At 31.8% G+C, this 66,597-nt stretch overlaps 6 protein-coding genes, 1 long non-coding RNA gene and 1 other non-coding gene across 10 annotated transcripts; 2 read left to right on the forward strand and 6 right to left on the reverse strand.

The window, feature by feature from the left end:
• Positions 1-2,267: 2,267 nt before the first annotated feature.
• Positions 2,268-2,435, reverse strand: LOC137808846 (small nucleolar RNA snoR143). The gene has a single exon (XR_011080745.1). It is a non-coding gene; the product is annotated as a small nucleolar RNA snoR143 (small nucleolar RNA).
• Positions 2,436-6,351: 3,916 nt separating this feature from the next.
• Positions 6,352-10,469, reverse strand: LOC137808626 (protein NPG1-like). The gene is made up of 6 exons (XM_068609839.1): positions 10,341-10,469; positions 9,996-10,166; positions 9,582-9,786; positions 8,156-9,357; positions 7,373-7,520; positions 6,352-6,873 (listed from the first exon to the last, which is right to left on the reverse strand). Exons 2-6 carry the CDS (start codon positions 10,146-10,148, stop codon positions 6,551-6,553), a joined length of 2,031 nt encoding a protein of 676 aa, XP_068465940.1. The 5' UTR covers positions 10,149-10,166; positions 10,341-10,469; the 3' UTR covers positions 6,352-6,550.
• A 1,076-nt stretch (positions 10,470-11,545) lies between these two features.
• On the forward strand, positions 11,546-25,004 carry LOC137808627 (5'-3' exoribonuclease 3-like). Of its 2 annotated transcripts, none has more exons than XM_068609840.1 (23): positions 11,546-12,081; positions 12,200-12,302; positions 12,396-12,472; positions 13,443-13,634; positions 13,733-13,852; positions 14,020-14,082; positions 14,244-14,387; positions 14,500-14,664; positions 15,470-15,547; positions 15,645-15,731; positions 15,974-16,270; positions 16,465-16,560; positions 17,763-17,858; positions 17,937-18,007; positions 20,370-20,498; positions 20,591-20,667; positions 20,767-20,807; positions 20,900-20,974; positions 21,065-21,222; positions 23,027-23,143; positions 23,234-23,309; positions 23,504-23,586; positions 24,103-25,004. In XM_068609840.1, exons 1-23 carry the CDS (start codon positions 11,878-11,880, stop codon positions 24,737-24,739), a joined length of 3,186 nt encoding a protein of 1,061 aa, XP_068465941.1. In that variant the 5' UTR covers positions 11,546-11,877; the 3' UTR covers positions 24,740-25,004. The 2 variants fall into 2 exon arrangements, with proteins under 2 accessions (XP_068465941.1, XP_068465942.1); XM_068609841.1 differs by having other exon boundaries at positions 23,039-23,143.
• A 2,501-nt stretch (positions 25,005-27,505) lies between these two features.
• LOC137805992 (uncharacterized) lies at positions 27,506-30,126 on the reverse strand. The gene is made up of 4 exons (XM_068605866.1): positions 29,820-30,126; positions 28,697-29,416; positions 27,778-28,130; positions 27,506-27,696 (listed from the first exon to the last, which is right to left on the reverse strand). Exons 2-4 carry the CDS (start codon positions 29,300-29,302, stop codon positions 27,588-27,590), a joined length of 1,068 nt encoding a protein of 355 aa, XP_068461967.1. The 5' UTR covers positions 29,303-29,416; positions 29,820-30,126; the 3' UTR covers positions 27,506-27,587.
• A 4,537-nt stretch (positions 30,127-34,663) lies between these two features.
• Positions 34,664-40,219, reverse strand: LOC137808629 (D-aminoacyl-tRNA deacylase). Its single transcript, XM_068609844.1, has 9 exons — positions 39,892-40,219; positions 39,624-39,807; positions 39,384-39,526; positions 39,067-39,130; positions 37,424-37,476; positions 37,204-37,259; positions 36,836-36,910; positions 36,049-36,234; positions 34,664-34,985 (listed from the first exon to the last, which is right to left on the reverse strand). The coding sequence occupies exons 1-9, from the start codon at positions 40,177-40,179 to the stop codon at positions 34,898-34,900; spliced, it is 1,137 nt and encodes a 378-aa protein (XP_068465945.1). The 5' UTR covers positions 40,180-40,219; the 3' UTR covers positions 34,664-34,897.
• Positions 40,220-42,646: 2,427 nt separating this feature from the next.
• LOC137808630 (uncharacterized) lies at positions 42,647-53,066 on the forward strand. Of its 2 annotated transcripts, XM_068609845.1 has the most exons (8): positions 42,647-42,759; positions 42,848-42,966; positions 44,018-44,097; positions 44,593-44,734; positions 44,812-44,961; positions 47,014-47,215; positions 52,598-52,704; positions 52,788-53,066. In XM_068609845.1, exons 1-7 carry the CDS (start codon positions 42,696-42,698, stop codon positions 52,696-52,698), a joined length of 858 nt encoding a protein of 285 aa, XP_068465946.1. In that variant the 5' UTR covers positions 42,647-42,695; the 3' UTR covers positions 52,699-52,704; positions 52,788-53,066. The 2 variants fall into 2 exon arrangements, with proteins under 2 accessions (XP_068465946.1, XP_068465947.1); XM_068609846.1 differs by lacking the exon at positions 44,018-44,097 and having other exon boundaries at positions 42,730-42,759.
• On the reverse strand, positions 50,911-52,224 carry LOC137808631 (uncharacterized). Its single transcript, XR_011080722.1, has 2 exons — positions 51,887-52,224; positions 50,911-51,269 (listed from the first exon to the last, which is right to left on the reverse strand). It is a non-coding gene; the product is annotated as an uncharacterized lncRNA (long non-coding RNA).
• Positions 53,067-57,874: 4,808 nt separating the features above from the next.
• LOC137808632 (cytosolic sulfotransferase 12-like) lies at positions 57,875-59,169 on the reverse strand. The gene has a single exon (XM_068609847.1). It carries the CDS (start codon positions 59,083-59,085, stop codon positions 58,087-58,089), a length of 999 nt encoding a protein of 332 aa, XP_068465948.1. The 5' UTR covers positions 59,086-59,169; the 3' UTR covers positions 57,875-58,086.
• Between the last annotated feature and the right edge of the window lie 7,428 nt (positions 59,170-66,597).

Genomic DNA, 66,597 nt, shown 5'->3' on the forward strand with positions numbered 1-66,597 from the left:
TGCTTGAACCCATGGTATCCAGATCCTTTTATCTTGACAATTTCTAACTTTGTTCATTGTATTTTTTTAAAAACATTTTCACTCGAAGTGTATTTCTCATTTTATTCTTCATTATGTTTGTTTGAATTAATCATTGTATATCTATTTCTTCGTTCCCACTATCAACATGAGCAAGAGAATCATAAATGAAGTTTGGATCAACATGTAGCACTATTTGAAGTTATAAAAGCTCATTATCTTAGTGTGGAATCTTATGCTCAACTTGACTTATTATTTTATCAGTGACTCCACCGCAAGTTTTTGTCTTAATTACACCTATGTGAAAAAAATAATAATAAAGAAAAGTTTAGATAATCAAATGTTTGTCCTATTTAATTTAATAAAATTGAAGTTTGTGTTTTCTAAGATGCAATGCATCATTAGAACAAAACACATAAAAGAAAAAAAAATGTGTAATAAGAGAGAAAATACTTTAAAAATCTAAGTGAATTTTGTGAATATTGAACAAATCAAACACTTGATAGAGATAATGAAAAATTGTGTGGCGAAACAAAGAAATATGAATTTTTCAAATGAAACAAAACTAAAATAGTGAAGATAAATTTTTTAAAATAGTATAAATGTATAAACCCTAAAAAATTATAAATGTTTTAATAATTTAAATGGGGATGGGATTAAAGGAGGGAAGGGTATAAGAATGGGTACAGGGACAACAACAAGATAGATATGTACGAACAATACCCTCAATGAGAGGTAAAGCTGCCATCTTAAGTGTTGTGTCTTCATCATCAATTATCCTCGAAGGTTAGTTGAGGCATAGCCTCAACTTATAAGTTGTGACAATCTTGGTCAAAGATTTGTTAAACAAAGATTTTTTCCAACATAGAAAAGTTGGAACCAAGGACTTGCATCTGGCTTTTAATATGCAATCATAAATGAAAGGATAGGTTTTTCTTAAAATTAGTGAGCCCAAATGACCAAACATTTATTTGTTCTTAAACTCATCTATTCCAAAACGGTCACGGTCCATAAACAAATTCCTCCATACTTACGCAAGCTTACCATCAAAAATATATTTCCGTGTTTCATGTCTTATCATTTTTTAATTCAATTTCATCTAATGTTTAGTGTGTTTTGTCATTTTAATCGGTTCAATCATCTTGTTCTTCATTCAATCTCCATTATTTTGTTGTGCTTGGTGTGCTAGTTTGTAGTGTATTATTATCTTTAATACATTATTTACATCTTGGGTCATGGATATAAGATATCAAGTTGAGATAATGTTACAAAAATTAATATATCTAAGTTTTGGAGAAAAACAAATAAAATATCTTTTTCACATATAAAAAATATTAAGTTTTAATAACATACATTATAAATTTGAAAATTTATCAAAAGGAGGAAAAATTGAGTATACAGTAACGAATATAAATTTCATTCCAAAAATAAACAAGGTAAATTTATTGTTTTAAGTACCAAGCTGTCAATTTAAAAAACAAATGAATTCGATATTTGAAATGAATTCAGTAACTTTGATCTACATAAGACATGATTTTTTTTCTAATTCAATAAATTAAATTAAATCTCGAAATGTAGATAAATTATTTTTTATATCAAATATACTGTTATATTATATAGTTTCTTGATTGCCAACATACTAATTAGATCAAATACATTTTGTTAAACTGTATAGTTTCCTGAATGTATCTTTTTTTAAAATTGCAAGTCCCTTGAAAGGTACAAATCTCAATATCATTATAATAAGATCAAATACATTTTGTTAAATTACATACTTTCTTGTATTTTTATTTGAATTGGGGTTGTAATTTTTTGGAAAAATATCGTAATATGGAGTAATTTTAGAAATAAAACAGCAAAAACCTTAATGGGCCTAAATATCAGAAAAAAAAATCAATGTAAGTCCAAGCAGTCCAGTAATCTAAATTCATATAAAAATACAATGTATATTTGATCCAAAAGATGAATTTTATTTTTCACTAACTTATTCTCGTCGTTTCCAAAAGATGATAAAAAAAACTCGGAAGTTAAAAAAAAAAACACAATATTTTTACAAAAACCTAAATCTGCGCATAGAAAACTAAAATCAGATAGGTTTAACAAACAGATTCAATTTGAACAAACAAGCTAAGCCATAAAAGCGTATAAGATGAGCCTGATGCAAATTTATAGAGAATGGAGACTCTAGAATGAAGATAATAGTGTTGGAAAGGGAAAATTAAATGAGAATAGTGAGTGTGAAAGTATTGAAATGTACAGTGAAATTAGTAGACAAACAGCATTGAGAATGATCCGTTCATCTGTGGATCCACCACGGCAGTTGTCTGGCTGCCTGCTGACGAATCAGCACTCACTTTACGCACAACTGCTCACAGACCTCTCCACGAAATCGGAGAGGCCTACGATACAAGGTGCATATTCAGCACACTGCTATTCATCAACTATGACATTTTCACAGATGCAAAGAACATCAAAAAAAATCTAAGAGGAAGCAAACGGTTTCAACAAATGAACAGTGAGAAAATGATAAACGGTATATTTCAAAAAAACAATAATGGAGATTGGGAGAGATGCGAAAATACTCGGCGGTGGCTGGTGAGGAATGGTGATCCAGCTGCTATGGCTAGGGTTTGCGGTGAGAGGGTTAGGACTTGAGGGTATATATAGCGAGTGGAGGCGCACCCAGAGGTTGCATTTTGCCTCTGTTTTATAACAAACCCTAGTTATCGTAACCAGAAAATACCAACATTGTTAATTTTTAAGATGTTTTAATTTTTTTATGGGTATTTCTTCCTGTACCCCTATATTTTTCTTCCCGCACCCATATATTCTTTCTTGAAACATATTTTTGTAATTTCCAAAATTGTAAATTCAGAATTCATAAAATATTTTTGAAAAGTATATTCTGAAATGAATAATTTGGAAGATATTTTTAAAAGGGGTAAAATAGTATTTTGCAAAAAAATAATAAAGAAAAACATCCTTTTTTTTATTTCTATCTTCTTGTCCTTAAAGAGACATTGCAAAGAAAAACAATAAAATTGGTTTAATAATTTGAAAAGAAAATGTAAAATAGTATTTTCATAACGGAAAGTAAAATAGTGACAACTATTTTCACAGAGTTAAACAACTCTGGAAGTAATTTACATGGTATGCAAAGAATAACATTTAATCATTTAAAATTTCATTTCAATCCATTAATTTCACTTAAACATTTCAAAGGCTAATAATCAAGTTGTTTTACTAAATTCAAATTACTTAAAGCTCACGTTATAGTGATTTTAATGAATTAAAAACATATTTAAATGATTAAAATTCTGCTTAGAGGCATTGGTTTTGTTTCAATTAATTAAAATCGTAGTTTTATATGAGAGTTATTTTAAGCTATTTAAGAAAACAATTTATAAAAAAAATCATTACAAATATATTTGAATGATTAAAATTGTGCTTAAAGCCATTGGTTTTTTTTTTCAATTCATTAAAATTGATAGCTTTATATAAAAGTTATTTTTATCTATTTAAGAGAACAATTTATAAAATGTTTTTATCCTTTCTAAATTTTCTAGAAAACTCTACAAGTTAGAAAAAAAATGGTTCCTTTGTTGAATCAACAATTTTAGTAATATAGTGAATAACTTTTGAATATATTTTTTTCTTGTTTTAGAGCTTGTCTAAGTGATTTTATTTTTTATTCTAATTTATTTAGTTTACAAAGAAGTCGTAAAATCTACAACGAAGTCCACGAGTTCGGATGAAGCTGCATAGGAGCAGCATTGAGGATTTGGAGAATGCCCATAGTAAACTTATTGAAATGGAAAGTAAAGTGGTGATCAATAAAGAAACAATAATACACAAAGAATAAGTCTAAGTCTACATCCTCTCGACCATGACACATGTTGTCAATAACACAACAACTCTCAACTAAGATCATACCAACCTCGATATCACTCTTCAACATGGAAACACTAAACACAAAAGACTTTATCGTATACGACCACTTATACCGGGAAAATTATTCAGTGACCCTCTTGTCAACCCATTCATACTGAGGTCGATAAGACAATCCATTCTCATTTGTTTCGCGACCAACTGAGTAGCCTTATCTAGAACATTTACACTAGTAGAGCTAATTTCAACCTCGTTATTCTTATTCGCTATCGACCCCGAAGCTAACCAAAGAATCCCCACCCAAAGAGTCCGACGAACTCAAAGAACAATTCATGACTAACCTTGCAGGACAAAGGATTCTCGACACCAAACCATAATTCAGTATCTGGGTTAGAGTAATGGTCCCAACAGAAAAGACACCATTACAAGGAAACACAAGCTCGCGACTCCAAACGTCCCAACTATTCGTCAACAATTGGATCGTTTGCAATCTAACAGAACCTTCTGGAATGTCTCACACCTAGGCACCTAAGCTCGAAGACGTCACAATCTAGTCGGAGACATCATAGTTTAGAAAAATTCATGGATTGAAGGAGATGAAGAAAAGGTTAGGGTTTGGTGAAAGTTTTTTTTGTTGTGTTTTGGGGTTTTTTGCATTGGATAATGAAAACTTTGGTCCTAATGTGAGTGGTGTGTTAGGGTGAGGGGTTTTGAAAATTACATGATTATTCCCCTAGCCTATATATACTCATGATTGATTCCTAAACAAAAATATCACTTTCTAACACTTCAAACTTCTTTATAGATTGAGTTCCAATATCTTTAAAAACTTGCGTTAACTTCTTTTTCATTGTTATTGTCATCTTCTTCTATTTTAGATTTTATTTCCAAATTCAAATTTTACTACATGAATCAAAAGCACTATAATGTTTACTTCAATTATTTGTTAAATCATTAATTGTTTATCCCTTTATTCTCATAATTTATCATTTATTCTTATGTTTCCACAACCACCACCACCCAACTTCATAACCAATTATTCCTCGAATCATCCCGTTAATTCCTTTGAAAATTGTTAACATATTCCATATTTGACGCCACATCATTTCTCTACAATGGAGAGTGGTGGTATAATCCAATAATGAATTCAAAAATTAAATAAGCCTATGTCTATTTCAATTCCTATCTTTTTTTTTTTATCTCAAGTTGATGTGAAAAATGGTACACCCAATGAAAGGAGGTGTTAATGGATACCAAAATCAACAAATCAAATGGTATTCGTAATAATATATTATTTTATGTGGAGCATGACTTAATGAATCAATTTATGTATGTGTTGAGTAATCTAAAAGAAAGTTTGGATATCATATAGAATAACAATTAAGACCTGAATCATAACACAATTGAAAGGTTAAAGAATAAGACTTTATGTTTTTTTTAGTCTAGTGGGTCTTAAACCATATTATGCAAATGAGGATAAGTAGAAGCTCGAATGAGAATACAATATCTCAAGCATATGCAATATTTTATTGAGTTATGAGGAGAAAATTCACTCATAAGTACACATGATTTCTTTTGAAAGGTCAACTAACAAGTTTTGAATGTAAGTTGTGAATTTAAAACAATAAATATGTAAAGAAGTATATGAAAATTAATTGAAGTTCTTAAAATAGTTCACCATTAGGACTAAAAGTTAGATAAAGTTCATTTTAGATGTTCTCAAGCTCTTTTAAACCATTGATATTTGTCCTCCCCACCAGACTTGATAATATTTTTTCTTAACTACTTTAGTAACTTTTTTCTAATTCACATAATCAATTATATTGTAAATATTAATAATATATATTTTTTACATTTTCTTTATTATAATAAAATAAATAATTAAAATAAGACATAAAATAAAAATATTATTAATGAACGAGTTAAATATATTTTTCGTCCTTATCGTAAAATTTATTTTTATCCTTAATCCAAACTTTATTCCTATTGGATACTTGTAGTAAGGAAGTTATTGGAATGTGACCTTAGTATTTTTTTTTTATGAAACAAAGAGATGTAAAGTGAGAACTATATTGTAATATTATAATATCCACTGCATCGATGAAATATTTTAACATCTTAGTTTACAAAAGAAATATGTTTGCCACAAAAAATATATGAGAAACTCACTCTAATAGTTTTCTTACTACAAATATTCAGTAGGTCCAAAATTTGGACTAGGAAAAAAACAATTTTAGAGAAAAGTACAGAAAAAGAAAACATATTTAACTCATATCCCATAAGTTCTTATTAGTTTATTATCTCATTGTTATCTTATTTCCTACTCTAGGATATAATCCAACTATTTTTCTCAAAATGTAGTTTCTTATAACAATTTAAAATGGAAAAAAGAAAAAAAATACATTTTAATTAGTCTTAATGACTTTATTAAGGTAGAATCAATATCAAAATCAAGATTTATCAATATATACCATAAAAGGCGAAGGAAAAAATCATCTTTTACACATAAGTTAAGGGTGTATTCACTCTTGATTATCATTGAGTGTTCTGGACTTAAAGTCGTATACCCTTTTATATGGAACAAGATACATTTTCGAAAGTGACAACAAAAATATAAATGGATATGTGAAATCAAGAAATGTAGTCAAATCATAGAGCTAAAAGTTTCAATGGGATCTGATTCTTCAAGCAAGGAAGCTGCTTGGAAGCAATCAGCAGCATCAGTTATTCGACCATCAGCCTTGTGAGTTAATCCCAAGTAATACCAAGCCATGCGGTTGGTGGGTTCTATTCTAAGTGCATCACAAAGTAGACATCTAGCAACAGAAGCAGCTGCACTAAAACCGATTTTCAGTATCAAAGAAGCCATCAAGATCTTGCTTGGCACATAGTTTGGTTCAAACAGAACTGCATTCAAAGTAGCAGTCAGAGCTTCTAAATTTTCTCCACGTCCTTCGAACATAATAGCTGGTTCAATCACGTTCAAACATATGAAATGTCAATTTGATTAAAACAACAGGAAAAACATAAGTTGATTGTGGTAAAAAAAACCACTAAGAAGAAAATTATAAAATAAAAATTAATTTTAAAAATAAAAAATTATTAGTTTCTATAGTGACTAAATTAGATACTGTTTTAGAGATTAATAAAACTATTAGTATCTAAATTAGTTTTTATTATTAATAAATAATTTTTAAATCAATATCTAATTAGTTACCTAAGTTTTAACTACCAATTATTTAAATTTTAAAGTTGATATCTAAATCATGATATCTAAAATTATAGTATCTAATTAGTTATTAATTTAAAAATTATTTATCAATAATATAAACAAATTTAGATACTAATAATTTTATTTTAAAATAATATCTAATCTTGCTAATATAACAACTAATTATTTTGTTAAAATTCTATTTAACTATTTTTGTGTGGAAAAACTGGTCATAACATATAGATTTGTTCTTGCCTTCCGTGTGTGTTGTTGCTGGTGAGTATTCCTTTAACTCTCTGGCCTTCTGCAAACAGATTTCGGCATCCTTCCAGTGAGAAAGGTTTGCATATAAATTTGCCAAACCATGCCAAACTTCAAGTTCATTTATCTTAGCATCATCCACCTACAAAGAGAGTTAATAAAATAAAAGTAACATAGTTTTGGAATCAAAGGGGGAAACAAAAACTTCCTTTTTATGTATGGTACAATATCTGAAAAATATATTAGAATACTCTAAAGTTTTATTTCTTTGGACCACTTCTCTTATTTGCTTAGTTTTCAGTACCTTAATTTAAGGATTATTAATGTAAATAAGCATAATGGTTTATGTTTTACCATTACTAAACATTATAATAGAAACTGGAGCTTGACAAAATATTTCCATGTTTCAAGAACACTTCGGCAAAACTATGACATGACAAGTTATGATCGATGATAAGACTCCTGTTTAACTCAACAAGACAAAGAAAGGGAGAGAAATAATGGATGGAATTGATTGAATGTGTTTTACTTGTGCTATGCATAACACCTACACATAGACTCTCAGTAGGCTAATGGGGACAATTTCCAAGGCATTGTAATTATGTGTTACTTCCTATATTGTTATGTGCAAAAGTTAAAGGTAAGTTTGTTTAAGGAGTGAATTCGAGGAAGAGGAAGAGGAAAATGATGGATTTGAGAAATGAAACTTGAAAATTAGGTTGTTTGGATTTTCAGCAATAATATTCTTTGGAAGAAGAGAAGATTGCATAATCATACCTGTGAACCTTGTTTAGGAGGCCCGGGTGATTTCTTCTGGGCTTGAACCAATGCAAGAACGTACCGATAAATTTCAATAGCATCCATGGGTCGTAATTGAGAGTTCTTCAACTTGGCTTTCAGCCTGAGTAGTGGCCCCTGCTCCCATTTTGCAGTCTCGTCTAAAGCTGCATCAATGACCACTTCAGCCTCTGTAAATCTTTTCTGTGCAGACAAAACTAGAGCAAGCAATCTCCACCCTTTTAGTGTAGAGCCACCAGTTTTGTCAAAGAACTGTTTAGCACATGATAAAGCAACACTCAAATTTCTGTGCATAGCATATTGAATAGCCAATTCAAAAATGAGATCAGCATTGTTCTGCTCCAATCGAATTGCCTTCTCCAATGATTTTAGAGCTTCAGATTGAAGCTCAGACCTCTCATGGTCAGAAGAAGAAACCGTAGCTTGTATTCCTTGGCAAAGTCCCAACATCCTTAGACCCACACCTTTCAAATGCCCATCTAATCCCTGGGCATTATTCACTGCTCTTTGTGCATAACCTGCTCCCTCAGCACCAAGATGAGGATCCTCACTACAAATTCTGGCAGCCAATAATAATGCTATCAGGTCATCTGGTCGTTCATGTTTATGCAAAGACATCCTAAGCAGATTCAAAGCAGTATTATTTTCTCCAGCTCCACTGTTACACAGAGCTAAAAAAATCCAACGATCAATGCGTTGATATGTACCAGGTGTCAACTCTTCAAATTGCTTTGCTAGAATAGAGGTTTCTCCACATGTTGAAAGTGTGAAAACCAGGTGTTCCATAATTGAAGGATCCCACTTTATCTTACCAAGGACGAAGTTTCTCAAAATAATCAGTAAAAGAAGAACTGCTTCTTCCATATTGTTTTTGGGTACATAAGACCCATCGGTCTTGTTAGGTGGACTTGCCTCCACTTCACTGTACAACAAAAACACAGCAAGTGCCTTCTGAATTCTTGCACAAAATTCATTATCAAGGTTCCATTGACCAAGTAGGGCATTCCTATAAGCTGACAATGCCTCATCATAGCACCCAGTCTCCTTCCAAAGCTCTGGAAGGAGCTCCACTACATGACTCACTATCTCCTGCAATTTATTGTCGCCTTGTGTATCAACTTTACCCTGACTATATGTCTTCTCAACAGCATCCAGAACACTCTTACACCCATCAATAGCTTCTGTATAAATCCATGAAACAAAATTTTCAATCTATTAATATCCCTTAGAAGTTGGTTTTTAAACAAGTGAGAATGTTGTGTGATCCATTAGCCAACTTCATCTGGTGGGATATTGTTAGAATATAAAAAGGTGTATAAGGAATGGAAGATTCGTCTCCATTTAGAAACAAAAAGTAAACCACAAGTAGCAAACAACTTTCAATAGCTGGAACAATAGTCAATACCTGTACATTTGTTCAACTTTTGTAAACACTTGGCTTTTAGGTAGATGGCTTCAAACGTTAAAGTATTCTTCGCAGGTGTTTTGTCCGAAAGGGAAGTTTGTAATTGTTGTATGATTGGTTGAAGATCAATTCCATCAAACACTCGAAAGGCATTCTCCACATTACCTCTTTGATACTCTAATTTTCCAAGAAGAGCCTTTGCTTCCTGTCAAGATATAATAATTGAATAAGAATCCAATCAATTAAGTAAAACCACTCTAACAATGATCTCTCATAAGTTTCTACCTATTCAAAATGGTAACACTGAGGCAACAAATCAATGATACTAAGACCATTCGATAATAATGTGACATTGTAACATTGGTTTGTATTGTCATGAAGGATGGAATATACAATTAACAAACAAAAATGAACCTCGGAACTTATTGATAACCCATTACGCAATGTTGCTTCTGCTTCTTCAACATTTCCTGCATCAAGTTTGGCCTCAAGTTCTGTCACTTTCATGCAACTTCCATTCCCGCAAATCTCGCGAATCGTCACACTTCCGTTTTTCTCAAACTCCATTGATCATTATCTCACCACCTGCACATATTTGTGTGTTAATAACTTTAATAAATCCAGACATTATCATTTAAGATTGTTGTGTTGTTCATTCGTTGTCCATACATAACAGAAAGAAATGAAAATGTTGTTGTGAATAGAGATTGATGAAATAAAACTGTGGATCCAGACAAACGAGAAAATGAGAATTAGAACCTTAACGTCGTTAGAACAATGTGGCGTCGAATGGAGGTTTTGCCTGTTCGGTGTTTGATTTAATTTTGTAGTTTTGTTTTGGTTTTCTTCTCCGAAACTGTTTCAATGGAATTTCGAGATCCCACAGACAAATCAATTATGAATGCTATTTTGTCTTTTTTACCTTTCAATGTGAAAAAAAAACAAATATTTTTTAAGAAAAAAAAAAGGTGAAGAAGGAGAATTGGCGGGTCAACCGCTACTTTAGAAATTAATTATTTTTTAGGAAGGGTCAAAATCAACAATTTTAGTAATTTAAATGAAAAATACATTTAGAATTAAAGATATTAAAAATAATTTAAATATTGTGTCAAAATTTAATCGTTACTAAAATAAAATTTAAAATATTAACGAAATCAATATAAAACTAATAAAAATATATTTTTCATTTAAAATAAAAAGATCAAAATATACATTTTTAAATATAAATGACGAAAGTGAGATTTTTAAAAACATAAAGGACCAAAATAATATTTTAGCGTGATATCTATCCAACAAGTGGTTAGAAAGTATGAGTGGAAAAGTGGGGCGGGCTATGCAGGCCGGTCCGCGGCCCGCTGAAAAAAACGCGGGTCGGGTTGTTTATTTCAACCCGCTTAGGTCCGCCCCGCATAACTCGCAGCCCGTGTGAGGCGGGGCGGATTGGCCCGCATAACTTTAAAATATATAATTTTTTTTTTCACACTCCTATATTTTCTTCATACAGCCTTATATTTTACATCCTGTATTATGAAACCATCTACCTAATTTTTCTAAATAAAAAAAATTAAAAATTTTATTTAAAAAATTATACTTTTTAATAAATATTTCTTATGCAGGCTGGTCCACAGACCTGCGGACCATCCAGATTAAAAAAATCAGTCCATAAATTTTATACGAGACGGACTAACCCGACCCGCTTTTTACGAACGTAAGGCCATCTCTGTTAGAAAGTGAAAATTGAGACATTGTAACAAAAGACAAAATAGAGTAGACATGAAACATTGAAATATCAATATTATGTATTTTTACAGGAAATTATTATGTTTTGTTGAAAACAGTACAGAATTACAAGAATAACATTAAAAATACATTAAAGATATAAATGAAAAAAAAATATTTATTTTAAAGATTTATACAAAAATATTTATTAAGAAATAAATAGCAAATTTGTTTTCTAACATGGCAATGAAAATGGGATGGAGGGAATAAAAGCTCGCCGACCTTTGAATCGTAGAAAGACAAAAAGGCACTCAAAATATTACCAAAATCATTACCATATAACAATTTTGAAAAGGGCATTATCGTCTATTCATTCGTTCAGGTTGTATGACCTAGCAATCCAACACGCGCGAGAGCAGTGTAATAACGCAACACGAAAGAACCGCGCCGGCGCCCGCGCACGCACGCACTGTGGAATCAGTGTAAGTCCAATTCGCACATTCTTCTTCTCATTGTAGACTTGAGAGAGAAGTGGTTTTCGTTTTCGGCGAACTGAATCTGAGTTCGCGACTGAACGATGGGTGTCCCTGCGTTCTATCGATGGCTGGCGGAGAAGTATCCGATGGTGGTTGTGGACTCTATTGAAGAGGAACCGGTCGTCATCGACGGCGTTAAGATCCCGGTCGATACGAGCGATAAGAACCCTAACAACATCGAATACGATAATCTCTACCTCGATATGAACGGCATTATTCATCCGTGCTTTCACCCTGAGGATAGGGTAACGTTTCTCATTCTCACTATTTCTTCTTCCAAACTTAAGTAATTAATGTATTTATCGTTTTTTGAATTTCAAGAATGTGGACGTTTACGATTACGCGTTGTTTGTTTGTATGCAGCCTTCTCCGACGTCGTTTGACGAGGTGTTTGAGTGCATGTTCGACTACATTGACAGGCTATTCGTCATGGTGCGGCCGCGGAAGCTGCTCTACATGGCTATTGGTGTGTGTCTGTTTCTTGTGATTTTTATGATTTGTCATTGCGCTATCTGTGTTACTGGTGAGGTTTATTTGTTTTGTTTGGTTCGACTCGTAGACGGTGTTGCGCCGAGGGCGAAAATGAACCAGCAACGGTCTAGGAGGTTTAGGGCTGCGAAAGATGCAGCTGATGCGGTATGTTTTATGCTTATATTGTTTTACACTCATTTGGTGTTGTGTGCATTTGGATGCTTCGAGATGCGTTATAGACATCGATCTTTTGTGTTTCTTGGTATCTAGTAGAAAAATGTTATTTGGACAACGATCTGTACAAAAAGTTACAACTAAGAGAGCGGAAAAGAGAAAAGAGAGAGAAGTACAAGATGTAATAACTAATGTGATTGAGAGAAAGGGGCAAAAAGTGTTGTATAAATTGTTGCATGAATTTGACATCTCTATCTTGCAATTGTTGTGGTTGTGGCATGTGCCCTGCATCCTCGTCATCTCTAACAAGTCTTCAGCAAATTGAACTTTTGAGTTAATATAATGCCAATTTTTATGTGTTTTATTTTTGTTTGCTTACAACTTTGTTTTTAATATATGTATAACTTATATATCATATATTTCAACCATTATGTGACTTTCCCTATATGCTGCGATACTGTCTACTATATGATATAGCCGATTATTTGTTCTCTGCCGTTTTCCACTATCTGCAATTGAAACATTGTTTACACTCTTTGCTTGTTATCAACAATTTAGTTGAATCAATGTCATGCAATACTTTTTGGTTGGTAATTGAAAGCTTGAACTTTGCTCGTTGTTTGATTACTGATAGACATTGCAAATAGTGAATGCTCTGGCATTGGTCTTGAGTATTTATCCATTTATCTATACTTTTTTTTAAAATTTTGTAGCTTACATCAACTGGTAAAATTTTCTTGATGTTGGAGTGGAAGGTAGTGTTGTGTTAAAATATAAGTTCTGTTGAAAAAGTCTGGGATGATACTGCAAATGTTCCTTGCTTTCATCACTTTTTTTGTGGTTAATGTGGTTGGTGTACATGTCACCACCCTGAATCTGTCAAGATAATGGTGAAATATACGAGAAGATGCCTAAATGTGAATTTTGCCCATGTTTGCCTTCTTTTTCTCTTGCATGTTAGGCTGCTGAAGAAGCAAGGTTAAGGGAGGAATTTGAGAAGGAGGGCAGAAAGCTTCCACCTAAAGAAGAGTCACAGACTTTTGATTCAAACGTCATTACTCCGGGAACTGAATTTATGGCTGTCTTGTCAATTGCACTTCAGTACTATGTTCATCTTAGGTTGAACAATGACCCTGGTTGGAAAAATATTAAGGTAGAGAGTTAATTTTATATTTTGTGTGACTGTGGCTAATGTGTCTTATTTGAGAGGGGGATCTAATCTAATGTTATGGTTTATGTGTGTGACTGAAGGTTATTCTCTCTGATGCAAATGTTCCTGGTGAAGGGGAGCATAAGATTATGTCCTATATTCGTCTTCAGAGAAATCTTAAAGGTTATGATCCAAATACACGACATTGCCTGTATGGTTTGGTATATATCTCACTTCCAACTTCCTGTTACTCTTCAAAATTCATCTTTGATTTTGTTAATCAAAAACAGAAAATCAATTTATTTTTTACTTTTACTTGGTGTCTTCTTTGCTTTATTTATCATAGATGTAATTAACTTGTTTTTTGCATTTGGTATTCTGACGTCAGGATGCTGATTTGATAATGTTGGCATTGGCTACGCATGAAATTCATTTTTCAATTCTTAGAGAGGTTTGTGTCTGATGAGTTGTTCTGTGTCTGTGAATTATAGCTTATTAATGCAGTTAAATAAATACATGATGTTGACCGTGAGGAATGATTGATGTAATTATTTTGGCTTTTTTCCATTAGATATTGTGATTGAATTGCTGATAAATAATCTGTTAATGCAGGTAGTATTTACTCCTGGACAAGACAAATGCTTCATCTGTGGTCAGATGGGTCATTTTGCTGCAAACTGTGAAGGAAAGGCAAAAAGGAAGTCAGGAAAGTTTGATGAAAAAGGAGAGGCTGTTGTGGCAAAGAAACCCTTCCAGGTCAGGGTTTGATCTGAAATTCATACATTCTTAAAGTTATTGAATATGACAACATAATTTTGGTACTTTTGCCCTTAATTCTTACTTCCTATATATTTATTTTCTTTTGCAGTTCCTGAATATTTGGACACTGAGAGAATATCTGGAGTATGAGATGAGAATACCTAATCCTCCATTCAAGATTGATTTTGAATGCATTGTTGATGATTTTATCTTCATGTGTTTTTTCGTCGGCAATGATTTCCTACCTCATATGCCTACATTAGAGATTCGTGAGGTTTGGCATTCTAGATCTCTTGTTACCTCTGTCCCTCACCCTCTCCCCTGTTTTCTATATATTTGGAGTGAATCAAATTTCAGGACTGGTCCTTTATTTTGTAAGTGCTAATCATGGATTTTCCCCTCGCTTATCCTAACCGGTTTTGGATATATATGGGTGCTGTTTTTCTCAGCATTTGGACTTTGGTTGCTAATTTTAAAAATTTGGGTCAATTTTGGAAATCGTGGGCTTCTTCTTTTGTCTAAATAACAAGGAACTAACTATCGAGAAAGCTTAAATTGTTAGGGCGAACAATATTAATTAAAGTACTTTGGGGTGAGGCATGAATAAAATATCAAACTCTTTTTTCTTTGCTCTAAAATTTAAGGTAATTTGAAGCGTGTGAATGGTTATGCAGGATTTTGTAGTCTAGGATGAAGCAAGACACAAGGTGTTATCATGTCAACATGGCATTTCTAATGGGTTTATTGGTACAATCATTAGAAAATTTGATCCGTGGTTCAAACCTCAGTTGTTCTATTTGAGTTGATCAATTAAGACAAAAGTAATCATAGCATAATTCACTGCACTATTTTTAACTGCAAAGAAATGGATAAGAATTTTCAAGAATGGTCTAAATGTTATGGTGGATAGAAGTCCTAATCTTTAGCATCCTTTTTAATTTCTTAGTGTTATTGTATGGCAGTAATTATGGTGTTATGATATTGGTCTTGTATTGTCTAATATACGTGTAATGCTTTTATGTGCTGGTTTAGATTGTGTAACTGATCTTTGTTGGGAATTTCACTTTTTTTTTACCTAGGGTGCAATTAACTTGCTGCTTGCAGTATACAAGAAAGAATTTAGGGAATTTGGTGGTTATTTAACCAATGGAAGCATGGTATGTGATGGCAACTGGAGTGATTTGTGTGATGCCTCTTTACATCTAAATAATGTTCATTTACAATTTGTTTCTTTTCTTTACTGCCTTTTCTCAGATAAATTTGAGCAGGGTGGAGCACTTCATTCAGGCTATTGGATCTTACGAAGATAAAATATTCCAGAAAAGAGCTCGATTGCACCAGGTCTGTTTAGTTGCATCTCTTTCTTTATCCTTTAAGGACTGGATTTATACAGAGATCATCAATTAGAGCTTATTATCAGTGTGTATATGTCACACTATTGAGGAAGTGACTGTTCAACATTTGTCATAATATTGAGTAGTGAGAGATAATAAACATTAAGCCTTATGGTTTTCCTCTTAGTTGTAGATGTTCGATTGTGTTCTGAAGTGATTCTTCTTTTGTATTTATTATTCTGCTTTCAGCAACAAACTGCGAGAATAAAGCATGGAAAGCCACAAAGGAGAAGGGGAGATGATGCTGAGCCTCAATTTCAACCAGACTCTTTAGTAGCAGTTTCACAATTCCATGGTTCTCGTCTTGCTTTGGCTCCAACTCCTTCACCATTTCAGCAATCTGGGCATTATAATTCTCACATGTCCTCATCAGTTAGAAAAGACAAAAAAGAACCCTTTGAGAGACCTCGTAAAGTTGTTAGGTTATCTTCAGGAGCAAGTGTTGCTGCTGCTATTGTTGAAGCCGAGAATAGTCTTGAAATAGAAGTATGTTTTCCTGCTTCAGGAGAGGCATTCTTTAGAACTAATATAAGGGCTAACCTATTACTGGGTACGAGCCTGGCGAGGAATTAGATGCACTTTATTATCTTTTCATTGTTATGTTAAGTTGTAAGGTTTTTACAATGAGCTGGTTATCTCCTCTGTTGTCTGACTGAGTTTAGTATTCCTTTACATTTCAGGTTCATGATAATAAAGATGAATTGGAAACAAAATTGAAGGAGATACTTCGTGAGAAATCTGATGTATTCAACTCAAAAAAAGCTGAAGAGGACAAGGTAAGTTCTTACCTTTTTTTTGTTTAGTATTTTAGTTTTCCTAGACATTTTTAATTGCGGTGTTATTTGTATTTTAAAGTAACAAATAGTATATAAATTATCCTGCCTGTGATTTTTTTTATTAAACCCTAAGGATTTAATTACATTGCAGTAATTTTGCCATGTCTACCTTGTGTTAGTGGGGATCATGATAGTTAGAATTGCGTGAATATTGTATTGTTTATATCCTGTTTAAATTATATTTACATTTTTTAAACGTTTTTATGTGCTTTGGAGCTGAATTTGAATTATCCGTGGGTGTTTCCTGTTTTCATTTTCGATTTTAACTGTTTAATTACAAAACTCTTATTTTGTTTTCAATCTGTTTTCTGTTTGCAAAGATCAGAAAACATTGAAAACTACTTGGTTTTCTTTGTTTCCTGTACAAATATTTGACAACAGGAAGCAGATTACAAGCAATGTGGCATTTTTGTTATTTATGCTGATGCTGATTAGTTAACTTCTCTATAAAAGAAAAAAGGGAAGGAAATATTAAATAATTAAATTGATGAAACAAACTGTAATAGATTAATTTTATCACTGTAATAGCTTTTTTTCCAGTTGAGTCCTTGATGAACCTTCAATGTACCAAAAACATAAAATAAAACTCAAGAAAATTAACTGAGTCTTTGATCTTTATAATTTTTTAAATTATGGATCTGCATGTTCTTCACTCCCAAAGAATAAGTGTTGAATTTAAAGTGCATGCCTTAGAAGGATTATCCATTTGTAGTTGTTTATCTGAAAGTGTTGATTCATTTAGAACAATTACTCTTGTATGCTGGAGAGAATGGTTGGAGTTGTTGCCATGTGACCTATAAAAAGTTCCAAGTTATGAAATCAGCCTGTTAGCGCATAGTTGCGCTAGTCTTAGCATATAGTGCCAAAACCACCTCTTTGTCTTAGCATATAGTGCCAAAACCACCTCTTTGTCTTAGCATATAGTGTCAAAACCACCTCTTTTTTGGTGGATTGATTATGTGCAAAAGCCTATAAATTATTTTTGTATCTAGTTTATTGCTTACTTTTTTTGATAAGTATGACATCCATTCATATATAAAGCTTGGAATTGTGACTCTACTGCTTTTTTGTTTGTAGAAAGTTAATTCTATTTGTCTTTTTTAAATTATTTTGATTTTAGCTTATATTTCTTTTTTCAACAGATTAAGTTGGGAGAACCGGGTTGGAGAGAGAGGTATTATGAGGAAAAATTTTCTGCTAAAACTCCCGAGGAACTTGAAACTATACGAAAAGATGTTGTAAGTTAATGAATTGAAGTGTCACTAATTTTGGTTCGTATGGAGGTCAAGGTTTTCTTATTACAGTGTATTGTTTAGGTCTTGAAATACACTGAAGGCCTATGTTGGGTGATGCACTATTATTATGAAGGTGTTTGTTCTTGGAATTGGTGAGTTTCTTTTCTAGTTCTTTCTGGAGAACTGTATGAGTCTTAAATTATGTTGGGTTTCTTTTGCCTGTAATATGGCACTTGAGGTGTTTTCTCTTTCTTCACATTGACCAAATATGTGATGACCCAAATTTGAGTGTTGATGGCTGAATTTTGAGTCTTATTTGGTTTAAACCGAAATTATGCAATGTGTGATTCTTGCAAATAACCTGTTCTCGGCATGTTCTTCTCTGTTCTGCTGCAGTTTCTTGACCTTAGTGCTTGAATATTATCGGTGAATCTGGGTATCAGTGTCTGAGGTCCCTCTGACTAATTCTTGATATTATGTTAGAAACTGGTCCTGATGGATTACAGGAAATAATCTTCGTTGGAAATTCTGGTGTCCTGACCCAGGCCAGGGTGGTGGCAGAATAGAGGACAACCGAAACAAAATCAGTACACTCTTATTTGAAAAACTAGTGCTGACAGTACCCTCCTACAATTCTTTTTACCCTATCTTGTAACTAATTACTGTTAGTCTATGACATGTCTATGATCTATTTGAGGGGAATGATCCCTTGTTGTGCCTATATTCCTCCTCACTTGAACCTTCCTAATAGGTGGTCATCGTCTATCTGGATTGACTTTTATTGTTTTAGTAGAAATGAAGAGGCTAAAATTTTGCCGCAATCTATGAATTTGGTTAGCACTTGAGAAAGTACTTTGAAGTAGGTATATGCTTTGTTATAATTAGAATTGGGGAAATTGGCTCTCTGTGTATTAATCTTTGTTATCTATCTGGTTCTAGGGAAGGGATGGGGCTTTTGTTTTTGTTCTTAGAAAGTGAACTTTAAGTTTAACTTAACTCGCAATTGTAAATGAGATTTGTACCAATTTATATACTATAATTTGGTCATATTGTGAGCCGATGTGAGATCTCTAATACACTTTTTCACTGAAGACTGAACATCTTAAGCATGAGAATTAATATATATGGGTGGTTGCGGCCTGATAGCAGGTGACATAATTGGTCTAACAAATCTCATTTGGAAGGATTTGTTTTGATGTTATCTTAGGAAGGGGACTTTAAGCTTAACTCAATCTTACAAAACCGATTTTTAAGATGAGGTTTGCACACATTTTTAGAGATAGTGATGTCTGATTTTAAATGGAAAATTGTAAATCCTAGCGAGTGAACTACAATTGGTCAAGAGAAAGGATAACAACACACTCTCTTTTGATCACTTTTCTATTGATTGAAAATTTTCAGAAATAAATGTTTTTAGTAAGTCTCTTTTCTCATTTAATGAGCTTCTCTTGATTTTGTAGTTTACGACAAATTTCAACCTGTGGTGGAATGTTTATTAGAAAAAATGGAGATGTTGTTAGCACTAGTTGGACAAAGTGCTTTGTTTGTTAAGCTTGTGATTTTAGAGAACTTAATGAGTCCCTTGCTAGTGTATATATTTTGTGGGTGGGGGTATCTTTAGAAATCAACATGCTTCCATTGTGGGTTATTTCTTTTCATATCTTGGTCATAATGCTTTATATGTTGAGGTGGTGGGTGTGATTCTGGCTATGGAAGTTGCAATCTCCTAGGGATGGACTAATATTTGGATTGAGAGTGGGAGTCAACTTGTTATTCATGCTTGGTTCAATACTTCTATTATCTCTTGGGATCTTCGTAATAGATGAATTAATGGCTTGGTAAATAGTAATACTTTGTATATTCGTATTTTGCATATTTCTAGATAGGGTAATCAATGTATTGATAAACTTGTTGAGTTTGGCAGTAGATCTCAAGGTTATAATTGGTGGGATATGTTCCTAGCTTTATTTGTCCTTGAGTTTTTCAGTGATAGATTTGACATATCCTTTTATAGGGTTAAGGATTAGTAAGTCAGGTTTGGTCTCCCCCCCACACCACTACTTTTTGTATTTTTTTTCCCCAATGATATTTTGAGATGCTGAGCAACAGATACAAAAATAAGGATTATTTTATCAGGTAATGTTGGAACAAATACTGTTTTAGCCTTTAATACTTTCATCTCACCACCTGTGTTGACAACATTCACCTCAGAACAATCTAAAGTCACTGGTTAGCAGCCTATTGTTTTCTGTGTGACTCTGGTAAGGTTACACACAATCTATCCTTCCTAGATCCCCTTCCCCCCACTAGATGGGGAACTTTGTGCTCTGGGATGCTTGTTTAGAGATATAAATAAGGAAAAAACACAGTCAAGGAAGGAATAACAGAATTTAGTTACTTCTATTGCCTGTAGATTTTGTGAATTTTATGTTTTCTTCATCCACAATCCAGATTGGATCTACAAGAATTGCATGTCTTGTTTTATCAGTTTTAATTAATTTTTTATTAAAACAGGTTTTATCCTTATCATTATGCCCCCTTTGCGTCTGATCTCAAGGGCCTTGGTGAGCTTGATATTAGCTTTAAGCTGGGTACTCCATTCAAACCATTTGACCAGCTTTTAGGAGTCTTTCCTGCTGCAAGGTTTGCTTGCTGCACAACTTATTTTTGTAAGGAGTTGTAGCTTTCTAAATTCAGTTAGTGTATGTAACATTGGAATTATGATATATCTGCAGTTCTCATGCTCTTCCTGAGCCATATAGGAGACTTATGACGGATCCAAACTCACCAATCATTGATTTTTATCCAATTGGTGTGTCTTTATATAAACAGGCTATTAATTTAAGTTTTAGAAGTTCCACTATATTATGAATGTTGTTCCCCATTTAATATTATTAGTGTTGTGTCTCAGACTTTGAAGTGGACATGAATGGCAAACGCTTTGCTTGGCAGGTTCAATCCTGATTTACCTTTGCCTTTTTCTTCAGTGTTTTCTAGACATGGTTGCATCATAGCTTATATAATACCATCCTTTCTCTTTGCAGGGTATTGCTAAGTTGCCTTTTATTGATGAAGGGCGTCTCCTCACAGAAGTTCAAAAGACTGAACACTTTTTAACTGTATGTCTCTGTTCTCTGAATTTAAATTCACATTTGGTCCAATTTGCTGACATTTTTTCTCCATATCCTATTTCTATTAAAAAATAAAAGCCTGAGGAAAAGCGACGGAATGCTACAATGTTCAACTTGCTCTTTGTGAATTCTTGTCATCCTCTCTCTGCTTGCATAAGCACACTCCATAACAAGTGTAAAAACATGTCAGACAGTGAACGAGCTATGGTCAAGGACAGAATCAGCCCCAAAGAAAGGTTGGTACTGCTGATTTGCAATTTCCTAACAATATTTTTGGATGATGATAAGGTTTTAATAAAATTTCCTTCTGATCATAGTAGTGAATTGTTGCATCTGATGTGGTCATGAGTCACAACTTTTCTCGATTATGATATGGCAAGCCATAATGTATGATTTATGAACTTGTATGTATGGAGTATGCTTATGTAGTTTAAGAAAAAATTAATTTTAATTTCTCGGTAGGTATTTGTTACTTTTTAATTTGAAATTAAGCTTGGATGTGATATACACATCTGAGACATTAAAAGACACAGTAAAACAAATTAATGTGCTAGATAGTGATAAGCATCCAACCTCTTGAAATCAGTGTTATCAATTATCTGCCATGGCGGCCCCATGGCAGATGGCAATGACGGATTTTCTGACCACCGCCACGACAAGGCGGTGGCGATGCATATTTTCCATGGTGGCCTATGGCTGCCGCTTTTGCCATCTCGGAGTGGTAACGGATAGTAGAAATATCCAAGAAAGCGGAGAAAAAGACGGTGGCAGTGGTGGTGGCGCACGCTGTGACGACAGCAAAGCATAAAGAAGGAGCTGCGGTGGCGCTGCGCATAAGGAAGGAGGAGATGTGGGCACATACTGTTAGGTTCCCAGACAGAAAACCCAGAATTCCCTCCCAAACACAGCAAGAAGAAAGAAAACTCTGTTTTATTACAGTGCAAACAGAACACCCAAAAGGGTTACAAAGGAGAATAGCTCCTTTCACACAGGTTAATTCCTGTCAACTATAACTTAAAAAATTATAACTATTTTCATTCCTTTTGTATATAAGTATAGATTATATTTCTTTCAACTGCCATGCTTCCGCCATAACCCGTTATGTTTTCCATTATAATTCTATAAAGGATTTTTGAGGTCTCTGATCTATCGATAGCACTGCTTGAAACCCACCCTAAAAAGTTAGAAATTAAGTGAGGAGAACCAAACACTTTAATACTCTATCGAGCGTCCCATATTATTTTATGTGTGCCTCTGGCACTTAAAGTTCCCAATCTAGGCACCACCTCAAAGAGTTGATTTCTTGATGACTTTCGCTGACAGTGCTTCGTGACATTTCACTCAGTTTCCTCGTTTATTAGAACCCTTCACTGATCAAAACCCTTTAGAGCTAGCCCTTTCTGAGACGCTGACCCATGCACTTGGGAAACCAACCCTTAAAAGCTTGTTGTTAAAGGGAGAGAACCGAACACTTGAATACTCCACCAGACATCTCATAGTACTTGATATAGGACTTAAAGAATCCTGTTATACCCAAATCCATTTTAGATAGCTGATCAAAATGTGGGTTTGGGTTGCAGAGAATTTTATCATTGGTATGCTAAATGCTGTTGTAATTTTAAAGTAACCATAGTACTAATTCATAGTTAACTTTCAAGTCCATGTTATACCCATAGCTTACGTTCTAAACAATGTATGTCATTTGTGTCAGTGCTAGACTGGAATTAGTACTATTTTCTGTTTAAATACTTAAATGCTTAGATATGGCACATTGTTACGATAAAGCATACTAATATATTATGATAATTAGAGTGGGCTTTTCTGTAGGGTTTTAGAGGGAGGGATAGTCTTTTGGAGTAGCAAAGTTTGAAAAGTTAATGATTTTTTTTCTCCAAAGACAAGCACAATAGATGCTGCTATAGAAGTTCCCTGCAGTTTTTAAATGCATGAAATTGTCAAGTTTGTATGCTTTATATGTATATACTTATATTCAATTTTCAATTTTAATATCTTGCTGGACTATCTTCTGATGTTATTTAGGAATACATGCAGTGGTGGAATGAATGGTTACATATCCTTGTGTGCTGGAGAACCTTGCCCTCCTATCTTTAGGTCTTCTATCGCAAGCATGGAAGATATCATGGACAATCATGTTATGTAAGTCTCTCATACTGGGTATAATTTAATAAGAACACGATTTATGGTGAAAGTTGCTGTAATTTTTCTTATTTGCCCCTTGTTGCTCAGATGTGCAATATATGGACTCCCAGAGGCACATAAACACATTACCCGACCACCACAAGGAGTTAAATTTCCAGAAAAGGTATCAAATTTAGTAGCTGCTCCTTATTTATTATACCCTCCAATTTCCATGTCTTTCTCCCTGTTTAGTTTTCAATTTTCAACATTTGGTGGCGTATAAAGACACTGGTCTGTTTAAAGTATCATAGCTCCTCTTATTTCGTCTACTTATTCTGTAACGTATTTGGAAAATAAAATTATGTGCTTTGTATACAGGCTGTTACAATTAGAGATCTACAACCTCAACCTGTTTTATGGCATGAAGATTCAGGTAGGAGACTCCATTCTGATAATTGGAGGTAAGACTTTGTTTTTTGCATTGTTTTTTATTACAAGTGAAATAATACGGAGCAAAGAAATGAGGAATGGAATAAAAAAATAGAAATATAAGAGAAATAAAGTAAAAATCATGTATTGTGGTGTATATAAATCAAAAAGTGAAAAGAAGTAAATAAATAAATTATCAAAAATATTTTTATAGTATTTACAAAATTAAACTTTATTTCTCTTAATATTTATTTTAAAATTTCATGTTGTATATATTTATTAAATTTTTTAATAAATTAAAATAAAAAACCACAAATCCTCTCGCCTTCATCCCATTTTGAGGGATTTACTTAGTCCTGGGGTTCTCTGATTTTTGCCAATTTTCCATTATATTTCTACTTTAACCTATAACTCATAAGTCACAATCCCTTTCGCTTTCCTCCCACCAATCACCCATTTAAATTTATGATTTACTGTTGTATTGTATGCAGCTGTAGTCCATCGTCTACTTGGCTAGAACTGACTGGGGCTCCGGTTTTTTGTTTCAGGAAAAACCCTCCGGGATCTATTTCTGGTCAAGAGCTTGGAGATGCTGCACACAGACTCGTTGTGAATTCCTTACAGGCAAAAGTTGACACTCCTGGATACCGCCACCGCCACCGTGCGGTGAATTCCTTACAGGCAAAAGTTGACACTCCTGGATACCGCCACCGCGCGCATAATGGACCTCCTAAATCTTATCCCGCATCAGTGGGTCATCGACAACCAGTGTCTTCCTATGGTTATGAATCACCTCCTATTTCAGCTCCCCCACTCCAAGGCAAACCACACTCTGTACCTTACAATGATGCTCCTACTGCTCAGCCTTATAATTTTAATCAACAATACCCCCCTAGATCAAATTCGTACCAGAAAAATGACTACCCTAGATCACATCATGAAAGAAATCACCATCCGGGTAGGGGTGGTAGCAGTTCGAGGCATGGATACCACTCATCAGGAAATTATCACAATGATCATCATGAAGTTAGTCACCACAGCCAAAACTCCCAACCATCTAGAAGTAACCATAATTGGACTCCACGACACAACGCGAGGGGGCGCAGGGGACATGGCCATCATGCGTCTAATCAATATTCTTCATTAGATAGAGGGAACAAGGATGCAATGCCACCACCTGCTTAAAATCGCAGATAGTTTCATTTCATCCGGGGAATATTTTTGCCCACAAGTTAAGTGTTGTTGTACCTTATATTTTTCTCTCAATTAGATGAGGTTGGAGAGCTTCTGGACTTGCATTTTGTCCTGTTATGTCTAGTCGAGACAATAGTTAAACCAATTTTCCGTTGAATAGATGAATCTGAGAAATTATATCCCCTACAACTCAGGTTTCATAACATTTTTCCTACATGATACAGGCTATTCAATTGATTGTTTTCTACTGGGACTAGATTGCATCCCTCTTAAGCCACTTCTATTTTCAGTTTGTGATGTTTGTTTCTTATTTTTTTAATGATGTGTTGAGCAAGAAAAATGATGGGTAATTATATAATTAAACCGATTTAATCAATGGATACCTCAGTTTCTAAGGTCAAATACTTTGTTTGGCAGAGAGAACATATTAGTTATGTTTTGTTTTTCAGGCGAAATGGTTGAATGAAATTAAGTTAATGAAAATAGGTGAAAAATTAAATAGATATTTTAAGCAATAATGTTTTGTTTAGTTGAAAAGGAATAAAGAAGCAATAAGAGAAGAAGATAACTAAGACTAAGTATGAATTAATATAATAGGTGTCATTCACCAAGCATCACACATTTAACTATTTTTTTAACATTCTCAACTAAAATGTGATGTTTTTAGAAGTTAATTTTAAATAAATAAGGAATGGAATTTTTTAAAATAAAATATAGATGTTAAAATGAGGAGTTTTACTTAATTTTATTTTTGGTTGTTGTGAAATTTTTAACAAAAAATTTATTAGAAAAATGTGATATTTTATCTTTTATTTTTAGTATTTTTAACAAATATTAATTATAAAATTTATTAAAAAAATGTAAAATGTTACTATTTGGTGAGACATGTTTTATATATGCCTTTTATAATACCGTTGGATGTGACAAATTATATTTATTTAATTAAAATATGGTTGAAAATTAATACATAATTCTTGAGATATTCAATTGTAATCTTATGATAGTACTATGCTGATATGGTATGACATGATTGATATAAGCAGGATTCTTTTCTTTTTAAATTAGTCCATTCTTATATATATATATATTTTTTTTTTATTGTTTTCTAAATTATTACTGTCATACTTAATATCGAAAAAATAAATAGATATTTTATTTTCTATAAACTTAATGTATACACTTTAAAAAAAAATGACATTTAATATATCCTACCAGTATAAATTATAATTTTTGGGTGGTGTTACAAAAGTTATCCATTACACGTAGTTTTCATTTTATATTTTTATAACAAACATTATTTAAAACGCGAAAGTAAAAATTAAGCTATGTTTTTATGTATTATTAATTACTCCACAATTTAGTTTTTTTTTTATTTGAATACTGAAATCCAATAATTGGTTTTGTGTTAGTGAATAATAATTATAACTACATATTTATTACCAGTTTCTCTCGGTATATATTTTATTATAATTTTTTCAAAGATATTAACGTATTTTTTTAAAGTTTAAATAAAAGAAAGTAACAGCGTTCTTACTGTTTGGTTTACAACTTTTAATGAGTTTCTTTCGGCCACTTAATAAAATATATTCGTATATTTATTGATTTTTTACGAAATATTTATATATTCTTAAAATATTAATACAAAATATATTTGGATAAAAATACATTAAACATTGTTAAAGATCTAATATTATAAATACTAATTGTCACTTTCACTTGTCATAAAGACATTTCATGACTAATATGTAATAGAAATTGTTCTCTACTTTTAAAAATTTATTACAAAATTCTCCTAAAAATTGATAAATTATTTGTTCAAATAATTAACATAACAACAACGACTACCAAAAAATATTTCAACTACTTTCAAATATTTATTCATTAATTTGCTTGGATGCATTTATTTGAAGCAAAAATTATACTAAGGTCTCATAAACAATAAAAGACAAGAGGAGAAAAAATAAACAACCAAAGTGATTGGAAATAAAAAGTTATTTGTAATTAGGATTATTTTGTTGGTAATGTGAGTAAACAATTTTTTTTTAAAATTTATTTGTAATCAAAACAATATAAAAAAAACTAATAAATGTAAAAAATTGTATTATATATGGCAATAAAGACCTTTGCTACTCTTAAAAGGATCATTTTCTGAGACATCACCAATGCTGGAACAAATGAAAATGCAACATTAAATGTTTACAACCACAGCAAGATTCATGAGACCTTAATCACCATTAAACTGTGGCAAGTAGCAACTACTTTTACAGTTTTTTGTAGTTACTTTTATAGTTAAATCATATGCCATAAACATCCAAAAATAGCATGTACAGTGAATTATTGACAAGGAAATGAATTTTAGATCATATATATATATATATAGGTAAAATAAAAAGTAAGAAACAAATGCAATTAAAGGAAACAAAAACAACTTGTGCTTACATATTGGAGCAAACAGTGGAGATGTATATATTATTACAATAAAATCACTAAATAAAAATTAATTTTAGAAAAAAAATAATTATTTATTATATTAAAATTTAAAATAGTTTTTATTATTTTTAAAATTTATAAATTAATTTTTATCTAATTAGTTATTAAGATTTTAGCTACTAATTACTTTAAATTTTAAAATTAATAGTTAAAATCTTAATATCTAATTAGATATAATAATTTTTTATTTTTTAAAATAATATTTAATTTAATTAATATAATAATTAATTATTTTTTTAATCTAAAATTGATTTTTATTTAGTGATTTTTTTTAGTGTAGGTACATGGCTACCTAGAAAAATTTAGTGATGTATAGGAAGTATTATAAGGGTACAGGGAAGATAATCTTTCAGAATCTACAGCAGAGAAGAAGGTGCTTCCAACCCAGTTGCTTCCTGCGATGCTCACTATCAGGTTTTGCCAATCTTACTGGACTGTTATTCCATTCTTGTTGCAATCTGCAAGCACCACAACCAAATCAGTGTGTTCATTTCACAATGCTTAGAGAGAAACTTACAAGTTTTGAGGCTTTTTTTTACATGGGAAAGGCAAAGGATTGTGAGCTAGCTGTGCTGCTATCTGATCGAAGAGAGATGCTTCCAGAATAGAAGGAACTTGACTCGTCTAATGTTTGAAACACTTCATCTTTCACACCCTCGTCTTCAGACTTCACATCTTCATCTTGAGTTTTACCACAATTAATGTCACTAACTTGGCTGCTTCCATGACCCGAATGATCTGAGTTATGCATGTTTGTGTTCTCCTGCAGTAAACTACTACTGTCAAGGATTTCAGTTTTTGATTCCAAAGCTGGAGTAGAAAACACTGCATCATCCTCAATCACATCTTTGGACTTGTTAGGCTTTGAGTGAAACAAGGGGTCATTGTCAACCTGTAATAATAATTAAAAATAAAGGATCATTACTTCATGAAATGTATATCTTCACATGAGTGGTAACTCACCGATGTGGACTTTAAACCTAACTCAACCTCATAAAACTAGTTTATAAGGTGAGGTTTGCATCAACTTATATACTATTAAATCTCCCAAACCTCTTTTACGCTGAGAGTAACAACTCGTGCGTGAGACAACATATTATGAATGATACGATAACGACCTGATAGCGGGTGACCTGATAAGTCCAACAAACACTCGCTAGGATAGACTTACTTTGAAACCATATTAAGAAGTGAACTTTAAGGCTAAATCAACCTTATAAAACCAGCTTATAAAATTAAGTTTGCATCCATTTATATATTATGAAATGTCTTAATTTCTAGTCGATGTAGGATCTTCAACAGATATAACTAAAGAGAAATCGTCATCAACATAATGTGAATTTCATTTAGACAATGATAAATATATGGCAAGATATGGCCTATGAGAATAAACTATGGCATTGATGGTTAACTTGGATAAATAGCATGCAAATTGCACAAGGAAAAATTGTTGAATACCTTTGCATGGTTGTGTTTGATTTCATCACCCTCAACACTTGATGTCCTGGATTTCTCTCTGTCTAACTCTTGTAACAAAACGTTATCTTCAGGCACAACAATCTCCTTATACACGCTATCAGCAAGTTTTCTAGTTGCGCCTTCAACTAGCTGAATCAAGTCCTTGGATTGTTCAGATTCATCTGTAACTGGTTGATTTGATAAATTAATCCCAGCATTGTCTTTCACTGGTTTTTTACTTTCATAAGAATAAGTTTTGTGGATGTTTTCGTCTACTTTTCTCCAAAAATCAATCTTATCCTTGGTAGGGACTCCTACATCCACACAGATATCCTTAATAATGTTGTAATCAGTCTCTTTGTGACATATTACAAGTTCTGGTTCACATTCTGTAACACTTTTGTCCATATAGACATCTGTTGAACCCTCTAATGAATCTGTTTCATGGATTGGTGAATTGAGGGAGTTTTTCTCTGATTCCATATCATGGTGAAGCATCCCAAATGACTCTATTTCATGCGGAGAATGAGTTGCTGAATCAATAGAGTCCCTGACCTGTGCTTCAAAATCAAGTGTAATTGTAGTGGTGAAATCTACTGATCCCATGGCATAGGGTGATAAATTTGAATCTGTTACACGTCTGTATTTCAGTGGAGGCTCTAGGGTCAGATTCCTTTATTTTGTGTTGTTGTGATTTGCATCCACTAGAACATTACATCACTGTCATTGAAGTCAAATGGTTTAGGCCAATATTTGAATGTAAAGAAGCCAGTTCTAGTTCTGTACATTCATTTTCAGATAGCAGAAAATAATTTGCAGAGTCCGATTTTCACAATAAAAGTCACTTGATCATAAAACAAACTCAATAAACAACTTTGTAATGACAGATGATTGTTGTTACTTGAGGTATCAGCGTAACTGAGATATCAAGTTACATGACTAACATGAAACTTTTATATGAAAAAATAAACACAATAAACAAGGTAAAGGAATTCAGTAAATTCAAGTCAAGAATGGTTATGTCACGGACTTGGATGAATCATATTCAACAATATATGAATGGCTGTAAGAGAAGATACAAGTATAGCTGCTGGAGACAATAAAAGTACCAAAATTTTGTTACCTAGTTTCATTGTCCATGTAGAGTTCAAACCAATGGAAAACTTTCTGTATATTCAATCGATGAGTCTAGCCAGATCACTCAACACTTTATAGGACCCTGAAGATCAGAAAACAGGAATAACTAGGTTTGTATGTATGCTGCAACAAATCTTAACAGTCTTTCAGTGACTCAAAAGATAATTTAAATCAAGAAGACAAAAGAAAAGTGACATTTCACTGTTCATAAAAGAATTTAGATATTTGTTTGGATTTCAGCAGAAGGGAAACCATGTCTATGTTACAAAGACTGTAAGACCCTATTTTCCCACACATCCATTGCAAACTTTTGATGCAAATAACATTTATCAGAACCCAATTCGAACACAAGCTTTAAGAATATTGAGAAGTAACTAAACTGGGGGACCATATTATGACTTAAGCATCTGGTATCTGCTATGCCTGTCCCAATCATTTTTTATTGTAAAAGAAGAAAAATGTTACATTTACAACAAGACAGTGAAAAACCACAATTTACAACTATGATGTGGTAGAATATAATTTCAAAATTGTTCTATCTTTTCACTGAAATGCATATCTCAACAAAGAAAATCATTTCTCTTTCAAGTTCTAATTTGGTCTCTTCAATTGAGGGAAAACTATTTCTCTTTCAAGTTGTAATCTGGTCTCTTCAGATGAAATTCATATCTCAACAAAGAAAACTATTTCTCTTTGAAGTTGTAATCTGGTGTAGAATTATCAATAATGTATTAGCTGTCACTAAAGAATACGAGCTTATGCTTATATTTAAAGTTGTGAAAGCATGTTATTGCATCCTTTTTCTTTTATTAGTAAAAGATTTGGTTTTGGACTAACTGAATAGAATCCTAGGGTGGTACTCGATGTATAAAAGGACAAAGGGAAAAAGTTTAGAAATCCTAAACTTTTGGAAAAGCTTTTTCAGCTACAAATATTCAAACTCAGATTGATTTGACACCATCAAATTCCCTACCAATACTTTTTCCTTTTGAGCTCTCATTGGATTGAGGTTTAGCCTCAAAACAAATCAAACACAAGTCTACAAATCCAGAAAAGTACAGTGAAAATTCAAGGTCTGTTACCACATATACACCTCAAACACATGATGGAAAAAAAGGGAACCAGCACAACCAATAGGAGGGATTCACATTGCTAAACCTTCTTAGCCACATAAAACATATAATAATATGTAATGTATATAGAAACTCAAATGAAGAAATAAAAATATGAGATTTTTGGAGATCACATCCACCAAATATTACAATATTTTACAGTGAGTGCAACTTCATCTTATAAATCGATAGTAGATAAATGAGTAACCTCATCTTATAAATCGACAATAGATAAGTGAGTGTAGACCTCATTTTATAAATCGATAGTATATAAGTGAGTGCAAATCTCGTCTTGTAATCGATAATATGTAAGTGAATGCAAATCTCGTCGTATAAATTGATATAATTAATGAAAAATGTAACTACAGTAACCAAAAAGATAGAACTAAGACTTAAAATGTGGATAGTGATTTCACAGTTCACATAACAAACAGGTGGGGAGTGAGAGGAAGAGAGTACCATTGGCGACAAAAGAAACATTCCATGGTTGAAATTAAAGCAGAAAACAATGAAGAGGTTGTTTCAAAGTGTATAGTTGGCAGTGTCAAGGGAGAAAGGTGAATAAAATAATATTCTTATCATAATAACAAAATCTAGTGTTATTTATCTCATCTTATAATGTAGACAAATGTCAACAACATAAATCATTTTAATATAATATTTTTTTAACATGAGTTTTTCAGAAGGATAATTTCAGAAAATATTTCAACATTTGACTAAAATATCAATAAATATAATTGTAATTAAAAGATAATTATTATTTTGACTTAAATTCCTTTCAGTATTCATAGTTTTCTAAACATATGCAATTTTTTTCTATATAGAAATTTCATTATACATTTATTTCTCTAAATTCTTTAAATTAAATAAACCTACTCCATGGACAGTAGTTAATTCAACATTCTTTGAACATATTTGCATTAAATGTCTTTTATGATAACAAATGTGTGTATTTTAAGAAGAAAAATTTGGTCAAGTCACGTGATTTTTCTTTTTTGGAAAATAATTAATATGACTTTTATTGTAATTAGTAATGCCATTTAAAATATTTCTTAATTTTAATTTAAAATCTTAAATGTTGGTCATTTAAAGACAAAATAATTTCTTTTCCTTGTATTTTAAGATTTTGATACCAAGAAATTCATTTTGCATCTATAAAATAATTCTAAAAATTCCTATTATACATTTCTATTTATATTTTGCAATGAATGCAAAGTAATTGTAAGTGTATAATTGATTGCAAATTTGGCTAAAACTAAAGAAAAAAATTGACAGAAAATAATAATTAATTATCTTGAATTTTTAAAACTAACAAATAAAAAATAATATACAATTGATGCTTAAAAAAAGAAAGGAGTAGTGTTTTATTATATCATTATAATTATATTTTTTAATCTATTACCTTAATACAATTAATTTATACCTTTAATGTTTTCTATTTCTATCAATTTTTCGTTTTTGGATTCATTATTGATTTTTCTTGAATTCAATTTTGTAAATTTGACCTTATTATTTCCTTTTATATTGTGTTGATTTGAGTTTCTTCTTCTGCTTATTTTGTTTGACTGAATTACTATATTGTTTTCTCTTTAATTCTTATCCCCAATTTTAGTCTGCCTATTATTTATTTCCCATTGATTTTAGTTTCTAAGTGTTAGAAAATTGCAATTTTGATTGAATAGTCAATTTTACTTATGATTTTTATATTTGACTAATTAATTAAATTATTTATTAAGACGCCAATAATGCATATATATGGTTTAGGGTTCAATTTGCAAAGAAAAATGTATACAAAACTAGTGATTGAACTAAAAAGGTAAAGTTTTCAAATCTAAGAAAAAAAGAAGAGCAAATTGTGAAAAAAAAAAAAAAAAAATTCTTAATTTATAATTTTATGTGTCATCATATTGAAAAATAACATATAAAATAAAAACAAAAACATGGAAGATTAGAATAAACTTATGAAATAAAAAACAAAAAATAAAGAAACTTTCAAAAGTATCCTAAGCAGCTACATTGGAAGTTTAAATTAATCAAAAGAGATAAATTAAACAAAGATAAGAAGAACATTCTTTAATGTGTAGTTCTCATAAAGATAAAAAAATGACTGGTCCAAAAAATTCAATCATATTAGCGCTTGTTTTCATTCCATAACAATACTAAAATTCTATGATATTGATGCACGTTACTAACACAATATAGTTTTAGGAAGACGTCTCAGTCTTATAAAAATTTGAACCAATTCATCGTTTTTACTAAATTAGAAACCAAATTAGTTTATTATAAAAAAATATCAATCGAGATAGATTCAACTATATTTTTATTTTTTCTATTTTTTTATAGAAGTTATAAAGCTTTTTAATTAACTAAGGCTCGGACAAATAACGTGTGAAATGATAATAAAATATCCATTTTTCAATAATATAAATTGCAAAAAATATAGAAATAAAACTTACTATAATTCAATAATATTTCTGAACATGTAAATGTGTACTTACATAAAATCCGTGATATCAAGCTATGAATGAACTTCTTGCATTCTATCTTTTCTTATCACTCTTCATAGGCTACAATGACAGTCACTTGTAAAAATCATATTTGAGTTAAACTTAATTATGTTGTTTTCATTATTTAATCTTGTGAATTTATATACATAAATATGTTTTAGCTTTTTTTAAGTAAAAATATATTTTTTCTTGATTGGTTTAAAAGGATTTGTTTTTTTATTTTTATAATCATTAATAAGTTTTAATTTTTAAAAAATTAACGTATTTTAATTTTAAAATTGTGTTAAAATTATTAAAAATATAACAAATATTTTTTGAATTGGACACTCCTCCAATATGTATCATATGAGTGGTGGTGTCTAATACGTGTATTCGACACAAACATACCATTTTAGAGAAATATTTGAGCCTCATAACTATTTTATTAAAAAATAAAATTTATATACTAACATATTGTAGATATAACATGTATAAGAAGCTAGGACATATATAAATTTGTTGATAGTCATTAAAAAAACATATGTTGATATTGAAAGCTAGACAAAAAGCATATGAGAAGAGAACAGAGAAAAGGTATAGGAATAAAAGCACTAATTGATATTTCACTATTGCAGAGAAAGGGCTTATATAAATCTCTGAGACACGTGTCAAACAAAGGAAGAGAACACGTATACACACGTGTCAACTACCTACAGCACATAAGAAAACAACCGTCTAAAGCAAAATAGGTAACCGTCTAGCGTCTAATGTTACTAAGGTTAACACATATTTCTAACCGTATTTTACTACATTTATTACTTAAATTTGTTCTTAATTTTTCCTTTTAGCATTTTGTCCTTTTATCTTTTCCAATATTGTAAATTTTTTGTTATACCTTTTCCTGAATATTTAATAACATTTAATATTAAAAAATTGTTTTTTCATTTCACTTTTAAATTAAATTTTAATTCTATTGAAGATTGTGTCAATGTGTTTAACAGATCCGATAATTTTAAGAAGTTGTATAGTTTTCTATAAATAATCACTCACTACAATATTCTGAAAATTCATCATGGGAATATTGGAAAACTCATTCTGAGAAACTCATTCCAGAAGATATTATATACGATTCAGAAAGATTATTCTGAAAATTCTACTCCAGAAAGCTTCCTAAATGTGTTGACAGCAGCTAAATCACTAAATCTTAAATCTTAAACCAGTAACTGAATCAATTTTTAAGAACATTGGGAACACTAACCTTCTGTATAGTACTGCTATATAGTTTTAAATAATATAAATATTGTTTTTCATAAGAATTGGAATTTATGAATATATCAGTTCATCTCAAACTTCAGCTATTCATTAACTATCACTATGATCTGAAGGGAACTGAATAAAATTGCTAGTATGGTCTGTCAAAATCTGCAGAGGCTATGTTGTTCACATATTATCCTCCAAGCCAGCCCTCAATAGAAATTATTCGGTTTTCCAATTTTAATGTTCTGCTCCGCAAGGAATCCTGTTATGGCATTCCTCTGCCAGCCCTTGAAACTCCTGCAAAAAAATAACTGGTTTAGGATAAAGATTAACTTGAGTAAAAGGAAAAAAAAATTAAGGTCTATCTGTGATGTCATAGCCAGGATCACCTACCTTGGCACAGCTTAAATCATACTTAAATTTCTTAATTCCTTCTTTGTGTAAAATCACAAAAGCTAAAAGAGGACAGACACATGAAACATTGAAAGTACTCCTAAGAACATCACTTTCTAGCATTCAAGGACAAACTCACAAGACCATCTTTAGTAATCAAGGACAAAACATATGTAATTTGGCAACAAATACAAGGTCCAAATGACAGCAGCATGCCCTGCATGTATAGTGTTTTCTTCTTTCTTCTTATTCTTCCTAGTGCAGAAAACCCTCCTCTACTCATTTTGAATCTCAAAAATTTCGCAGTTGACATGAACATATTATCAAACTGTTAACATAAACTACCAACAAGCAGACCCAGTAATAAAAATCTGTCAGATGTAGGTGTAGGTATGAGGAATGTAAATGACAACTAATTTGAAAACTGGGCAACCTTGGGGCTAGTTTGCTCACTGCTTTTTCTTTTGGCGATCAAATGGAGGAACTAAAAACCCCTACAAAAACTTGTACCAGATAAATCTGTCCTTAAGCATTAAAAATAATGGGAAGAACTAGGAAAGATCCAGGTTCGTTCTACAAGGAACTTGTTTTGTGACCTTTTTCCCTTAGTAGGGGAAGGAGCCCTTCATTAATCCCCCATGAAGAAGAATGACCAAAAGTCCGTGAACTAGAGGGAGGGATGGTGAAAAAGGAGTTCCCTTTTCCCACTTTTCCCTAACCTAGAGGTTGTTCTACCATTTTCTTTACAATCTATATTACTGTAAGAGAATGGCAGGTGGAAAGCCCTAGGCAAATTATGGGATATACTGACAGAAATTTCTGTAACAACATTGAACAAAGGTGCCTTGTGGCTATGAAATATTTTTATAAAATGCTCAGCACTCAACCAAGAAATGGCTTTCAGTTCTTGCTTTGGGATTAGGAATACAAATAGTGATTGCATAAGGAGAATGTTCATAAAGCTCACTTGTGGTCTAGGTGCGCAAGAATTTCACCACCAGGAAAGGCAGACTCAGTGGCCTCATATGCAGCCTTTATAGACTCTCTCCATGTTCCACCAATCTCCCCATTTGTTTCTCCTTTTGACTGGTTTGGATCTTCCATAGGCACTGAATATCCAGAAAGTAGGTGACCCACCCATACATTATCTTTCCTAGATAGGATAAGCAGAGTAAGTAAGTATTCATATTTTATTTGAGCAAAAACACAAAATATAACGCACACAAAAATTTGGAAAATTTTAAACAGCAAGGTATAAAAAGGCTTTTTCATGACCATACAATTTTATGTATAAATCTTCTAAAATGGATTTAAAAGTTTATTCAACCTAAGTCATGAGGCAATATAAAACAACTTTATAGTCAGTATATTTTTGTAATATATTTGAATGTACAATTTACAGCCTTTTATCACAGGGCCATTAAATTTGATGATGAAAGTTTATGGATAATGTAATAATCAAAATGTTGATGAAGGCCAAATAGCTATATTTACTTATCAATTTTATTAATACCATGACAAAAGTCTTCATCTGCATACCAAGTAAACGAATGATGCTAGTAAATTTCAATAATGGAAACCTTAAAAAGAAAATGAAGTCCAAATATTGGGAGAAAATTGCAGAGTAAACTACGATAGGTTTTCAGAATAACCCAAAAGTTAATAATGTACAATAGCTGCATAGTTCAGTTTCTTTGACATCAGAAAAATAAATTATAAAGACAGGATTTGCTATGACTGATTTGACTACTTACAATACTACATCCATATGACGAGGTGCATAATGTCCACCACCTATCCCAAGAAGGATTTTCTTGTTATCATTCTCCCTGTAAGAGTGATATTTAGATTCAGGTTTCAAAAAACTCACCATTTGTTGGTGGAAGATTTAACGATAATTACGCAATAACACAAACAATTTAAAAGCTTCAGGAAGACATATAGTCCGCCAAGAAAGGAATTGTAAGATCAAAGGACCATAGATAGATTAAACATATTTGCATCTGAGGACACAGAGAGAGAGACATAGCAAGATGTTAAGACATTGGGAGGTATATGCCAAATAAAATGAGTATACAAACTAACGTCACTGCATTTGTTTAACTTGGCTTAATCAATTTACCTGCTCCAGTTTCCTATATCTGTTCCACCTCCAAGCCCAAGTCCTTCCCAGACTAACTACAAGAACCAGAACAAAATATCATTTCAGTAAACTAAATAAAATACTACCGATCAGTTGTCACTAAAGCAATTATTATTCAGGAGTAACTGTGTAAAAGAATATGATCTCCATACAGGGAAATTCCAGATATTGATGGAAAAGTAACGAAACAAATTATTACCTGTGCCATAACTTGAGCAGCATCCTGTCTCTTCCAGTAGTCTTCAGTACTACCTATACCAGAATAGAAAATGAGTCGCTGTATTAAAGCTCAAATTTTATCTAACTGCTAGGAGCTTCTAGTGTAACTTGAGCATGAAGTTTAGCAGCTACAAACTATGATATGAATAGAGAGGAAAACTTGGGCCAGCTGATACATAATGTGGAAAACAAAAAAAAGTTTGGCACATTTATTATAGGAAACATAAAAATAGGGGGCTTGAGCTGGCAAGAAAAGAAGACAATGACATGTAGTGAGTTAACTATAAGAAATAAGGGGGGTGAGAGAGAGGATCATCATAGATATCAATAATATGTAGAGGAAGATCATCAAAAGTTTTCTCCGGTGGGGCAGGGGGTGATACAATCTATGGTATTCTTCATTCATTTACAGTTCCAAACCAAACAATTGGTCCAACATGCCAGATACCACTGAAGATGATTCGGCAAGTGGATGTTCTGGAAGCTCAAATGAGCCTTGTTACTCACAAGTTGTGAGAGCAAAAGAAGGTGATTTCCAGGAAGCTATCCAAATTCACATGGATCAGCTTCAAAAGCAGAATACCACATTGTTGGAACTGAATAATGTGGTAGGGAAGAAAGGTATTGGAGAACCAGAATTTTCTGGGAACTCGACTAATGATACCCATCTCAATAAATCTCAAAGTCAACCAACAAGATAGAATGTCATGTTTGAGGGAGAAGATCCATTTTCTTGGATTAATTAATCAAGCAGAGATTTACTTTTACGGTTAAGTTGAAGCTCACACAATTGAGCATGGATTGTCAGAGACAGGGGATGAATTGTTATGAGCAAAAACTACTGAAAGTGCTTATCACGCATTATATGGGAGGGAAGAAGGTGAAGGGAGTCATGCAACTACAGAAGGTAAAAAGGGTGGAGTGGGTTGATCCGAAGGAGAATTTACAATTCAGGTTTTAAAACTTTTAACCTGACCCAGAAGGAAGTGACCCAGTTCTCAAACCCAAGTTGGAATGGTCCACAATGTTAGTTGTTAATTACCTTCTCGTTATGGAAACCCTGGCCAGACTAACTCTTCTTCAATTGCCTCTGTGGAAGGAAAACAAAGGGAGAGTGGTGGTGCTCCTGGTTCAAGGAGGTGAGACATGATAGAAATACCCAAAATTGATGCAAGAAAGATTAAGGGAATTTTCTTTAGGTGCAAACAAATTTCACCCATGGAACCAATGTCCCAAAAATAAACAGAGGAACACAGAGGGAAGGGCAGAGATGCCGTTTATACTCTAGTGCCGAATTAAACTAAAATAACATCACTGATTTGGAAACTCCACTTCATCTCTCCTTAGCATACAATATTCCGTTTCCTATGGAAAACATAGACAAGATGAAACCTTCTTTGCAAGTAAGTAATACTTTCAAAAGGGAGAAGATGGATATGAATGGGAAAGGAGATTAAACATCAAAATGAAGACTAACTTGATCTGAAAAACAAACGATGGAGGATAAAACAACAAATTATTTTCCCAGTACTTAACTAATAGACCATGCAATGTGCTTGTAAAATGCGATACATCAAACCTATCAATGCCAAAAAGATCTAGGGGGAAGGAAAAAACACTCACCAATCTCCAAAAACATGGTTGGCTTATTGGTCACCGGTCCATGGTGAGTAGCCTCCAAAGTAATCTAAATTGAGGAAACAGATTAAATTCTACCATAGTTGCTTTTAAAAAATTAACATCATCATCTTCCTTGAACAGGAAACAAGCCATGCAATTGCAGAAATGCTGAATCTAAACCAGAAGTACTGCAGATACAACTAGACAAACGACAGTCAGTCAAAGAAAACGTCACACAAGAAACAACATCAAAAAGACAAGTAAAGAAAATTAATCTAAAACCAACCAATCAAACAAACAAACAAAAACAAAAAAGACACCTCGAATTCAGGGACCAGATTATGAGCCTGAGCAATATTTTTCAAAAGGCGAAGCCAAGGTCCCATCCTAGGATTTGGCAGCGCTGCCCATCCAGGTCTGCCACCTTGGGGCGGAACATCACCTTCACGCAAATGAGGAACTCCTGCACATGCACACACACACCCCACCAGAAAAATCATTGCAAGACACAAACTTTTCCACACCCACAAAAAGAAGCAGAGACAAAGTGAACAACTTACCAATGGGGTGAACAGTGAGGGCAGGCTTGTTGGACACAGCCGTGTGTTTGCTGAAGAAGATGACCTCATCAACAACCTCCCCAGTGACCTCTTCCCACCTCCTGTCCAAATCATCCTCCACCACTATGCTCTTTGCATGCAGCAACACCCTCACCCCTTCATTCACAAAGCTCTTCATATCATCCTAGTGGACCAAACACAACCACAGACAACAGTTAAAACAGCAAAAGGGGCATGATGGGTTCCCTAAAAGGTTGATGCTTTGAACCTGGAAATGGGGACCCGGTTGCCACCCGGGCATGGCCAACAGCGCATTGGCCGGGTTGATGGAAGCCGGGTCGGAGGAGGTTGCCACAAGAAGCGCCACCATTGTTGCTTTGGTAGAGAAATGTTTGTGTTTGTGTTGTGAAGTTGAAAATGGGTTTGAAGGAATTGGTGAAGAAAACGCTGAATTTGTATTTATATGAGAACCAATGGAAATTGGTTTTGATGATCTGAGCACACGGTTTCTCAGCGAAAGAGGAGGAAGCTGAAAGAGCTTGCTCACTGTTAACATCACTTCTCAAATTGTAAACAAAAAATATTCATTTCAAAATACATATACTTTTAATTTACTACATTTATACTATTTCTTTTTTGGTGGTAATAAAAAATTTCAATTTTTTGTTTGTTTATTTTTACTTAATTATATTTATAAAAAAAACTTACTTGAAAAATTATTTATTTTTCCTCTAAAATGAATATACAAAAAGTTTTTGTTTCTTAACTAGAAAAATTGAGAGTACTTTCAATAAAGGCAACTCACATTAGTTGTTTCATGCATTAAAAAAATGTAAATTGTGATTTTTATGGACTCTCATGATCATTAAATATCTTGTAATTTAAAAAAAATCATTAAATAAAAATAAATTTTAGAAATAAAAAATATTAATTACTATATTAACTAAATTGAATATTATTATATAAAATAAACATATTGTTAATATTTAAGATAATTTAATTATTAATAAAATTTATAACTTAATTTTAATTAATATTTAATTAGCTACTAATTAATTATTCAATTAATGACATGACTTGGGAATGGTTAAATATTGTAGAAGTTAATTAGAGAAATTGAGAGTACTTTCAATAAAGGAAACTCACACCAGTTGTTTCATGCATTAAAAAATATAAATTGTGATTTAATTGTGTCACATAATCATTTGTGAGGAAAAAATTATATTTTTTAAACATTTCATAGTTTTATATCTTTATTTTAAATTTAATTATTATATATAAAATAAAAAATATTGTTGGACTGATGAAAATGTTTTTTATTCTTAAATATAAAATATTTAGAATTAATTAACCAATTGAAAAAAAAAAAAAACTTTAAAGTGTCATGACTATATTTTACCACAGTTTCTCAGTGTGTAAGTTTTTATTTTAGTTAAACATTGTAGAAATTAAGAGTTTTAATGATGCATTAAACATTTGTAATAAACTAAAATCACAAGTTTCTTTATAAGATTTTCACCTAAATTAAGATAAATATTTAGTTTTTATATTTTAATTTTAATTTTAAGTGAGTTACTTATACTTTCATTTTTTTAATCTGTATTTATTTTTCATTATAATTTATTACTTAGAATAATATAGATAATTATTTAATCATAAGATTAATTAAAATTGCAAAATTTGGCAAATAATTTATTATCCACTTATAGAAATACATTATCTTAGCTTTTTTTTTTAAATGTGCGACTATCTTATAAAATAATTGAATATTTTGATTTTAATCCTATGCAAGTAATTTGATGAACTTGATATATAATTTAATGAATAAAATAATTGCAAGTATTTTAATAATCAGTTATCTTTTTTGTCAATATAAACTGAAATGGGAAGTTCAAAATACTATATTTTACATTACTAATTTAACGTTATAATAGTTAGACTGTTTTTTTTTATTTTTTTAAAGATCATGCTGTATAATAAGAGATAAAAATATTTTTTTCTTTTAAAGTTTTTGGTCTGCGATTCTATTAAAATGAAAATTATAAGACTTATATAATCCATCCTTTGATAGAACATGTTAAAATTTTCAATCGATTTTAATTCAACAAGAACCCTTTATTTTTGGTGGATTGAAATAAAAAGAGCTGAGTTAACATATTTTGCCACTTCTATAACTATTTATAGTAGGAATGATTATTTTTCCCATTTTAGTTTTTAACTTCTCTATGAAATATCATGATTTGAATTTATAGTAGATCATTTTTCAATATTAAAATGTAACTTATTTTTAAATTATATTTTATAACAAATATAAATTGTAGTTTTGATTCGATTTCAATATTAATTTTAGTAGGTCGATTCTAAGAATAAGAGACAATAACTAAATTCATTTAATATTTATAAGACATTTAAATTATTTTAATATAAATCATAACATTAAAAAGGTGTAATTAGTGATTGTATGATGCTTTGGACCGATCAATTATCTTAGAAAAATTATAAAAGTTTACTTATTTTAAATTCATAAATTAGACTAAAAATTGTAAAAAAGGAACAAATAAATAAAATTAATAGATTAGCAGGTTTAGGCGTGGAAGTATCTATGTAACACAAATACGGATACGGACACTGACACTATATGGATATGGACATGGAGATACGTATAATCTCTAAAATGTAGGACACGGGACACAAATCTATATATTATATAATTTTGAATTATATAAATTGAAAATAAATATTTATGTGTAAAAATATATTTCAGATCATTTTGGGAGCAGGAAGATATTTTTCATGACTGATCAAAAGAATTTGTTCCTTATTTTTATAATCATAATAAAAATTTATACAATAAATTTGAGTTTTAAAAAAATTATTATATTTATACCTTTTAAAATTGTGTCAGAACCGTAAATTTTCAAAAATTCAACAAATATTTTTTGAATTAAACACTTCCTGGATAAGTGTTCTACGAGTGTTGATACACCCATTTAAGAGAAGTGTCTGAGACTCCATAAGAATTCTAATTTGATTAAAAAAGAAAAGAAAAAAAAAGAAAAAAAAAGAAAAGAGATGTTACACTCTCTTCACAAGTTTTCTCTGTTCATGGCATCCAAACCTCAACGCCTCCATCAAAGTAACCTTCTCTCTGTCATTCGAACATCTTTCATTGCCGTCAATTATTTCTCTGAGATAACATCCATTTTTTTTTTTCACTTTCACAGTTGCAGGGACCAACTCTCAGAGCTCAGCAAAAAGGGTTAGAACCATGGCCACATTCACACCCATTGAACCCACTTTGAAGGACGCTTTTACCAGATATACCCAATATCTCAATGACCTTGTAATGCTTCTCATCTACTGTCATGCACCGTTAATTTTGTCTATTCTTTATTTCAAATTCCCAAGCCTTTTGAAATTCATTGCAAGATTGTGTACAAGTAAGCTGAAAGGGGTTTTGCTTTGAAGACTAAAGGTTTAGTCTTCCACCCCTTTGTTCCTTTTTTCATTTCTTAGGGTTTTTTCTTCATGTTTAGGCTACTTTTCATTCTGCAGTGGTGTATTAAGGACAAGCTAGTGCCCTTTTAGGATATGTTTGGAAAAAACAGTTTAGTTGAAAAGGGATGGAGGTTAATTTATTTATTGTTTATTTATATAATCGTAAAATGTTTAAAACATATGAACAGGGGATGTTGGGGTAAAATGATAATCTCTCATTTATTTCCTTTCATTTTGAAGAATTCTTAGCAATGAGAACATTTACTTCAAATTTTCTCTCCAAACTCGTTGGATCCAAACATACTCACTGCCTGTGACTTAGAGAAGAGGAAAGGATTGATGGGATGTTAAATGTTGATCATTGTATTTGTGATGGAAATATTGAATTGCTATTTCATTGTTCTTAGGAAAGTGCTAAGGAATCAACAAATATAATGTTTTTGTTGGAAATCATAGAAAATGTGCATTTGTTTTGAATTTATACTTTCCTATAAAAACTTTCTACTTGTGTTTTCTTATCCAGGAAACTATTAGCAAAGTTGATATTGAAATTTTAAATGTTTTGATTATATATATTCGTTCTTCCCTCGGCTTGGGGCTTTATGTTGGAGAGTCTCCTCTCAAATTTAATTTTGTGAGTGCAGTGTTTCACTATTCATCTGGGATTTTAGGAATTGATGTTTTGGAGCACAGTACACGTTGCCCCTTTATACAATAATCTTGCCTCAGTGATGATATGTAGAAACTTACTTTACAATAACTTAATTTGAAGGTTTAAATCTACATGGATCTTGGGTAGCTAAGAATATCCTTTAAAGTCAGTACCTTTACAGTATTGCTGTTTACAGTTTCATTTTTGTCTATTATTTTGAATCTTTTCAAACGTATATTTATAGAATGAAAAACGGGAAAGAGTGGTCAAAGCAAGTCGAGACATAACAATGAATAGCAAAAAAGTCATATTTCAAGTGCACAGGTTTTCTCTTTCTCCACTGCCCCATCCCTCCTGTTCTCTATATATGTCCATGGTGGTGTTACCTGCATCAGCTGAATTACTTAAACATTATGATATATCTTTTTCATGCTCTTTTCTGTGATTACTTTGTCCTATCTTTTCAATTTGTCATCTGAATCAACTTAGTTGTACTTCAAAATTATTGTAGTTTGATGAGATTGTTTTCTATTAGCAGTGAGTATTATCTGAATTGCATTACTCTTGCAGTCTCACATTCATTATTTATACCTTAATCCCCCTTGTATTTTTTAAATGCAAATAGAATGAGTAAATATGAGTTATTAAGTTAAGACCTTTATATCTCGATGAATTCTTTTTGTACAGTAAAATATAAAGTAAAAGAAATAGGAGTCCAAATTCTACTGCAGATGGTTAATGATTTATTCTTATAAACTTACATGTCATCTACATCTTCATGATCTTACTGGCCTTATTGTATTCTAATTTCTTAACAAGGATGAGTAAACACAATAAAGTGGAAGTACTTGAGAAAGCTGAAAAGGACTTAGCAGCTGTGACAGATCAGTATGTGTCACGACTAGTCAAAGAATTGAAGGGAACTGATTTTTGGAAGCTAAGGCGAGCATACTCACCAGGGGTATACTTCACACATATTTCCTTGTTAAGATCAAATACTTTTCTCTGATTCTTGTCTGGGGCGGTTGTACTATGCAGATACAGGAGTATGTTGAAGCAGCTACATTCTTTTGTTTCTGCAAAAATGGAACACTTTTGAAGCTTGATGAGATGAACAAAACATTGCTACCACTGAGTGACCCATCTCTACATCCTCTGCAAATAAATGTCCTTGATTATCTATTAGGGGTAAAAACAAATTTCTTAACATTTTATCATTTTCCCTGTTGCGAAGACCCAATTTAACAGATTTGTAGAATTTCTTGATTTGTTGTGATGATTTCTGCAGTTTCATTTGCCACATTTTTAATAATCTTCATATGGATATAAAACATGCACAGAACTTAACTTTTATGCTGGGAAAAGACTAATTTAACCTCTATTTCGGTTCAAGTTGATCCTTAAACTAGTGTTGTAAAACTTGGACTAAACCAACTAGTCTGATCAGTTTAACGGGGAACCAGACCTATGTCCAGAAAAAGTCATGTCTTCAGATCAGAGATGTTACTGACCATGCTTACGTCATTAACTCAGCTAAACTGGTTCATCCAGTTAAGCTTTGAATTGGTCTTTGAATGTGGTCCTCCAGCGATTGAATGTTGTCCACAGGCCCTTGTATGCTGTCCAACTTGCTGCTGTACATTCTGACCAACTGCTGCATGCTGATACCCGGTGTCCATTGTCTGCTCCTCACTGTGCGCAGATCTGATTAAAATTGTAGCTTGCACATGCAAAGGGTAATATGAAGTGAAATAAGGTAAAAATTGGGCAGAATTTGCACTTTGGTTGGGTTTGAACCCATGCTTTCTTGCTTACCAAGATGGGTTACTGTGAGTTTGCTTGATACCCATGAGGCAAAATTTTTATATATAGAATTCGTTCACATAAATTTTAAATTTTATATATTTAATAGACTGGCCAAAGTATTCTGATTGTATTTGGGAGGCTAGCTAGGAACTGAACCACCGCACCAGCCAAACTACTGTGATTGTATACAGTTGAAGTTATATGCAGAATCTGTAGTATAATAAAGTTTGACATATTTAATGAATATGGGTTCATGTGGTTCAATTAGTGACCTACTGGCATAACCATCTATCCAGTGTGTTGAGCAGGTCGATAATTTGTTGGTTCTGATACCAATGCCTTAAATTGTGCATTTGTAAATTGAAATCCCAATCCCTTACTTTATTTTTTAAATAACTTTTTCCATATTTTTTGACTTTTCTAAAATAGAAAAATAAGAAAAGGGTAAAAATGTGCAACTATGCAGAGATGTAAGCCACCTTCTTCTGTTATCAAGTGGTGCATCATCTGCATAAAGTATTTATCGTTATGCTGCTTCATATTGATTTCATTCTTTCTCCATCTTTTTTGGGCTCTGTCTGGGAGAGAATAAGCTCAAAGGTGTTCTCACAGACCTGCCAATTGAACTTCTCCATTGGTCCGCCTTTCTCCATCAAAATTGCCTTTGTGCATACTTCTTGTAAGGGTAGTCGGTTCTAAGAAACTTTCGTGTGCATAGGCATTAGTAGAAGGGCATCAGAGGAGCTAAGGGACACTTCACTGTGGGTAACTGGGGTGGGAGGGAGGAGCATTGATGGTGGAGACGGGGGGAACTGTAGTGGTTTTTTGATGGAATTGTCAATGCGGCCAAGGTGGAGGTGTGAGATGTGACCCTGTTTATTTTTCTTGAACTGGCACATGCTTTGATGATGATCTTGTTCTCAGTGAGGGTGAAGGGACAATGCTGCATGTCAACACTCAGCTGGTTGCACCACCAGAGATGGCACAACTAGTGCAGGTGGTATTAGCTCACTAACTTCTAGAGCATGGTGTTCTTTTCGGGACTCCATGAGTTGGAGTCAGAGTTGGCAACGATCGTGGTTCCCTTTTGGTCTCTGTTACTGGCAAGAAGACCAAGTGTTTTGGTCATTTCAAATCTCTTGATTGAATCTGGAACCACATTTTTTTTAAAATATGGAAAAACTGATTTAAAAATATAAAAGTTAAAGGTTGAGATTTTAGAAAAACAAATAATTGAGATTATCATTGCCTATAGTTTAACCCTAACTTAATAGAAGGAGCCAATAAATATTATGCAGTTTAAGGATCAATTTGGGCAAAATAGAAGTCCAAGGTATCTATTTGTGAAAAATGTTATGTTTAAGGGAGTTAAATGATCCTTTCCGTAATTTTTTCTCCCTCTTCCTCTAAAAGGTGTTCAATATTTGTTTTCAGCTTGCAGATTTGACTGGAGAGCTGATGCGTTTAGCAATTGGTAGGATATCAGAAGGTGAACTTGAATTTGCTGAGAAGATATGCAGATTTGTGCGTGATATATACAGGGAGCTTACACTTGTAGTGCCACTTATGGATGACAATTATGATATGAAAACAAAGATGGATGTAATGCTCCAAAGTGTCATGAAAATAGAGAATGGTAATGCATTAGTTTTCAAAATACTGTTTGGTAAATTGAAAGTTCAATCTATCAAGTTCGATGCCTTAATACCTTGTTACTCCAAGCACAAATAGAATAATCTAGCGTCTGATTGGAAAAATGTTTCATCTAGTCATATTTTAAAGAAATTAGTTTTCTATTCACTTGTGAGATTATTTTCTTAAGTTCATGATTTTGGATCCTGCCTATTTGAACTCAATTATTTTCTTGTGTCTAAAGTCATTCTCACTCTTAAATGTTGATGTTTGCTGCAGCTAATTGCTAGTAGTGTTTGTATGATAACCCCATTATATATATAATCTTAAAAACCTATAGTACATAATGTGGTGAGTTCATGAGTTTTAGGTCAGCTGGTGCATGAACATTGTTATGGTAATTCCTACCAAATATACTGCCTAAATGATGTGTAACAACATACATACATCATAACTATAATAACACATCATCAACACATCATACCATAACATCAAAGGAATGTTGCTTGAGTAAAAACTTCTTCGCTTAAGCGACCTGTCTTCACTATGTTGTAAGACTACTGCTTGAACGACCAACCATATCCCTTAAGCGAGCTAAGTTCGCTTGAGCGATACTAGCTCTAGAGGAGAGAAAATTGGTTAAATTTCTCTCTTGCTTGAGCGTTCCCTTGTCCTCTGATTAACCAACTCTAGAGGAAAGAGAATCAACACTAATTTTCCCTCACTCAAGCATCACTTTGTTGCTTGAGTGACATGGCTTGGTACACAAGCTACCACCCAAAAACCTATTTCTTCATCGCTTGAGTGACCACTTGTTGCATGAGCAGTGAGAGCTCCACAGGAGAGAAAATTGCTTTGGTATCTCTCTCACTAAGCCATAAGTCATAGCTTGGGTGAGGAGCATTGTCGCTCAAGTCACCATGATGGTGTTTGAGCGACACAGCTTGGTGCATGCAATGATTGCATCTGCTTGAACATTGCTCGAGTAATGGCTCGACACTCAAGCAATATATTCAGAGAAAACAAAATAAGTAGATTGCACATCAACGTCCCAACATTGATTTCCATCAATTTTCCCTTTTTCCACTTGTATTATAACTCAAATAGTACCTATTGGTACAACCAAAATCATAGTTTTGTCATCCAATCAAAATATACTATATCAACTCAATTCAACCACTAGAATTTAGTTGAAAGACAATCATTGTTCATTCAAAATTTAACATACAAATTTACTCTAACCAAATTTAGACAAAGTTTAAATATAGTTAAGTTCCCCTTACCTAACAGTTGTGTGCTTCCCAAGCAACAACACTAACTAAGAGGAAACTCTCAGAATCTCCAAGAACCCTAATTTTTACCACCTAACCAAACAATGCAATTGATCATAAACTATTAAAAGTATAATATAGGGAAACCTTAAGGAGAGTATCCCTAATTATCAGTTGTACATATTTTCCTTGATTACTAAGCTCAAATTATATCCCTTTTACTCTCCCTCAAGCTAGAGCACATATGTTATATATTGTAAATGTGGTTAATAAGAGAGCTCTTCAGATATTTAGTGAACATGTTTGCAAGTTAGTCACCAGAGTTGACAGTGTCAATGATGATTTCTTCAGAAAGCATCTTTTTTCTCACAAAATGGCAATCAATTTGTGTTTAGTCCGCTTTTGTAAGATTGGGTTTGATGCAATGTGAATGAGAACTTCATTGTCACATATTGGTTGAGTATAATGTGTATGCATCTCCAAATTTTAATTGATGGAGAAGTTGCTTAAGCCAAGTAATATCACATGCAATTGCTGTCGAAACTTGGTACTCAACTTTAACACTAGATCTAGCAACTATATTTGTTTCTTGTTCTTCCAAAAACTCAAGGTTCCACTCAAAAGACAATATCCTGAAGTGGACCTCCTATTTGATGGTGATCATGCCCAAGCAATGTCAGAATAACACAATTTTGGAATTGCATTTATCTATTGAACTACAACTTGGTGCATTCTTGATGTATTGAAGGATGTGTATCACAACATTCTAGTGACTATCACATGTGGCCTTTAGGAATTGACTAACCACATTAACTGCATATGTGATATCTGGTCCAAAGACATTAAGGTCTGCCTACTAGATTACAATACCTTCTAGGGTTGTCCAATGGTTCCCCTTGACCTGAATGAAGCTTCAAATTAGGATATATAGGATTGTCGTTGAGGCGATAAGTATACTAGTCTCAATCAATTATGAAACTAGGATTGGGAAACTACGATGATGATAATGTCATTAGCATGCATGACAAGATAGATGCACATGCTAGGCGGATAATGAAGTGAAAAAAATCGATTGATCAGTTTCACAATGAGTCATATCAAACTTAAGCAAAATCGAGTTGAAATAGTTGAGGAGATTGCTTAAAGGCATAGAGTGAGAGGTAAAGCCTACAGAGAGGGTGTGAGTCACCGAATGCTATAAAATCAGGTGGATGTTCCATGTACACTTCGTACAAGTCACCATGTAGAAAGACATTTTTTATATGCAATTGGTGAAATGTTCGCCCGACAAGAAAAAGGCGGCAAAGGTGATTTTGGCCACGAGAAAAAGTGTCACCATAATCTAGGCCTAAAATTTAAGTATATCCCTAAGCTAAAAAACAAGTTTTGTAACTATTAACTGTACCATCAAGTGTGATCTTCACTATATAGGCCCAACTACACCTAACAATGGTTTTGTTGGGAGCAAAGGGAACAAACTCCCATATGTTTCTAGGATCCAAAGCAACCATCTTTTCCAGCAACGCCTATTGCAAACTGTGGTTAGCCATGACTTCCCTTGTAGACTTAGGAATAGACAAAGAGTCCAAAGAAGATATAAAAGAAAAATAAGAAAGAGGGGTCACAATTTAGAGCCAAGGCATATAAAGGGTTATGATTACGATTGGTCCAAACCCATTTGCGAATTGCAATGGGAGGTTTAGGTGTAGGCAACATTTGTGGAAGAAGCGGTTGGAGCAGATGATGCTGGAGGATCAGTAGGTCACACTTGTAGTGGTTACTATGTTTTTCATGGTATGTGAGAAGTGGAGGTGGAGTAAGAGGTACTAGAGGTGTTGGGACAAAAGGTGGAACCTCCTAAGGGACTTCTTCAATGGTGGAAGAAAAATAAGGAATAGTCTCAGTGAATGTAACATCAACAAAGATTAGATACCGTTGTAATTGATGATAGAAACATTGATAATCTTTGTGAAGTTGAGAGTAACCCAAAAAAATACATTATAGGGATTTAAAAAGAGTGTACTTTTACATGGACTGAGATCATGAACAAAATATTTGCTCTGATACAGTGAGAACACGATGAAGTTTTTTTTAGTGTTCAAGATGGAATAGGGAATGTGATTGTTGAGAATCAATGAAGGCATGCAATTAATCAAAAGACATGCAATAAGAAGAGCATCTCCTAAAAGTGTAGAGGAACATAAAGTGAAAAGGAGTGCAAGTTGTTTCCACGAAGTGGCAGTTTTTGTTCTCGAAGATACCATTTTGTGGTGGTGTGTGGGCACATGTTATTTGATGAAGAATCCTTTGAGTTTAGAAAAGGCTGAAATGGGGAAGACAAATATTCTATTGCATTATCAATTTGTAGAATTTTAATTAGTAGTCAAATTGAGTTTCAATTTCAACGGAAAATTTTTCAAAAATAGAGAAAACATCAAAATGATTCTTCATTAGAAAAACCCAAGTACAACGAGAAAAATCGTCTAAAAAAGTGACAAAAAATATCCTAATGTGGAACAAACACAAATAGGACTCCAATTATTAGATTGAATTACAACAAATGATGACACAACATACTTATTGACGCGAGGACCATCATCAATACAAGTATGTTTACCTAGTTGAAAAGACTTAGTGGTAGAAAAACTAGGAACATTTAGATAAACTTTGGTGCCCAAGGCATTGATGTACGCGAGCTAGAGAGGCAGAAGAGACAATCACCGAGGGCTAAGAAGATATAATCCTCCAAACACGTGCTATTCCAATTGTTCGTCCATTATGTTGATCCTGTACAAGAATACAATTATTAACAAACAAGACAAAGTGTGAGTAAGTTTGTTAATAGAGATTAGATTAAAAGGACATTTGGGGATAAATAAGATAGAGTTTAAAGAAGGTTGAGGTTGAGGATGAGTTTGTTCGATGTCCCATATTTTAATCTAAGAGTTATCTGAAGGAGTAACAAAATGCAAGGAGTCCAAAAAGGTCAAGGAGAAAAAAAGAGAATGGTTGCCGATTATATAAATCTGAGGCTATGGAACAATGTATCCAAGGTCCAAGAAAGGAGGACTAAAAAATACAGGATTACCAGATTGAGCCACACCTAAAACAAATGATGCAAATTGGTTGGTTGCTCGGAGCTTGCAAAGTTCATGATACTAAGCAATAGAAATTAAAAGTAGGAGTGGTGGCTTGGGCCACGTTAGCTAGTAGACATTATTTGGGTTGACCACAACGCCACCACATCTTTTATTGGCATCAGATTGAATTACTTTCAAAAGTATAAGGAGTGGAGAGATGCAATAATTGTTCTTGAACCGCATAGTAGGTTGGACAATAGAACTTGAGGGAATTTGATTTCAAACGACTTCAAGGTTTGGGGTAAGTTCAACAAGAACAAGTACCATGAAAAACTGATTGCTTTGTTTGTAGAATGTCTCTGCATCAGTAGCGGAAGGCATAGGAGTAGAATATTCTGCAATTAGGTGACCAAGCTTTCCAAGATATGTTTGCATGTCCATGTTCGACTTGATGACCATCGTTTGAATGAATTTTCTTGGCCTTTGCCCATATGTCATAGTAAGTAACAATCGCCTGGTATTGTACCTGAAGATTGGGGGCAAGAGAGAACTAGAGGACGCTACATAAAGAGGATCATTGGTATATGTTGGTGAAAGTTACGGGATAAACTTATCCAATTCCAATTTTGATTGGATAGAGTTGATCTAGCTGAAGCCACCCACTATGTAGAAAGAATATATATATATATATATATATATATATATATATATATAAAAGAGTTTAAAGAGATGGTGAGTTATTGGAAACAATTAATTTGTATGTAACTTGGAATTTTAATCTTAATTCTTTTTAAACCATCCTTACTAAACTAGAAAAACCGATCTTACAATGTGATGACACTATATTTACTTAAACAGCAAACCGTTGCTACTGCAATATAAAATGTTGATTATGCAGTATTTTGATTCATATTGAAAACCCAATATCAAGTAGCTTTTTCTCCCCTTCCCACCCAAATGAAGTGTGAGAGAAATATCAAGATCTTCTATATGCTACTTTTGCTTGAAACTCGTTGACATATGTTCTTTATGCAGCTTGCTTTGGTGTTCATGTGAGAGGGTCAGAGTATATTCCACTTCTTGGATCCAACGATCCAAGTTCTTTCTTGGTGGGAGTTCCAGATGTTGAACTATGATATGAGGTATTGTATTCATTCCTGAGTCTTGGTTTATTCTGGGGCCTTTTTGCACCGTGTTCGTTCCTAATGAAAGGATCTTACACCAGTTATCTATTGGATGCTTTGTGAGATCTGTCAATGAGAGAATGATCTGCTAGAAGTTTTGGAGGTTGATTTCACTGCATGGACCAATCTCAGCAATATTGTGTTTTGCCCATGATCATCCAAGAGGAAGTTTAAGCCAATTCTTGACAAAGAGGACAATATAGTGTTCTTGAAAAGGTTGATCATTATCACATAATGTTGAACTTGTTCTAAATCTTCTGAGATTAAAGAAAACTGACATTAAGTTTGATTTATGCTATCATTCGAGCATTTTAGCTTTATCTCACTTTGTCATCATATCTGATGTGCCTCTTCTATTGACATGCAGAGAAGTTTTAATTAGATAAACCATGAATTAGCCATCTCTACCCACAAAATGGCACTAAAACAGATTGTTAAAAACTTGTGTCAGGAAATTAATGGATACTGGTGTGATTGGGGTTTGGCTAAACCGTATTGTGTGTAAACAAATTTTGAAACTTCATTTTGTTGTAGTTTTTAGGTTAAAATAAATTTAACATGTATGAAAATTTAGTTTTTTTTTTTAATTTTTTTTATGTTAAAATATTTTATTTTGAAAAAAAATAAAAATCTTGTGCTTCAATTTGTTTAGAAAAATAAATTGATTTAATTTCTATCATATACAAATAGCATTTGATTAGTTATAAATTTCTTCATTTAAAAATTCTTTCGTTTTACTCGAAAAAAATATTTTGATTTCACATCGAAATAAGTCGTATTAATGTAGATATTTTAAATTTAATTAAAAATTTGATCGTTTTAAAATTGCGGAGCTGAACTAGATATTTTATTACTATAAAAATAAGGTGTTATAAAATTCAATCATTTTCTTAAAGGGAATGATATATGGAGATCTCCAATTGGAAATTGTTTTTAGTTTTTTTTTTAAAAATCCATAGCTGTCAATGAGGGGATACCTTTTAAAAAATAAAAGTAAAATTCATTTTAACAAAGTATTAATTATTTTGTTAATTTTTAAAATCAAATAACTTAAAGGTTTATCCATTTACGTTTTTTTTCTCCTATAAGTATATAAAATTTGCATCCTACTCTTTCACATCATTTTTTTATTTTGGAAAATGGTAGTTAGATACTCATAAAACCACTTGATAATTCAATGTATTAGTACTTTAAGTTAAAAAAAAAATTAAAATATTAATATTTTAAGTATAAATGGTTTTTTATGTGAAAATATTACCATCCTTTAATTTTTTTAAAGAACTCATTGATCTCTTTATTAAATACATTTTCAATAGAGACAAAAACCAATTCATGATCATCTCCTCTATTTGTATAGACAAAGTGAGTCTAGATAGTACTTCATCCACTTCTTCAGACTTTAACCCTTCAATTTTTTAGCTCCTTAGCACTCGGTCGAAGTAAACCTGTATAAGGTTATTCAACGATCAAGTAAGTACTTTGTATTGAGAGTGTATGATGTAAAACTGATAAAAACATACCATAGTCCTTTGTAGAACACTTATTTATAGTGTTTGGTAATAAGCTATTTGATTCATGGGCCATATTTGACGCATATATTCAATAAATCAGTATTAGTTGATTTCTTGGAGTGTCACCCGAATATGACAGGGTATGACCCAAATTTATAGAAAAACTCAAATTTATAGAAAAAAAATACTTTGATTTGTAGGATGTCTCCTTACTTGACATTTATTATCAACTTGTTCTTTAATGTGGTTGATCACCCGATCGATTGGTCAATGACATCAAGTGATGTGGCTCATTCACCCGACCGGTACACCTCCAATATTTGAACAATTCAATCCTAAAGAAAGATAATTGATTTTAATATAATGCTATGAATAATTGGAAATATACTTAACATTTCTAAATATAATAAATTTAAAGCAACATAACAAGATCAAATAATATGACTTGAGAATCATAAATCAATTGAAGTTTTCAATGATAGTCAAAAAAATCTTTGCCAATAATCATTGATCAAGAAAATTGACATGTACAATATAAAAAGTAATATAATATTTTTTTATTGAGGTTATTGATGAACAATTTTTATATACTTGGTTTCATTGGATAATTATTGGGTTGATATGCATATTTTAAATTAGTTTGTGTTTAGACATTTGTCTGAAAGACATTTTTACCCTTGCATGCATGACTAAGGATGTGAAATGAAAATATTGAAGAGAGAAATTGAGACTTGTAATATTTAATAAATAGAAGGAATAAAATATATATAGTTGAAATTATTTGAATATTTGTGTAGGGTAAAACTAAGGGTAAGGTTTTCCACGTTTAGAGATTCTTAAAAGCTCATTCAATATTTCATATACTCCTAACAAGTGCTATTACTATATACCATCACAAACAACTCATTCTTACATTTTTGCCAGTACCAATAATGCAATGTAGCATCTCACCAATAACACGCATGTGGCTGTGCCTTTGGAATTTTTTTCTCTTTTTCTACATTTCATTCATAATCATATAGTCCTTTAAATACTCACATTACAAATCTAATTAATAAGTCTACTAAAAAATTGAAAAATAAGAATAGACAAGACAAAAAAAACTACAACTTGCAATAGTGCAATATAGAGCATTATGTAGTAAATTAATGGAGATAACCTCTAAAACAAAATAATTAGCATACATGTCAAATTTGACAAAGACTTGGAACTCATGTGAAATTAGTCTTCAGGTTGAGTTGCAAGCTCTCCATGAGCAACTTGCAATACTCAACCATGATCGCAACAGATCAATCCAAGTAAAACTTGTAAGTCATAACTCAACGCATTGAGAAAGTAGTTGAATCTTGGATGGAGATGACTAATATGCGGTACCCGATCTTAGAGGGTAATAGTGGAGACGCGTAGACAACGAGTTCAGACTAATGACCAATTTCGAGTTGTAGGCTGAACCCATGATGAGAAACGAATTCTAAACCAAAGTCAAGGGTCCTCATCACAAAAGAAATCTTGGGCATGTAATCAACAACAATTTTTAAGGTTGTTTCAATGTCTCTACTATTGAGGCAATGAAAGCAAACCTCATAAGTTTCCACCCTTTCACTCTAGAAGTTATCAAGGTTCGACTTCCTGAAAAATGGAAGTGATCTTCTATTGAAACGTATGATAGATTGTTAGACCTAGAGAAACACAAAAAGGCGTACCAAACTCAAGTGAAGCTCTTCTTGGAAAATTTGGGAGTACGTTGCAAGTTTTTCCCAACTACTCGGACCAACCCTAGAATGGTAGTATTCTCTGTTCATAAATTCGATAAATTCATTCAATACTTTTTAGGCAAGGTTCTCAGCTTGGTTTGCATATTGTAAACCCATGTCGCAAGCTCGGTCTCCCTGCATAATGTAATACAAGGGGATAACGAGTCACTTAAACAATACATGACTCGATTAGCTAAAGCATCCCTCAATATTTTCGCCCTACACCTATCAGTGGCCATGCACACTAGTGGGACTCCGTTTGGAAAAATTCCTCAATACGCGATATGTTGACCTACGTGCCAACATGGACAAACTTAGTACCCGAACAACACGATATATCAATATAGAGGAAAACTTGAACATAAGAAAAATGGTGATGAAAGCTCTAGTTCAATTTTCCTGCCTTTGCTCCGAATACCACACAAGCCTTTAAGAAAATGTGTGTAAGTAAGTATGAAAATTACACCCCTTTGAATGTTAGTCAAGACATTATCATCCAAGAGACACATTTTAAAGATAAAATCATGATGGAACTCCGAGTTTCAAAACAGACAATATTTATAATTCGTTGATTGATCCTTATAATGTTATCTCAACAGTGTTGAGGTAAAACAATAAATTTAACTAGTTTTAAGATAAACCTTATATTTCTTTTATTTTTATCACGGATTATCTCAATTTCATTATAGAATAATCTTTAACCTAACAAATATAATTATTTCTAGTTAAGAAACCAATTTTATAATCTTGAATAATATAATAAAATATAGTTTTAGTTTCATAAATCATCTATTATATTTATTCAAAATCACTCCTAGAGTACATTTTAGTTAATTTAATCCAAAGTATGCATTTATAAATCCCTTAAAAATATATGATAATTACGACATTAATATTAGTCAATGAAATGACTAATGTTATATTATTATTATTATTATTATTATCAGTATTTCCATAGTAATCATTTAAACAAATACTTTAACTAAACAATTTGAAATAAATTAGTAATGAAAAACTTTATAAATAAACATGATAAATTAAGTTGTTTACCTAGCTCCTATAAATAGATATATAAGCATTAACATGCATATTAGGAAAGATTTGTGATTCACAAAACACTTATTTTGTCCAACACCCAACAATAGTCCTTATCGATTTTATTTATTTATTTTTATAATTTTTTTTGTGGTTGTTCTTCTTTAATCAATTATAAACTTAAAAAAAACACATAGTCTTTTGCATATATATATTTTAGAAATCAAATAATAAAGTTCAAAAAATCATAAAATTCTTGGTTATTTTCATCATTAGTTTTTTAAAACAAACAATGAAGATCAACAATATGAAAAATATTATTTTTGCTGTAATAAAGTATATAAAAAAGAGATTACTTTTACCTTCTTTTAAAGGTTTGGTTTTCCTACTTGTATGGATTTTGGTTTCATCTCTATTTTTTTTTCTCTTTAATAATATATTTTTATATAATGAGGTGATGTCTACCATAAAGTTTTATATATAACAATAAATATTAAAAAAAAAGTATATGACAATTCAAATTTATTAATAATAAAAAAATTTAATCCACTTTTTTAACATTCTGTTTGAATATCAGTTTAAAGAGTTTCAATTCTTAACATAGGTTTTTTCATAATTTTGTAACTTTTTGTAAATTTACTGAAACTCCTTGATATTGAAAGGGAAAATATTTTTTATACCACTTTTTTTATCTACCTCTATTTTGACATTACTATTTATAATAAAATACTATATTATATTATAATAAAATAAAATAATAATTTTTAAAGTTGTAATATGAACATAGAATGAAAATATGATGAGTGATACTGAAAACATGCACTGCACTGAGATAAATTTTTCATTTTTCTCTACTTCTGCTGCAGAACCATACATCAAATTGTAGAACACATGGTACCTTCTTCTTTATTCATACATTTGAAATTGCAAGCTTTGGTGATGAAAATGAGAGTTACTTTTCTCAGCAAAAGCAGAGAATTTGCACACACAACAGCAACTGTTAAAAACTGGTTAACCAAATCATCTAACATAGAATCAGTCTAAAACCTGAGTCCATGTTGACCCAGTTTCTCTTCAGTGATGCCATCGAGTTGCTGAATCATCTCAACCGTGAGATGATTCTTCCAATCTCCGATTTCGCCACGACGGAAGAAAGCTTGGTGTGCTTCACCGGACGAAAGTTTCCCATTCTTATTCACCTGCAAGTTGCTCAAGTTATCAAAACTACACAGCTTCAGAATCTCCTGCACCACCCCTGCTTCTTCTTCTTCTCTGGAAACAGGGCACCCCACAAAGGTGGCTAGCTCCTTCAACACAAACTCGGGCTTCAGCTTCATTTCCTCAAACCTCATGAACATGATCTTGCTGGGGTGTTCTAGGCTCTTCTGCCAGTACTCCAACACATGCTCCCAAAAGGGTCCGTAGAGACTCACCCCTCTGCAGAACTTGTGGAATGCCTCATGGAGCGAGTTGGCCCCCATGCTCTGGAGCCTGAGGCTGTTTGTGAAATGCCAGAGGGAGATGAAAGCGTCCTTGGGGTCTCTGCAGAGATAAACAATCTTGCAAGATGTCTGCGTGACGGATTTCGGCAGTGAGACAAAGGGGAGGTGGGTGGAGAAGAGCCTTGGAGAGGGCAGAGAGGAGAGGTCAGGAACAGAGGAGTTGTCAATGTAGAGGTCAAGTTCCAAGAAGGGAACAAGAAAGTGGGGATTGTGAGTGAGCAAAGGGTGGTTTTGGTTAGTTGGATGATGTTTGTGGCGGTGGAGCAAGGAATAGGTCCAAGCTTTGAGCCAAGTGGTGCCTGATTTGGGAGTGGTGACAATGAGAAGATCAGTGTGATGAGCCTGAAAGTGGTTCTGGCAAGAGAGAAGTCCTTGAAGCTGCCTTGTAGTGTGCCAGAACCCTTGGTACTGGTGAAGATGGCTTGCAACCCAACCTTTTTCCAATGGTAAGGTGGGTATCAGTTCCTTGCACTCTTGGCTCAGTTCTCTGTTCTCTTCAAGGTATTTGGGTACCACACTAGATTCTGTTTCTGGCATGGTTCTGTGGATGGAAAAAAGATGAACAGAGAGCTTCAGGAAAATGACAACCTTTGAAGCTCAAGCTCAGAGACACCTTCCTATTTCTATGTGGGTGTTATGTTGCACCACAAACACTAAAGATTATCATTTACAAACCAATAAAGTAATAATATTTTAAATTTAATTTTTTTAACTTTAAATATTATTATAATGTGGTGCCAAAATAAATGTATGGTGGGAAAGAAATTTTTTCCTTCTATCTGACAAATATTAAACACTTATACTATAAGTGTTAAATTTAAAAAAAAAAATCTTTAATAATTCTAATAGTTACTACACAATTTTTAAAAGAATAAATATAATAAATTTTAAAAATATATAATTTGTTTTATAATTTTTTATTATTTAAAAAAAAACAAATGCAATAATTTTTTAAAACTTATAATTTATTATATAAATTTCTGTTATATTGTAAAAATAAAGAATAAATCATATATACAATTATAAATATTTAAATTATATATGTATTGATGTTTTTATTTAGTCTTCCATCATGTAAATTTTGTTAATTTTTCTAAAATAAATCAATTAAATTATTATTTTTTATAATAATAATCTTCTATCATATAATTTATAATAATATAATATGTACCGGTGAGGGTCATACGACTGATTATATGTCTCGTTTTCATTATTGGATCGACTGATATCATGGCCTACATCAATGGGCTGACCGACACCTCAGACCCAGTTATGTTTAAACAAAGTTAATAAAACTAATCCGCGATTAAAAACTAGGTAATGCATCCCTAAACGCGATCCAACTCCATAATCTGGTCCAATAAAGAAGGCCCACCAAAGGTAATATAAATAGCACACATTCCAAGATTCATATACGTCATCATCTAAAGTGCTCTGACAACAGAGTGTTTGATACTTTTACTGACTTGAGCGTCGGAGTGCATTCAGTGTCTTCTGTAGGTACCATCCGAGTCTGTGTTACGAGAAGACCGAGAAGTACAACGAGTAGGGAAGAGGAATGAGTTAGCAAGAAAGAAAGTGAAAGTGCAGCACGACAAACCAACAAAGATAAAAGAAGAGTGATTTCAATAGTTCTTTGAGTCTCACACCATTCCAGAACAATATATATAAATTAGAGAACAATATATATAAATTAGAATTATAATGTTTTATGATATAATTTATAATGATGTAATAGTTATATAGATTGCAACCTTTTTTTTTTCAAATAAGGTATGATGATGGTGACTTACAAGAGAGTTTTTTCCTTCAAGGAAAAGAAAGAGAAATTGTGTTTATTGGCGCCTATGTACGAATCGACCAGCGTGGAGCGCAGCCTCATGATCGTACATAATTCCAATTCATATAATTTTCAATTTCTCAAAATATATTTGATATTTGATATTTTAAAATATATTAAAAGAAATTTTAGTTTATCAAAATTAGTTATTTTGAAAGTAGAATAGGTAATCAATACCAAAAATCTAATATAGAGAAGCAAAGAAACTCGTAGAAAATTTAAAAACTGAGACATTAAATTATAAAACAAGATAAAAAATTTAAGTATACACTAAAAAAATAGATAAAAAATTTAAGTATACACTAAAAAAATAGATAAAAAATAGGTATATACTATATTAATTAAATTTATTATATTAACTAAATTAAATATTATTTTATAAATTATTATTTTTAAATATTTAAAATAGTTTTATTATTAATAAAAAATTATAAATTGATTAAATTAAGTGTCATTTTATAAACTAAAAAATTATTATTATTTAAAATAATTTTTATTATTAATAAAAATTTATAAATAGTTTTTAAACTGGTATTTCTAAAATTTTAGGTATCAATTTTATAATCTAACGATAGTTAAGATCTCTGGTAGCAAATTATAAACTAATTTAAAAATCAAATTATTGTTTTTATTAATAGTAGACATTATTTTATATATTAATAATTTTTTTAATATCTAAAATAATATTAAAAAAATCTGAAAATGAAAAACAAGTTGAAGAAACTTTAAAGATAACCTAGATCAAATATTTAATCGAGTCATGAAGATAATTTTCATACTTGTTACACGAAGATTAAATTATCTATTAATTAAAATAGTAACATCTTTTTTAAAAATGTAAAGAAATATAAAATGGACAAAAATTGGAGTAGGAGTGTGTTATGATGTGTTGCAATCATAACTCATCTTATTATTGACTTATTATATTTTGTTTATTCAAAACAGAAAAAAGTGTGGTTCCACTTTCTACATATGAAAAGAGAAAAAGTGTGCTTCTATCTACTTTCTACAAACGGAATATGAAGAAAAAAAAGTGTGATTCTACTTTCTACGAAAGGAATATGAAAAAAGAAAAAGTGTGCTTCTACTTTCTAACAACAAATTATTAATATAGTGACATCACACTTAAAGCTCTTCACCACCACTCAACTATTAATGCATTTCCTACAATATAAATGTGCAATAAGTTTTAATTTAGATTAATTATTTCCAAAAATTGGCAAAAACTAATGAAAAATAATAATATATAAGACCAGTTAAATGCGAATCTGTATAAAAAAAATATAAAATTAGTTAAATGTGAAAGAGTAAAAAAAAATTTAGTGATATTTTGCAAATATCAAGGAACTACTACACACGATCCAAAGACCACTACGCTTGTCTTTAGCAATCGGTTACTTGGTCCACACGAGTTAAAGCCCAAGTCAACCTACAAAAGGAACTTCTGAAAGGGGGAAAAGTACGTTTTTCATAAGATCAGAGAGACTGAACTAAACACTAACACTGACTTGAGTGTCAGAGTGCAATCGCAGGTACCCCGCTTACCGGACGAACGCACGAGCAAAGGAAGAAGGAATCGAAGAATTAGGTAGCTATAAGCACGACAACAATTGTGTATCGACATGGATCAACATTACTCAGACTCTGACATCCACACAGGTACACATATATTACACCGATTCCATATCGATGTAAAAAAATATATTCTACACTCGTTATGTGAAAGAATAGATGTAGTATCTATTAATTTAGACTAAAATAAAAATTTAATTAAAAAGATTAATTTTCATGTAAATAGTTACACTTTATATAAAGCTTTTTTAATTAAACTATTAAAGATAATTAGTTTGTTTGTAATTTAATTTATTCATATTATTGGAATAAAATAAAAAAAGATTATGTAGATAATGATTGTGCTAATAATTAGAGAATTACTAATAGTTTAATTGGATCTTGATTAGCAAAAATATGTATGTTGGGGATCCGGTTAGAAAAATAGGTGTTGTAACTACAAATAGTATGGGTTGTAGTTAATAAATTTGGGTGCTGCGAATAGAAATAATGTGCAGATCTTGTTTCGCTCTAAACCGCTAAAATGTTGCAAAGGCAATTTCTTCTTGCACCTCCATGTTTTCCTCTTGTTGCTCATACTTCCAAGAATACCGAAATTACCATTTAAAGTTCACTTTCTCGATTAGTTTTTCATTAACCATTTTTTTTAATTCTTGAATTTGGAATCTAGGAACTTATTATTATAGAATTGAGAAATTAAAATTTATGATTTTTTACATTTCAGAATACAAAATTTGTATTTTAAGAAGTGTTATTGATAATACAAATTTTATATTCTAGAATTTATATTTTGGATGACACAGAATACAAATTTGTATTATTTAAAATAGATAATTTTTATATTTAAAAAGTATATGAGGTGCATGAGGAAATCATGAGAGTGCAGAAAGAAATTGCTTGCTACAAATAGTAATAGCTATGAATCATTGGGCCTAAATAGCTAGACGTGTACATTAGGCTGGCTATTTCTTCCTGCACCTCCATATATTTTTCTCTCACTTCCATAATTTTTCATATTTCGTAATTAGCTTATGGATTACATAATTTGGAAGTCTTTTTTCAAATGCGTGTCCGAATTATATAATCTGGAAGCTACTCTATGAGGGTAGTACAAAAAGGATAAAAAGGTATTTTCACGTTTTGTATGAGGGTGACAGAAGAACTTATGGAGGTGCAGGAAGAAACAGTCCATTAGGCTTCTTTTTGTTGGATCCAAACATAAAACAATAAAGAAATGCAGGCAGATTCTCCCTACACCCAATCAATTTTGACTGACACTCAATCGTCCTTCTGAAAAGACTAAAATGCCCTTGATGAAATGAAAATTAGGTTAAGGATGTGCACCCAATCCAGACACCCAACACAGACACAACAACCACTTACTATTGTTTTCATTCTTCTCTACGTGTGTTCTTCGTTCACTGAGGCAACGATGCTTCACCTTCATTGAGGAATGACGTCCATTGTTGTGGTGACTGAGACGACATGGTATGTGAGGGAGTTGGACGACGACAAAGAACGAAGTCATCGGAAAAACGAAGTCACCGGAGAAGACGACATGCATAAGGTTAGTTTTCTCTTTGCCTATGCGTTCTGGATATTTTAAGTCGAAATTGCTCAATGACCTACGGATATTGTTATCCATACATCATTTTGTTGGTTCCGGATGTGTGGTATCCAGAAGTGTGATTTTCTATGCCTATGTCCGGAAGCAAGCTTGTTTGCACTGTACTGCTTAGTTATGGATAAATTTATCTAGAATCCATTTTTCACTTACGAACATTTGTGTTCATAATTCATCTTTGTCTTAGGATATGTGTGTTTGGAATATTAAACTAGAAATCTTAATTTTTTACGGATTTCTATATCCAAAATAAACAACAATGTCTTTCGGACTCGTGCATCCGGAGGTCAATATCCAGGTTTTCACCATTTTTCTTAATGAAAAAGATAAGGATAAAATGGGATTTTAAAAATTTTGTGCAATGCCAGTCAAAATTAACTGGGAGTAGGAAGAAATTGCAAAAGCAATAGGTAGATACACTCTTGGTTCATCTACCTAACCCAAGATAAACTACTATTTAATGCATCTACAATTTAACGGTCTTATTTTATTTCAAATAAGTTTTACATTTCATTTGATTTTCAAGACATTCTTACAAGTTTTGTTTTATTTGTAAGATTTAATACTATATATTATGCTATGATATTTATATTTACTTTGAAAGAAAATTCTCTATCTAAATACACTACAAAAGTCTTTAAAAGCTTATAATTTTTAATTTCAAATATACTTGTGTTCAAATTAAAAATAGAAGGGTTGATTGATTGAATGAAATCTTTTGTGAGTTTTTTTTTTTCTTTTTTAAGTTTAAGGTACACACGGTTGAGGAGTTCTCTTTCTTAAATATTGCGATTTATCATTTTGATAAATGTTTTTCCTATTTTAGAAAAATCGAACAAAAATTGGAGTTTTATATTTGATGAAAGTGAGTACATTAGATAAAAATTGGTAAGCATAGTATAAAGATAAAAAGCTTATAAATCTATTAACTTAAAATTCTGATGAATTGAAAATAATTTTATAATCTCCATTCATTTATAACTTATTTTAATGAATTTTTATATATAAAAATCAACATAGTCAACATAAGTTATGGAAAGTAGTTAATTTGTAGGAAATGATTGTTATGAATGGATTTTAGGTTTATATATTCATTGGATGTGATGAAAGCTGAACTAAATACTAGAATGCATGGTATAGAGCTTTATTCAGATTGTGGGTTTTTATCAATTTGCTGGATTAGGTGTGAATGAAAACAAATCTCAAATCTAACAAAATATATTTGAATTTTTAAATAATTTAATTAGATTAATTAATTTAAATTTTACATTTAGTTTAAATTCGAATTTAAATTAGATTGAATTCATTTAATCCATCCAGTTTGGATGAAATTAGCATTAAAATCAAAACTATTATATTTGATAAACTCAAATTATTTTTTTTGAATTAATTTAGTTATTATATTTTTTACAAAATAATTATATTTTTTCAAAACTAAGTTATTAGTTTTTGGGAGAAAAAATGTATAACGTGAATAATAAATAATATGATTTCAACATAATGCTAATTAAATTATATATATTTTACGTTTCTGTTATTTTTAATATATTAACTTATTGTTTGATGAAAGTTTGTTATTTTCTTTAATATTAGTATTTAAAGAATAAATATATGATCACGAAAAAGCTTCAACCATAGCCCAAATTAAATATGAGCTTTACGTAACAAATATTTTAACTAAAGAACAATTTTTTTGAATAAATATTAATTTTATAAATTTTAAAATCCAAAAGGCATTCCATCTATATTCAATATAAATTCAATTAATTAAATTGAATTTAAAATTTAAAATAAATCCTTTTACAAAGTGTATGAATTTTCTTTCATTCATTTATTTTACAAAATGGTATAACCTCTCCGTCTATAAATAAAAGTTTTTTTTATGTATTTTTTACACAATTTAAATTGAATTAAATAAACTCTTCTGAGATTTGAGTTTGAAAGTTAGAAATAACTTTTTTTTACAAAGGTATAACTAAAATCACATTGGTGAAGATCAATACTAAGCCAATTGACAAAGAAAAATTGGAAACAAACTAGTTTAAAGTATTCAAAATAAAAGGTCTCAAAAGTACCTTGGTTTAACAATCTTAAACATGATTTCTATTTGATTTTGATTTGACAACATTGAGCTATTACATTTATGTAGCTTTTGCCTTTTGATAACTCAATTGTTTTGAAGCATTTGTGTTTCTCCTTACTTATAATTGAGATCATACACGTATTTCAACTTGTTATAAATAAAATGGTACAATGTTAAACCCAACAAACACACGATATGATAAGATTTAAATGACTATGATATCATTTTATCAAGTAGACTTTAAGTCTAACTCAACCTCATAAAACCAACTTATGAGGTAAGGTTTGTACCCAACTTATATACAATGAAATGTCTTAATCTCTAGTCGATGTGGGATCTCCAACAAGAGTGAAAGCCAAAAAACAACCTCCACAATAGGTCAACCCAAGAAAAAGTAATGGCAGTGATGTGCATCAATATCATATGATTTTATTACTGTTGAATGCAATTGACCTTTAATATGATGGATTCAATTGTTCCTCTTTGTTGTCTTTATGGTAGCTACACATTAGAAAAAGTTCTTTTGTTTGTCTTCTTGTCTTTATTTAATTTATCTCTTTTTGTTGACTTAAACTCTCAATGTATTTGCTTAAGTTACTCTTGGGAGTTTCTCTATTTTTTGTTTTTCCGCATGAGTTTAGTCTAGTCTCCTATGTTTTTGTTTTTTATTTGATGTTATTTTTCATGTGATGACATGTTATTTTTCATGTGATGGTCTAGTCCCGCATGTTTTTGTTCTTGAATATATTTTACCATGAAGTGGGGACAAAGTATAATGATGAACATAAAAGTGGGTAAGGAGACTTATAACTAGGTGCTTTTAATAGTAGGGAACAAGAATGTTTACAACAATGCTTGCAGGTGAAACTAACAGTGAAAATGAATGAACAAGGCAAGGAAGGACTACAAATAATGACATCGGTAATAAAA

Source organism: Phaseolus vulgaris, chromosome 3, assembly GCF_000499845.2.
Source record: "Phaseolus vulgaris cultivar G19833 chromosome 3, P. vulgaris v2.0, whole genome shotgun sequence".
Lineage (NCBI taxonomy): Eukaryota > Viridiplantae > Streptophyta > Magnoliopsida > Fabales > Fabaceae > Phaseolus > Phaseolus vulgaris.

Coding starts and splice junctions, on each gene's coding strand:
- LOC137805992 (XM_068605866.1), bottom strand. CDS start 29,302: ATGGGATCAGTAGATTTCACCACTACAATTACACTTGATTTTGAAGCA. Junction 28,131..28,696: donor TCAAACACAACCATGCAAAG/GTATTCAACAAT, acceptor TTATTATTACAG/GTTGACAATGACCCCTTGTT. Junction 27,697..27,777: donor CAATCCTTTGCCTTTCCCAT/GTAAAAAAAAGC, acceptor TGGTGCTTGCAG/ATTGCAACAAGAATGGAATA.
- LOC137808632 (XM_068609847.1), bottom strand. CDS start 59,085: ATGCCAGAAACAGAATCTAGTGTGGTACCCAAATACCTTGAAGAGAAC.
- LOC137808630 (XM_068609845.1), top strand. CDS start 42,696: ATGTTACACTCTCTTCACAAGTTTTCTCTGTTCATGGCATCCAAACCT. Junction 42,760..42,847: donor ACCTCAACGCCTCCATCAAA/GTAACCTTCTCT, acceptor TCACTTTCACAG/TTGCAGGGACCAACTCTCAG. Junction 44,735..44,811: donor GGCGAGCATACTCACCAGGG/GTATACTTCACA, acceptor TGTACTATGCAG/ATACAGGAGTATGTTGAAGC.
- LOC137808627 (XM_068609840.1), top strand. CDS start 11,878: ATGGGTGTCCCTGCGTTCTATCGATGGCTGGCGGAGAAGTATCCGATG. Junction 15,732..15,973: donor AAAGAGCTCGATTGCACCAG/GTCTGTTTAGTT, acceptor TTCTGCTTTCAG/CAACAAACTGCGAGAATAAA. Junction 23,310..23,503: donor GAGTTAAATTTCCAGAAAAG/GTATCAAATTTA, acceptor CTTTGTATACAG/GCTGTTACAATTAGAGATCT.
- LOC137808629 (XM_068609844.1), bottom strand. CDS start 40,179: ATGTTAACAGTGAGCAAGCTCTTTCAGCTTCCTCCTCTTTCGCTGAGA. Junction 39,131..39,383: donor ATCTGGTCCCTGAATTCGAG/GTGTCTTTTTTG, acceptor TCCTCAATTTAG/ATTACTTTGGAGGCTACTCA. Junction 37,260..37,423: donor CTGCTCAAGTTATGGCACAG/GTAATAATTTGT, acceptor TGGTTCTTGTAG/TTAGTCTGGGAAGGACTTGG.
- LOC137808626 (XM_068609839.1), bottom strand. CDS start 10,148: ATGGAGTTTGAGAAAAACGGAAGTGTGACGATTCGCGAGATTTGCGGG. Junction 9,787..9,995: donor GGTTATCAATAAGTTCCGAG/GTTCATTTTTGT, acceptor ATATCTTGACAG/GAAGCAAAGGCTCTTCTTGG. Junction 7,521..8,155: donor CTCCTAAACAAGGTTCACAG/GTATGATTATGC, acceptor CTCTCTTTGTAG/GTGGATGATGCTAAGATAAA.